The sequence below is a fragment of the Sceloporus occidentalis genome, unplaced genomic scaffold (genome assembly GCF_023333645.1).
Source record: "Sceloporus occidentalis isolate IW3139 unplaced genomic scaffold, rSceOcc1.0.p SCAF_174, whole genome shotgun sequence".
Classification (NCBI taxonomy): domain Eukaryota; kingdom Metazoa; phylum Chordata; class Lepidosauria; order Squamata; family Phrynosomatidae; genus Sceloporus; species Sceloporus occidentalis.
This window is the reverse complement of record NW_028317154.1, coordinates 1,090,552-1,162,640: the sequence shown is the minus strand read 5'-3', so window position 1 is coordinate 1,162,640 and position 72,089 is coordinate 1,090,552. Positions and strand designations below refer to the sequence as shown.

Below are 72,089 nucleotides of genomic sequence, written 5' to 3'. Positions count from 1 at the left end.
AGGGCCCGTCTCACACCTCCAAAAACGGTCCGGGACATCCGGGAGGAATTGATGTAAAGCATGTGGGGTGCGATACCACCGAATCAATAACTTGTAGGAGGTTTCCTGGATTCTACTTGAGATAGCGCTCTTATGAACCAACTGAATAATCTTATCCCATACCTCATCCCCGGAGAGAGCCGGGAGATCCCGTTCCCAAAGGGCCAGGAAATACGGCTTAGAGGAGCACTCAAGAGTAAGGAGGATGGAGTACAGAGTGGAAACCAGGTGGGGCGGCTCAGACTTAGAGGTGCACAGGCGTTCAAATTCCGTCAGAGGTCTGCGGTAACTCATCAAGCACGGTAAAGAAGCAATAAAGTGGCGCATTTGGGCATAAAAAAAGGTGTCTTGCGGGCGCGGCCGAGACGCCCCTAACAGAGTCTGCAGCGGTTTGACTGAGTCCGAGTCAGAAATATGATAGAAACGCAAAATACCGGAAACTAAAGGAGAAAACGGTCTAGTCCTGCCTGTTCTGTAGCCAGGGGCAAAGGCAGGATTGTCAGAGATGGGGAAGAGAGGGCTAGTGGAGGACGTCAAAGAACCCTTGGACATGTATTTCCGGACCATCCGCATAGTCGGGGAAATGGTGCAATGTTTAAGGCGAGCGGTGGGCCGGGAGGGGGTGGACAGCCACGGATAAGAGTGTATGGGGTGCGGGAGAGCGTCCTCCTCCAGTGTCACCCACTGCTTAGGAGCCCTAATAGTCCACTCAACCACACGACGCAGATGAGCCGCATGGTAATACAACTCCAAGTGTGGGACACCCAGGCCTCCCAGGAGCTTAGGACGAACCAGATGGGAAAAAGCGAGGCGATGGTGTCCAGACGACCAAATGTACTTCAAAAAGACTCGGTGGCATTGCTTAAAATAATCCCTGGGAATAAAAATCGGTAGGGCATGAAAGAGGTACAGGAACCGTGGCAAGATGTTCATCTTAACGACGGCAACCCTCCCGAACCACGAAACATGCGGGAAGGCCCACTTACACAGGTCCTGAGAGACCCGCTGCAGGATGGGGACAAAATTCAATGAGAATAGCAGGGAGAGATCCGCAGGGAGTTGGAGGCCCAGGAATCGAAGGGACGAGCCGCACCATTTAATGGGAAACCGAGAGCTTAACTCCCGTTTAGTAGAGTCCGCCAGGTGGACCCCCAATATCTCCGACTTACCCAAGTTTATCTTGTAATTAGAAAATGCTTGGTACGTCTCCAGTTCCTGGAGGAAATAGGGCAGGGATGTAAGGGGAGCAGACAGGATCCCCAACATATCATCCGCGAATAAGGCCAATTTATGCTCCACCCCCGAAACTAACATTCCAGAGATACCAGGATTGGCTCTAATGGCATTGGCCAAAGGTTCCATTCTAAGCGCGAACAGGAGGGGGGACAGTGGACAACCCTGACGAGTACCATTGGCCAAGAAAAACGGGTCCGAAAGAAAGCCATTAATCTTGACCCTGGCAGAGGGGTTAAAATAGAGTACTGAGACCCAGTTACAAAAAGTCGCACCCAGGCCCAAGCTGCGCAACACTTGGAAGAGATAGGGCCACGAGACCCTATCGAACGCCTTCTCAGCGTCCGTAGAGACCAGAGCCAGCGGGGTATGAAGGCGCCCAGCCCGGTCAAGAACGTCAAGGACTCTGGTGGTGTTATCCCTCGCCTCCCGCCCCGGAACAAAACCAACCTGGTCCAGATGGATGAGCGACGGTACAAGGGGCCCCAAACGAGTAGCAAGAATCTTGGCCAATAATTTTATGTCAGTGTTGAGCAATGAGATGGGACGATAGCTTTCGCAAAGGTCAGCCGCCTTACCCGGCTTCAGTATAACAGTAACATGGGCAGTGTTGGTATGCGGGTCAAAGTGATCCCCATCAGCCATGCCATTAAACAAGGTAACCAAATGGGGGGCTAAAGTGGCAACAAACTGTTTATAATATGCTTTCGTAAGTCCGTCAGGACCAGGACTCTTGCCATTAGGGAGAGATTTAATGGCCGCCACCACCTCAGCAAGGTCAATCGGGGTATCCAAAAGCGCAGCATCCGACGGGGAAATATGTTTCGTTAAATATTTAGCCAAATACTGCCGCAGGGAATCCCGAAAGGACGGCGCCAAGCCCGGAGCTGGAGGCAGGTTGTACAGGGATGCATAAAAATCGCGGAAGCAAGCTGCTATGTCAGGGGTGGAGTGGCGGGTGGCACCGGAACGATCCCGGACCTTCGGTATAAAGGACTGAGCCCGCTTGGCACGAAGGGCCCTAGCAAGCAACTTACCCGCCTTGTCCCCAGATTCATAGAAGTGACTACGGGTTAGGAGATAAAGTCGCCTAGACTGACTATCCACCAGGGACGCCAACCTCTCTCGCAGAGCAACCAACTGAACCAGGAGTGCAGGGTCTAAGGTGAGTTTATGCCTAGATTCCAAACGAGCTATCTCATTAGTAAGACGCATGATTTCACCCAAACGGATGCGCTTAACAGTAGCCCCCATTTGAATTAGCCGCCCCCGTATCACCGTCTTATGGGCCTCCCAAACAGTGGAAAAGGGCAGATGGGCAGATGGGCAGAAACATTCTCCGAAAGTCTCCAACACCAGGAGCGGGGGGGGGAGACACTTAAAGGAGAGAGTAACATGGACCGGGGCATGGTCACTTATAGTGATGGGACCCACACTGGAGGAGGACAACATAGGTAAATGATGGTGAGACACGAAAATAGTATCAATCCTCGTATAACGAGAATGTAAAGGGGAAAAATACGTGTAATCCCTAGTAGAGGGATGTTGGACACGCCACGCGTCCACTAACTGTATAGCGTGAAGGGCCCGTTTAACCCGGGCGATGCGCGAATAGGAGATGCACGACCGTCCCGAGGAGCTGTCCAGTCGCGGGTCCAACGTCATATTAAAGTCACCACCCAACAAGGAGATCCCCTCCTGAAAATCAGCTAATTTGTGGAGGGCAGAAACCAGAAACCGCGTTTGATCACGATTGGGGGCATAAACACAGGCCAGGGTAACCATTTGGGTGGCAACGAAACCTTTAATGAAGAGGCATCTACCCTCCTGATCCCTCCAGGTGTCAACATGCTGAAACGGCAGGGATTTATGGAGTAATATAGCGACCCCCTTAGTTTTGGAATCCGGGGAGCTAGACGTGTAGAGGAGAGGAAAGTGTTGAGAATATAATTTGGGTTCCCTCCCGGCCCTGAAGTGGGTCTCCTGAATAAAGGCGACCTTAGATTTAGCAGACCGCAAGAAGTGAATCAGTTGAGAACGACGTTCCGGCTTATTAAGGCCCCGTACATTAAGGGTAGTAAATCTCACTTTATTCGATTGCATGAGTGTGACACCTAGAGAGACAGTAGAAGAGTGAGCAGAAGACACGCGCCATCAAGACAACAAAATCCATACAAATATAAACACAAGAACCATAAAACATAACAAAGCGTGGACAAGCCACGAGGCAGGCACCAACACGAAGAGTGCCTAGCAACAGGAGAGCCATAACGTCCAAACAATGGACAAAACCAAAGGCCTGGTACACAAGGAACCAGGATGGTCAGCTCAGGGAGCAGAGACAGCAGAAACAACACAGAAAGAAAAATAAACAATTACAAACCAATAAAAAAAAGGAAAATTATAGCAGGCACCGTGGCCCACCGCATACCAGAAATATGACAAGGGAGGAAAGAAACCAAAACGGCGTAAGAATAGGCAAAAATAGGCAAATAAATGGGGATAAAACAAGTAAGTGTGTAGAGGTGTGTGTGGCCACCAAGGACCGTGGAATGCGGAACCGTGTGCTACAGACACCCAACCCGCCACTGGCAGGTGAGCGCTACGCTAGCAAAAGAGAAACCATGACAGGAGCTGGGAGCAAAAAGAAAGGAGAAGGGAAAGGCTTCCCGACCGCCATGGCTAGAAAGAAAAACGACTCCCGGAGGAGGAGAAGGGTGCAACAGAAAAGACAGACAGACACGGAGGGCTAACGAACAGAAGCGCGAAAGCGGGTAAGTGTGTGCGAGGCAAACAGTCAAATAGCCCAGGGCCACAAAGTAGCCTGGCGCAACTAACTAGCATGGCTCACAGCCTATTGCCCTGGCAAAGGTTGTGGAGGAAAAAGAAAGCCACTACAGGAGTCGGTAGCAGAAAGAAAAAAGGAAAAGGCTTCCCGACCGTAGTGGCTAGGCAGGAAAAAGACTCCCGAAGGAGGAGAAAGGATGCAACAAAGACTGACAACTCAAAAAGGGGCTAACAGGGATGTGGAAGAGTGCATTCGAGCACGGGCTAACCCGGAAACCGGAGGCCAAGGGAAGCGCTGCGGGTAAAACTCACAACCCGCCATCCAGGAAGGCCCTCAAAGGAAAGAGGGAGCCATGACAGAGATCGGTTGCGAAAAGAAAGGAAAAGAAAAAGGCGTCCCGATCGTCATGACTAGGAAAGAAAAAACCCCCAAAGGAGGAGAAAGAGCGCAGCAGGGACGAAAAGCAAAATAAAAGCTACCAGAAGCGGAAAACAATAGGGGAGCCGTAAAGGCGAGGGACCCCCAATACTACACACCGAGTCCCGGTAAGCAAGAGCCCTACGAGGCAAGACCAGGTACACGGCAAATAAAAACACAAAACAATAATAATAATAAAATAACAAAAAAGAGAGAAGCCAAAGCAAAGATAAACAAAAGGAAGGGTCGACCCTCGCATGAACCCGACAAACAGTGCAAGTACCGGACAAGCCGGTACCAACGACGTCCGCAAGGAGAGAGAGGGAACACACGGGTAGTCCATGAGCGGTAGCCAACCGCAGAAGAGCCTAAAGTCATCCAGGACGATAGGGAGCGGCGATGTGCAGCCAGAGGTCAACCCTCGAAGCGGAGCCGGGCGATGAGAAGACGTGAAGGAGTCCAGGGAAGCGCCAGCAAAAAGTCCCGTGAAGAACAGCAAGGTAAGCTTACAGCGTAATCATGGAGAGCATCATTCCGGTCTGGATTTACGGCGCCTCTGGGGTCTGGCCAACCAGTCACGCGAGGAGTCGCTCAATTTGGGTGGGAGAGGGAAAGAAAATTCCCAATCAGGAATAGATACAGCAGGTAGGCCCAGCTTCTCAAGGAGGTCCGGTACATCCTGAGCCCGACGGACGATAAAGCGGTCCGGTCCCTTGCGAACCATCAGGGAGAACGGGAAGGCCCCACTGGTAGGGGATGGCAGCATCCCGGAGGGCAGATGTAAGAGGCCTGAGCATCCGACGATACTGAAGGGTGATGGGAGACAGGTCGGGAAAGATTTGTATAGCGTTACCATCCCAATCCAAAGAGCCGGCCTTGCGACACGCAGCAAGTATAGCGTCCTTGCGTATTCCGTGAGACAGCACACTATATCCCTCGGCGGGCAACCATCAGGCTGTCTAGGGCGAAGTGCCCGGTGAATCCGGTCAAATTTAATTACCGTGTCATCCGGTTGTTGGAGCAGGCGGTTAAAAAGAGCACAGGTCACCGTAGTGATATCGGGCCCAGCAACAGACTCCGGAATTCCACGTACTCGCAGGTTAGAGCGACGGCCCCGGTTGTCAAGGTCTTCGACCTTTTGCGTCAGCCGGGCAATAGTCTCAGCTTGTAGATGAAGTTGTTCCGAAGCGGCATCCACTGCCGAGCGAGTAGCAACCGCATCACTTTCAAGGGTAGTGACTCTGTCGCCCATGTTTTGGAGGTCCCGCTTGATTTCCGCGAGGTCTGCTTTCAGCGGAGCATGAGTGTCTCGAATAATAGAAATAAGATCCGCTTTGGTAGGTAGATCTTTCAGGGTGTCCCGCCAACCGTCACCATCTCGGCTGGATTCAGACGGCAGATCCGAGGCCACGCTACAAGGACCAGGTGGCGAGGCCTTCTCCAGGGAATCACGGGACTCCGCGTCCGGCAAATTGTGAAAGAAGGATTTCACGGAGGTAGGTAGCGGTCGATCCTTCGGCGGGGCAGGCTTAGGGGTAGCGGTAGCCTTCGAGTGTTTCCCCATTTTCAGTAGAGAAGCGCCGTTTGGAGCTAATTAATGCAGTGGGCCAGCGGAGCCAGCAAGTTAAGCGTCCATGTTGGTCGGCTGTCAAACCACGCCCCCAAAATGATAGCCTAGTATTTCTCCTGGCAGCTGGGGCCCAAATCTGTTAAATTCAATAAGGATTTAAATGCCTGAACTTCCATTCGTGCATTTCCTTCTGGCAACAGCATCACTGACGGTTCTTCTCCCAGAGAGTTCCCAGGTATAAATATCAGCTGGGTCATACTGTTCAGCACTTGGCAGTAACTCTAGTTCCCCTATTTTGTTTGACAAGCTTGCAGACATGTCGGTTACCATCGTTTTTATTCATTTGCTTTGCGTTAAGCAGCTTTTAACATGTTGTGGTTTAGCTATTTCCTTATGTATGCCGATCCAACCATCCTCTTCATAATTTTGTGCCTAGTAAAGTGGCTGTATCAAGTGTAGCAGGAATCAGCCCTTTTTGAGCAAAACAGGTACTTTTGATCCTATACAGATTCTGTTAACCCCTTCAATCCCAGGGGTTTTTGGTACCTCAAAGCCCGGTGCAATTTTGCCATTTTTGCGGTATGTCGGTTTAGCGATTATTCTCCTTTCCTGTGAATAGTGTACCCATGTAAACTATATATTGTTTTTTCAAGGAGAGATAGAGCTTTCTTTTGATACCATAGTTGGATGATTAGCTGAAAATTTAGAATGAGAAATTTAGTAAAAACTAGCGAAGATTAGAAAAAAACCTATTTTTTTTTACATTTTCCCTCTGAATCCTCGCAAAATTAGGTAAAGTGATAGAAAATTGCCTCCAAGTTTATCAATTCAGGTGTCCTGATTTCAGAAATATCTAATTTATATAGATTTGCCAGACTTTCCCAGCACCAGGGAGCATACTATAAGGTGTACAATTTTGTATAATTTTTGTGCCTATGGCTTAACGGGTTTGGGGGTTGTGAACGGGGGCAGGAGGGTTATACTGGCTAGATGTTATGCTAGGACAATGGGAAGTAAGGTTTTTTAATAAATTTTTTTATTATCTTTATTTATATATTTTTTTAATTTAAATTTTTTTACATTTTTTTTGTATTTTTTATATATATTTTTTACACAGAAATGGTTAGAGGTCCTCCTAGGGACCTACTGAATGTGCCAGTGATGTCGCTATGACATCACAGCTCACATTAGAATTTTTTTTAGTATTATTTATATTATTATTTTAATGATTTGTTTAATATTATTTTTTTTAATGAATTAACTTTTTTTTTTTTCAGCTTTTCTGTTTCAGGACGGGAGGGGGAGTGATCACACTGTGATCTCTATGCAGGTTCTCACAGACCTGCAGAGAGATCGCAGCTTCTCTGTGCCTCATCGGAGGGCAGGATATCCCCGCAGTTTGAAACTGTAACAGCTTACTTACAATGTAACAGCTTACCGGCTTTCATGAGATCGGGCAGCAGAAAGCCGGCAATGCCGGCTTCTGCTGTCAGTGGGGAGTCCAGCCTGATCTCCCGTGCAGCGGCAGGGATGTGTCCCTGACGCTGCACGAAGGGTTGGACGTACTGGGACATCCATAGGGGTTTCTTAATAGGCGTCCCGGTACGAATGAAGGGGTTAAATGGCAAAGGAAGACCAAGCAGAGAAAAACATACAGTAGCTTCCCTGTGTTATTCTATGGAGCAGCCTAGCTCAACCTTTATTGTATTCAACCAGCTAATGGAGACCTGCATTCCCACTCCTATCACACTTCCCCTATCCTGCCTTTACTCCATACCAGTCATATTCAAGCAAAGAGAATAAATATTTATACAGTGCCCCCCACTGGCACCCTTGGTAAATCTTGGTTAACTCTGATATTTTCTTTAAAAAATACATTTTTGCAATTGTTTGATATCCATGATATTGGTATTTTTGCCATGATATTTGTATTTTTGTGTAATTTTTTGAAGAAAAGTTCAATGGGTTAAACAATAAGACAATTTTTCACAGCATTCATTGCTCATATACCAAGTGTGCCAATATTAGTGGAGGACAATGCATATGCTAATCACAAGAACAGGAAGTTCAGTATGATGGCTGCCTTTAAAGTATGTAGACCATTTACCAAGTCTTTCATATTAGTAAATTAGAAATTGTATATTCAAATTTTGCTCTGCTTGTGTTTAATACCAGTCAGTTTTGCAAGGTGACATTGTTTTTACTTTTCATTGCGTGTACATGAGCAGGCTTTATTATATGTTACTTGGGCATTTTTGGTGTACAACTCACTATAAATATTTTTATGTCTGTTGTACTGTCTAAGGTGACAAGATATTTTGTTGGCTGTAGCACTTTAGTAATCATTGTTTGTAAGTAGGGCTGCAACTAACGATTATTTTCATAATCGATTAGTTGGCCGATTATTTTTTCGATTAATCGATTAATCGGATAAAAAAATTAAATTTTTCATTTATTTTAAATTATTTAATAAAGTAACATAGGATATTAAAAACAAACGGCAGAATAACATTTTTTTCTTGTTTTTATTTCCCCAACCTGCCCCCCAGTTATGCATATTTGAGCCCAGGCTTGCCACACTGCCCTCCCAGACATGCCACACTGCCCTCCCCACATTTGCCTTATATACCCTATATGCCTTATACCCCCAGATATGTCACTCCGTCCTCCCCAGGTATGCCGTATACCCCCCTGATATGCCATAGTGCACTCATAGGTTTGCAGACCCGTTCACAGACACAATACTTTTATAAATAAATACAGGGTTAATCTTCACTCCCTCCAGGATTTAGATTCCCCTCAGTTTGCCCCCCTTTACCTCTAACTGCACCTTAAGTTAACCTTATTAAATTAATTAAATTAACCCTCAGTCCTCAGCATTAAATTAATCCTGAAGAGAAGACCCCATTAACCACAACTGCCCCTAAATTAACCCTGAAGACCCCATCAACCACAACTGACCCTAAATTAACCCATTAACTATAACTGCCCCTAAATTAACCCTTAACACCCCATCAACCGCAACTGCCCCTAAATTAACCATAAACACCCCATCAACCACAACTGCCCCTAAATTAACCCTAAACACCCCATCAATCACCACTGCCCCTAAATTAACCCTAAATACCCCATTAACTATAACTGCTCCTAAATTAACCCTAAACACCCCATTAACTATAACTGCCCCTAAATTAACCCTAAACACCCCATTAACTATAACTGCCCCTAAATTAACCCTAAACACCCCATTAACAATAACTGCCCCTAAGTTAACCCTAAACACCCCATTAACTATAACTGCCCCTAAGTTAACCCTAAACACCCCATTAACTATAACTGCCCCTAAATTAACCCCCACCTCCCCTAACTTTCAGCAGCCCAAATATTAATTTTATACTCACAGTTAGATGAGTGTCACAACCATGGCGATGCTAAGGAAATGGGCGGAGCCAATCGGCCATTTGGCTCCACCCCTTTCTTACTCCCTGTCCCTCCCTGTAGTCACTGCCGATTGGCCCCGCCCCTTTCTTTCTCCAGCAGCAATTGCAGGGAGGGACTGGAAAAAGGAAGTGGGCGGGCCAATCGGCAGTGACTGCAGGGAGGAACTGTAAGTAGCAACTGCTGCTGTGACTCCTGTGAGTCACACTAAACGGATTATAACACGAGGGGTATTTTTCAGAGCATTTGCTCTGAAAAAACCCTCATTTTATAATCGATAAAAATCGATTCAACTAATCGATAATGAAATTCGTTGCCAACGAATTTCATTATCGATTATCATCGATTTTATCGATTAGTTGTTGCAGCCCTATTTGTAAGTATTAAATATGTTTTTTTTCTGTTTGCGCTTATCAATTGATTTTGTTGACATTTGGAGCGGCATATTCTGGGCTAGAAGGGCAGTTCCAGCAGATTGGCAGCCACATAGCTGGGAGCAGATCACACTCAACAGTGCACCACTGTTGCATGGGCCAGTTTAGGAGACCTCTGGTCCCTCATAACCAAGCCATATACACTATAGAGTACTATGCGTAGTCAGTACAGCCTCCATACTGAATTTACTCCATTCTGCACATTCTTAAACAGAAGCCGCCTGGATTATCACATCATATGTAATATAGCACAATGAAATCTAGCTTTTAGCAAGCAATGATTCCAAACAGAAGACTAGAGTAACTTGGGAGTGGTTTAAGTCCTGTTTTTAGAATTGCAGTCCCCATGCACTGACTGACCAGCCTACAGTACCTGGAGCAAATAAGCTAAAACGAATGGACCAAAAGCACACTGACAGTTTGCAAAGCTGGAAAATACTCAAAAAGACCTGTTAAACCTGTTACTGCACCAAAAAGTGTTGCATAAATATATGTTAAGGATAATATAAAAGTGACAGTTCCACTAAATGGCAGTTGCTACGAAATGCATCTGCTGTATCAGTTTATTGTATGTATGTAGGTTCTATTGCCATATGGCTGTGAAATCCTGTTGTATTGAGTGGCTGCACGGCACAGGTATCTGTATTTTTTGTTTCATGCTGTATCTTCTTGAGCCTTTTCCATGTCTGTAAAATGAAAATTATCAAGCATGCAGAAGCACTAATAGTGTAAACATTTGCCATCTCATACATTATACCCTTCATAACAAAAAATTAAGATTTGATTTGTGTGGTTCTAGGTTTGGCATTACATAATGTTTTCAGGAAGCTGCATATTAGCAATTTTTGGTGTTCTCCATCTGTTATCTGTACCCAATCTACTAGACAAACATCCTAACTCCTTATTATACTGCCTGTGGAAAACAGTAGAATGGTTCCATCTTAATCACCTAGCTGGACACCCTTCGTTCTATTCTTTAAAATTAGATTTCATGTGGCAGTTGTGGTTACACCAGCCCGGCCCCATAACAGCTGCCCCTTGAGCCTGCAGCAAAGGCGACCGTAACTATGACCAGGCCCACCACTTTAGGGTCTGACAGTTTACGTTGCTTTCTGTACTGCCCAGGGAAAGCAGGAACGTAGCAGGGTCACGTTATGCCACATGGCCCTGCAGCGTTCCTGGTTCGCTCAGTGTGCGAGCAATGCAGAGGTTAGCAGAGTGTGAATGCGCCACAGAAAAATCAGTTGAGGTAAGGACGTGGGGGAGTGTGTATGAATGAGTGTCTGTGAATGAATATATGTAAATGAGTATCTGAATGAGTGAATATTTTTCAATGAATGAGTAAGTAGCAAAGATGGCACAGGCTGGCTGTTTGGAGCAAACATTACACAGGGAGGGTGTTTGGGGCAAAGACTACACAGGTAGGCTGTTAAGGGACAAAGATTAAAGGTCCTGTGCTAGGCTAATCTGGGTGCTAGGCAGGTTTTGTGGATGCAATCTGGGTGCTTGCCAAGGTTCCAATTATTATTAAAGGCGGTCCTGCTTTAGTGAACAATCCTCTTTGACTAGAGAACGTTTACAGAGGAACAAACTTCATTAGCATCGCCATAGAGTCAGCACAGTGTGGCTAGGGAAACTATACTGACCTATATTACTGCTTTTCCTGCCTTCTTCCTGGTATGTAGTCAATTGCTTGGGTGCTATATATCACCTTTGTGTCCTGAAAGACCCTACAGAATCCAGTTAAATTGTAAACTTTTGAGCAGGGCTCTCTCCACCCAATGTATCGGTTTGTCTTAGTCTGTCAATTTTCGTCTTGTCATACCCTTTGAATATATGTATAGTATTAAGCTGCGTAAATTGTTGGCGCTATATAAATAAAAGATAATAATAATGAGTCCATAAGTCTTTCCTAGACTGTATGTCAACCTGCTTTCATTTTAGAGCATACCTGAAACCTAAAACCTCTCCCATATAGAGCAAAGAGCACTGTTTAGCCAAAATGAATCGGCATTGACTTGGCCTGGATCAAGGTCAGTGTGCTCTTTAGCAAACCTGAGATGTCTATAGGCATGGTCAGCCACATTAGGAACTAAATTTGCAGTAGGCCGCATTTATAAATATGTTAACCATTGGGAAACAAAAATCAAGATCCACGTGTTGAAACACAATGAAGACAATCACCCAGAAATCAAAAAGATTTTTATTGGTGTGTTTCTTTCACTCCACAAGTTGCGATATTTATTTTTTTTGTTCTTTTTTTTTTTTTGTAGATTTTTGTCCGTACGCATTATCAGTTCAGTCTTTCGTACGATAGTTTTCTTTTTGTTTTGTTCGCTCGTTGAATGGCGTTCGACCCATTTCTGGTTTTGGCATATGAAAAAAAAAAAAAAAAAGAGGGAGAGAGAGGAGAGGAGGGGGCGGAGAGGTATTTAACCCTTTGCCCATGTTAGGATCAGGGGCTCTGTTAGGCAGACGTTAGAGAAAGCCACTTAAAAGAAGCTAAAAAAAAAAGATAGTAAGGAAAAATAAACCAGACACACACACACATATATACATATTCTCCATTTATGCAATTAGTCATTTGCCCAGATTAGTCAGCAGCATTGCTAGGTGTTACATTAACCTTTTAAGTGCCAGGAGGGCCACCTTTCTGGCGTCTAAAGGTTGGTTCACAACTAGGATGCAGATATGTTTACATTTGGAATTTTGATGGTAGCACTCAATACGTTAATATTTCACTCCAGACACTGTTTCATATTGGAAAACGTTGCTGTAATCTCCCCTGACATTCCTTGTGTCTTGGGTTAAAGTTAAAAATCATGTTTGCTGCAATATATTTATTTTTTATTTTTGGTCTAATTCCTGAAGGAGGCATAACACTAGAATCCTGGGGCTTTTTTCCTGATTGGTTGGAAATGCAGTCAGTGAGCCAAGAATTTTTGGCTACAGTCGACTTTATACCAACCAACCCTACTTATTCGGCCCAGGAAAGATGGGCAACTCTGATCCTAGCTGGAAGTGACCATAAGTTTCCACTGGCTGCAGGGTTACCATGGAAACACAGGAAGCATTCAGGAGAGGGACCTGTCCTTATTGGTTCTAATAGCACTCACTATTCTGGTGGCAGTAATTCCCCTTAAATAAAAAACAGGATGGTGATCATTGAGGCTCCAAAGAGAGGACCTGTACATTCTAAATAGTGCATGTTCTATAGGTAGATGAAGCAGGCATTTTGTTTAAAAGTTAAAAATAAAATTATTATATATATATAGAGAGAGAGTGAGAACGAGATAGACTTTTAGCTTGAAACATTGATTATCCCTCTAAATTTGTAATACAAAATAGTGGTTCTTCACTATCATTTTATGTTGTAAGTAGTATAAAATATATTTACTAATAATGACACACAAGATAGAAATTCTTACTATGCCAGGGGCGTGGCCCTCCAGCTGCTGCAGGACTACATCTCCCATCCTCCTCAGCCAGCCCCTTAGCTGAAAGAGCATTATGGGAGATGTAGTCCTGCAGCAGCTGGAGGGCCACAGGTTGGAAGCCCCTGTATTATGCTCAACGGGGAAAAAGGCTTTTTGGAAGAAGCTTTTTATCTGTATATCCCAACTATTATGGTGTGACTAAAGTATAATGGGTGGGATAAAAAAAAATGACAAGAGCAAATTGCCATTGGTTCCTGGAAATTATGATGTTTATATTGTACTGTTGTAAAATTGAGGACACAGTTGCTAGAAGTCTAGTACCTCTGTTGGAGTCGACTGTCTACAGGGCTGTTACCGTCAGTTATTTTAGCCTCCAACCCTATCCCTGAATGCTTCCAATACAGATTCTGGACATACCAGATTTTAGACATATCAGATTCTGGCCCTGATATGCAAGTATATTGTTTATATATTTATTTAGACATGTATATAAATTTTACAGTTTTAACAAAGAAGATACAGTATATAGATTATAAAGGTTTTGGCTTTAGCTGTGTGCAGCCACCACAAGAATGTGAACAAATGTCTAACAGCCATAATGTATGAATGGCCGACATCACACTTAGATACATGGACAGGCAAAGTCTTGCACTGAGCATGATGGTAACTCTAGTCTAAAGCAACTGGAATGTTAGAATCAGCCTATCTGTGATTGGAGCTGCAAAGCGAGGCATGACGGTAGCCCCTAAAGTGACTATTACAGGTGACCATACAATTGCTACTCTATTGCACAGATCCCTATACTCTATGGCCTCCATATAGCAGCAGAGAGCTGGTTCTGAACAAAACACTGGTAAAGAAGCAACAGGTACTTTACATACCTTATGGGCAAGACAAGTTACCATTTATGTGCCACAAGTATGCCTCTAGAACTCCAAGGGTTACAATTTAGGTCACGATATTCATTATATCACCCTGTGTTAATGTTTTACCATCTGTATTGTTCTTTGAGCGACCCACATACATAGATATGTATATATTTCACCCCACATAGCATGGCATTTTCTCAACAGGCCAACTTAATTTCATTAAGAATTAAGGACGAGTTAGGTCCTGCACCCTTTCCTTTCACATGCAAAATAAGTTAGGACAAGCCAACACAGATGCAGGGAAAAGAGTTAGCTCTGATTTCTTTGGGAGTGATGAAGTTCACTCATGATTCTATAGTTGGTATAAAGAGAGACTGTGGCAGAACAGCCATTTTGAATTACTATAGCATTACAGAAGGCAAGTATAGAAATAAAACAAAATAAACCCCTACTGATCAGTTCCGCACCTTTTGATAATTGGGGAAGGGTATTGTTATCTCCCCTCTTCTCTCCTTTCCCCCTTAGAAGTTCGATATTTACAGCAGTCCGAAAAGACACTTGCTTCCCCCAGCTATAAAGTTCCCTTGTTCCTCTCTAAAAGAGAGGTAGTGAGGGTGGGGCAATTTTTGTGCTTAACTAAAGAATATGCAGGGCAGTAGTCCAGAATTTTTTCCTTTTCTAAATCTTGTTTCTGTCTCCTTGGGAATAGAGTAGTGTTGGACTGTTTCCAGATTCTTAACCACAAATGAAATGTATTCCATACTAGCTGTAACTGGACCAAAAGTCTTTCTTTGTCCTCAGGACTAGTGAAGGGGTATGGCTGGGGATCAAAGGTGATCAGGGGGATCTTTGTATTTGTAAAACACAAGGAAGAAGTTCATCAATGAATCAAAGGTAGCCTGCTGTTCCAAGTAAGCTCATAAAACACTACCCACCTTCTATTCCGTTTTTGTTCACAATTCTTTTTTGCCAAAAGGTCAATTTAATTTTATACCTCTCGTAAGTGCATATATCGATTCCCAAATGTTATTCTAGTTATTTTCTATAACTATTCAGTATCCTGCAGCCCACTGGTTGTTTGGCACCATTCTAAAATTTAATCTCAGCATGGTTGTTTCCATTTTTTAAATACCATCCAGTATCCTTAATCTCCCTTGGCAAAATAATCATCCGACATCTACTTTCCCCCTTATCTGTCTTCTTACTGGCTTTACAACAATACTGTACATTTCAGCGCCAAACTCAATGTCGTTTCAGTAGCTGTTTGGAGAGGCATTTTTGGCACCCACAGTCCCTAACTGTATTGTTCACTCTCCCCCACCCACATACAGTTTACCCCTTTCCCAAACATATAGGGGGCAATGAAGAGGTGATACAAGGGGGTTCAGATTCCACTTGTGTTTCCAAACCAACTGTCCATTAGCCAAAACAGCAGCATGTTGTCCTCACCCCTGGCCCAACTTAGTATCCCCTGATATCCCCCTTCCTTCCAACTGGCTTTGCTTTCTTCTGTAATGGAGACGGGGCAGAATTTTCTAGGGAATTAATGTGTTGGTGTCAGGGGTGGGAGAATAAGTTCAGAGGCTGGTGATGAGCTGCATCTGCCCATCTCCCTCGGGCACTGACCCCTCCAGACCCAGAAATCCCTGGGGCATCTGGTAGAAGGCTTGTAACTGCCCCCGGGGTACAGACCCCAATCGGCTGGGGAAGTACATGGCATCTGCTCCCGTCGGTTGCGGGACCCCCTGGTGGCACGGCAGCATCTCCCCAGCTGAAGGCAGGCCTGGCTCAGGGCTGCTGTCTGGATACGGGGAGTCTCTGAGGTTGGTCATGCTTGTATAGAGGGAATCACGATTTGGTGAGTCACGTGGGGCAGCTTCAGCCTCTGACTCCTCCAGATCGCTTTGGTAGAGGATAGACTGTGCTCTCTGTAGAAGGAGAGGCTCCTCCAGAGCTTTGTACATGCGCTCCATCTCCAGGGAAGGGACCTCTCCACCATCTGCAGCTGCTCCCGTTGTTGCCTCTTCATCTCCTGTTTCTGTTGGTCCTCCGTGTGACTTTCCCCGTAGGTTGCTGTGCACTAGCTCTGAAATTATCATTTTTTCAAAAGCTGCTGCATCGGTCAGATTTCTTCGGCCTCCTCCACTACCATCTGTGAGCTTGGAAGGATCCGGAGGGAAATCTCCAGCGCGGAGGGAATAACTGTTATTAAAGTTACCATTGAGAGGAAGTGGAGGAAGAGGGTCTTTGCCACAAGGGTCTCGACTTAAGGTGTGCTCTAGAATTAATTTGACAAAGAGGACATGGTTAGTATGTTCCATGTTGCAAAACCAATTCAAAAATCAAAAGCTTCTCTGTCTTCCCAGCCTTATAGCAAAACTACCTATTCTATTTGAGACATGTGTACTTGTGGATATGATCTTAGCCTGAAATCGTAATTTTCAGTAAAAGCCTATATTTTAGACGAGTTCCAAAATTAAGCCCTAATTCCTTATTGTTAAGGCTTTCTTGTGTACTTGTCTGTATCAGGAGATGATTGGTATCACCTGCGTGTGTATATAATAAATATGTTTTTACAGAAGTTATGCATTCTTCAGATTGTACTTATCAGGCTCTAGAGACAAAAAGCACTGTATCAAGTAAAAGAGATATCAGTGGTCTTATACCTTTAAAGAAATTATAACAAGTAAAATGGATGTACGGGTTTAGAAGAAAATACTAGAAAACATGCAGAATTCCCTTACAAACTTTGATGTGGGAAAGGCTAAGCTAAGTCTCTTTTTTCAGATGTTTTTCAGTAAGAATTAACTGTTTAGTTACCTATAGATACTTTACATTTAATAGGAGTAGTTGGTTACTCTCAACTGGAACACGGTGAGTCTGAAGAATGCACGTCAGACATTTGTGAGGTCAGCCCTCCATTTTCTAGAATGGGCCTGAGACTTTATTGTTCTTTGAAGAAAAAAATGGCCCGGCTTAACTAACAGTGGAATCCCATGCCATCCCTATCGGTGGTTGAGAAAGCTTTCACAGTGACATGACACGTGAAGATTATAACCATATTTGTCACTTAAAGCCATATGTGGAAACTATCCAGGTTTTGTCCTGAGACTCCAGGTGAAGCTTTGCTTCTCCGGATCACCATGGAGAAAAACTGGGTTCCATTTCTGTATGTGGGGCTAGCCTTGCACGCAACATCAGCGACCCGCTGACCTTGCACACAACGTCAGCGGGTCGCTCACTGACTTCAGCGGATTGCCCATAACATCAGAGAGAGGGGTCTGGGTAGCTGGAGCGTGTACAGGCTTTGTCATTAAAGGGTTAATTATGTGTGAAATAAGTCTGTCTCAACATCATGCAACCTCGAACAGCATGGCATAATAGGAGTAGCAGCAGCAGCATGTGTCATATTGTTATGCTATTCCCATATAACAGCAGAATATACTTACTAGGATCTCTGAAGCTTCCTGCAGCAGTGAACAAATAAAAGAATGGAGGCAATGAAAGAGGGAATTTTGTGATGGGATCAGTGAGATGGAGTTGGGAGCAGTCAGCATATGGGAGAGAGGGTGTGAAAAAGAAATAAAAGGGGAAAGAAAGGCATACATTTAGCAATTTAATATATAAACATGGGAATTATATTACAATTCATACTGTTAGACATCCAGTCCATCATACAAGGTAACAAATACAGGCAGTCCTTACAATTACATCAGTTTAGGATTTAGGAAAAGATGACGTATCCGAAGTCAATAGATACAGAAATGGCTCAGTAAACACTATGCTTGTACATTTCTGAATTACTGTGTGTTATGGAAATGTCAAAAACTGTCTGCACATTTCCTTAATACAGGTGCATGTATAACATATACAGAAGTAGGTTGCGTTACCAGTGGCATTATATCCCGGAGATGAAGGACTGAAACCAACAGACTCTGTGATTAGCGTATTATATGGACTAGTGCCCACACGACTCTGCAGCACAGGATTGGTCAGCAGGTGGTTACCCATGGTGCCTTTGAAGAGCAGAGAAGAAGAGTCACGCTATCTATATATGCTTAAAGGCGCCTGATGATTTCACTGCATACTACACAACATAAAAATGAGAAGCATTCTAGAGCTACCAACCTCTATTGAGGGTTGGAGTACTATTGAGGTCTCCAGCGATGAAGGAAGACTCTGTCTGTTTCCTGACCGTGTCATTCCACATTCTGCGGATCCTGCTCTGCGTGTAGTAGCGGCTGTTAACAGTTGACTTGAGGGTCCCGTGTTCTGCCCCGGGGCCTCTTACGCAGCAGTACGAATGTCGCAAGCACTTACTGTACTCCTTGTGCACCTGCAAGGGAGGAGATCATAAAGAATGAGAAAAGCAGAAGAAACTACTACATTCCGAAACATCATATGGGGGACATGCATGTAATTATTATCCAATCGGAAAAAGAAAGATCCAAGGAAGGATGGTTATAATATACAAAGCATCATTTATCATATTTGAGTGAGGAAAGTGGGGGAATGGGACTCATCTAGTTCATACCAATTTTTTAACTGTTGATTACATAGGATTTCATATTAATATGTAATATGAACATATTTTTTTCTATAATTAATAGTACACACCAAGTGGCTCTAAGAAAAGTATCCACAAGGTATATTTACCCTACTTGCCCAAAACTAACCCTTAAAAATAAAATACAAAAATACACTGCTGCCAAAAAATGTGCGGGAACTTCACTGGTCACAGTAATCCTGTGATCAGAAATTATCAGATTATGCACAGGGAGTTTTTTTTTTTTTGTACGCCTAAAACGAATGCACCATTAGCACAGCAAAACCTATAACTGAGAAAAAGCCTGCAGACAACCAACTGGTAGTGTGCACACCTCACTTTAGAGCATTATGTTTCATGATGGAGTTAACATGACTCAAAATCATAAAAGCACATAATGACACCATAGAATGTGACGAGATTAAGCTTCTGTACAACAACATGGCATTTTCTAAAATAGTGCCACTGTTATACTGTTGTGCTTTGTTCGGCATTAAGGTGAGAACGCTCCTCTAATCTGGTTACAACCTAAGCAATCTTCTGTAATATTAGGTGATAAAGTGTTATGGCTGCACGTCTCTGCCCGGGAGTAATGTTCAAAATGAAATTTTTAGCTAAGGGACATGATAGGACTGCAGTGGTAGTTGAAACCCTGTCTGAGACGTGTGCATTGTTACAAGAAAACCCACACACAGTAGGCAATATATTTTAGGGTACAGCTGTCTGTCAGAGCACAGGGATCCTATATGTTGAAGGATCAACACTAACCTTCTTCTGCAGAGCACAGTGGAAGATAAAGATGAAAAGTCCCTGCAGAGCATTGAAGGTGGTGAAGAGATATGCCAGGACCAGAGACTCCTTATTAATGAAGAGAAGCCCAAAAGCCCACGTGAGACCGAGGAGGAAGAGGAGGGTAACTGCACCAAGAGCCCAAGACCTAAAAGATGGGAAAGAGGTTAAAAATCTTGTGGAAGACATATGTGCACCTTTCAAAGCCACGGTGCACCAGAAATGCGTAAAAAATATTAAGTAGGAGCCATGGGTAGGGTCAACCCTCACTTGATATTTTCCAGGCGACTGGAGTCTGGTTTTAGAACCGAGGAGGACCGAAGCATCTTATGGAGTGTGACCAATAGAATAAGGAGGTTCACCTACAAATAGAAAGAAGTATTTGAAAACAAAATGCATGACAGATTGCCTGTGCTGAGTAAAAAAAAAATAAAAAAAAAATACTTGTTTACTGTTCTTGTAGATTTAAAACTAAGAATCTTATAAAAAATGCAACCAGCTCTTTCCAGCAAGAGGAAAAACCTAAATCTGTTGGATGTACATTTTGGTGACCTCACCATGTTACATCATATGCTGCCAAACCACCCACCTCTCGCATAGAGTGAGTAAGAAATAAATATGCAATCCTATTTTTGCATTTTATTCAAATATAAACCAATGTTTACCCAGGGAATGACAAAACCAACTAACTAAAATTAAAATTATCCAGTTGTCCAATTGTCCAGTTTTTATTAGGATACTTATTCTATGGGTAAATATGAGAGAGAGAACAATTTAATGACAAAGAAAGGGAATACTTACTGTTAAGAGTGCTGTGTAGTGAGAGTGCAAAATATTCATTGACTGAACTCTTTATGTTCCGTTCTAATTATAGAAACTTCACTGCCCCTTTGAATTCTGATCACCCCTATCAGCTAAGATTTCTCTAGAGGTTAAAAAGTTGTTGGTAAATTTGTTCTGATGTCAAGGCAAAGAAAATGAAAGCAAGAAACAATGATCTTTACTTTTCCCTCGACAATCACAAAACGGCAATCACCAATGGAATCTAGCCAAGCAATATTAAACAACAGAAGCAAGAGTCCGAAAACAATAAAAAATAATGGCTGAACAACGTCATTTATCATATTCGACTAGCGCTTGTAGGACATTATATCCAAATCTGGCTCTGCTGAAAGTGCTAAGATACATCTTCTTTTATGTGAGAAGGGGACATGGAAGTTGAATAGACAGCTGCTTTACACATTTCATCTATTAATGTCAATGTCTTGATGGTCCATGGTATTGTTACTGCCTTTGCAGAATAAACACAGTCTGCAAAGGGTTCCTTGCACCCCTTTTTCTTGAGGTCATGGACAGGGTGATCCATATGTGTTCCCTGTGGGTCGTAACTGAAAAAGGCTCTCTAGTCATGTCTGTTTTCTTTTTTAACTTACAACATGGTTTATTCGTAAAGCCATGGATCTTGGATACTGAGAAATGTAGCAACAGCATTTAGTAATGTGATTGCAGTTCACCTGCGCTTGGTAGATACAACTGAATTTATGTAGTTTTTAAGTATATATAAAGAACAAGTCCTGACAGTAGGACAGTAAAAGGGTAATGTTCTGGGATTGTTGGCTTATGTCTATGGTTGATGGTTTTCAACTCTTAAGAAATTTTCAAAACCTTATTTGGTGCTGACTTTTGCAGATGAGTTGTGATCACTTTCTCCTCTGACATTGTCAGGGTTCAAAGTGCTAAGAAATTCCTAAAGAAGGCTATGTGAATTCCTGAGATGATTCTTGGACTTTTTCCAGAAATGTATTCATGTTTACATCTACCTAGGAGTTACAGAAGAGTGTGGCTTTCAACCAAACAAACTTCCCATCTGGTTTAACCCACCCTGCTCCTAATTTTACTTTGCTCCATATCATTATCTACTTATATCACCCCTACAGAACTCAGCAGTGTCCTCTTCTAGCATGGATCTTGCGATGTCGCAGGCATGGGTATTCCACATGTCCTTAGGAATGGCTAAGGTAAAGATAACATCTGGAATGGGGTAAACACATCCAACCCAATTTCCTGGGGATGTTTGCCTTCCACTAATAGAATAATAAGTTATTGCTTTTGACTGTCCCATATGTATATTACACATGATTAAAATAAAAGCACCATCACAATATTTTATCTACCTGTATTCTCTAGCCAGCTTTATTTGTTGATTGCGTGTTTTGTTCTTAATCAATAGTTATAGATTAATTCTAACATCACTTAGATGACTGCATCCATTTCAAATTTTCTTTATTTTATAGTTCCTGTCCTTTTACACAATACCTTTAGATATTGTCACAGGGCTAATAGGGCAGTATAAAGAAGTATAACTTTAGCTTTAAGATTCCTTGGACGCTGTTAAGTGTTGGCTCCACAGACTCACTAACATTTAAAAAAAATGCTTCGGTTGCTTATGGCCCTTACAAACTTTTGGTTTTCCATATGTGACATTCATCAATAATGCATTGTGTATGCAAATGCCAGTGAAATTTGTTGTACTGTGAGAACCTTTGCTGAATATAAAAAAAAATTACAGATCAGTAAAAGAGAAAACATGACCTTAGCTTCGGGATGCTACATAGTTTAGTGTGAGTTTAGGTTTTTCCATAGAAAAACATTGGCAGTAGAATCTTGTGGAAACCCTTCCCAGAACAGTGGAGGTTGTTATAGCAGCAAAGGGGGCCAACTCCATGTGAATTTTCTATTTTATTAAAAAGTATTCAAATGTTAGGTTATTGCTTTGATGTAAACTACAGAATGCATGTGTCTGCCCATACACATTGGGGGGAGGGGGGTTATGTAGAAAAAAACTGTTATTTTGTAAAGCTTGGCAAGTGGTCATTGTGGCAATCAATAGAATGTAGCTGATTATTGCTCTGCTGGTTGCCATGGTAATAGTACCAATTTTTTAAAATTTGCACCAGATTCCCTTTTTATGAACCTGTGCGGAAAAGTCCTTAAAAGGTCAATCAAGTCTATTATCCACCTGCTTAATTTGTTGCATTTCCATAAGCCAGTCTAGCCACAAGTGTACCAAAAGCATGACCACGTGCTGCTGTAAAATGCTGCTCGCTTTGCGGAAATCCAGGCTTTGTTACAGCTAACACTGGGCATGACTGCCACTTTCAGAAGCTTGTAACGTAATGCGGGTAAGATGTAGTTTTATCATAGGCAGCAGGAAAACACAAATCTAAGCTAAATGAACAAAAAGTATATTTTTCCTGACACTTTCCCGCATTGGCAACAGCCCTTAACACTGTATTTTTCTCATTTTGTTGCCAGAGTGCTAACAATTGCAGGTTTCAACAGTTATATCAGTGAAGTTATCTCATGTTCTTTTTAGCTTGATGACTATGTTCCGCTGCAGCCTCGGTTTCTGAAGCACTAGTGAGTTTTGATGTGCCCAATTAGTCTAATAGGTTTGAACGCTGTTTACTAGCGGAGAGGATGGAGGGCTCACTCAAATCTACCTATGTCTGTGAGTCATAAAACAACCTACAGACCCAACTGAGTGGGAAACCTGAGACAGCCAACAGATGCACCAATCTCCCGGATGTTTTTCCATAGAGCATAGAAAGCTTTGTGGGTAGAGTTTGGCATTTAAAAATCACTCAATTGCCTACAATAGTGACCTAGGGGCTTCAGATTAAAGTAAATTGCATGTTAAGAGTATCTTTCTAATGATTACATGACACCTAAACCTCAAAAAAAATACTTAAAATACTTCATAGGATATTTGTGTTTAATAAAATAAATAAAATCTTGTGGAAATTTAAAATGTTTCCATAGGATTTCCTTTTAATCCAGTAGTACGATTAACTGGTAGGAATATGTACAGTCATTGCTGTTTAATGATATTTAAAATGGGAAACTTCAAGTATCGTTGGAAGTGGAGTCTTAATATTTAATAAAATACAATAAGTGCTCTAAAGTACCTGGGCAGAATAGATCAAGAGAAAGTCCAGGGGCAAAACGTGTCGGGTATATGGTTGGCCACCATTCCTGATCATTCTTCAGGTAAGGGATGAAGACTACTCTTGACCCTTAGTTGTTCTGTGCCCTACGCTGACGTAATCCAGATTAAACTCTCATATGTGACAGCTACATCATCACTAGAGTAAAGAATATTTTCCATGAGATCTATTTTTTTTTAGGGCATTACATCAGCCAGTAGAAAAGCTTTGCCCAGAGTATTGGTTCCCATGAGTGTTTCCCTCTCCTGCACCGGTATATAATTCTAGATGGTCTAAGCTCCCTCTGGTTCTGGCCCTCTGCTGCTTACTGGGAAGTCGTCGTCCTTGTGGCTCATTGCATCTCTTTCTAAAATAATATATGGTTATAACACCCTTGTAAATGCTCTAGACTCTTATTTCACTGTATTTTTAGATGTATCTTCACAACATTCTGATCTGAGATAAAAATAATTTTAAACATAATCTTGTGACCAGCTCCTTTGCTTTGTAGCAGACATTGTTGCAGAAATAGCTTGAATGTTGTGGTTGAATGTTACAAAATACAGCAGCTGTCATAAATTCTAGAGAATTTTACATATAATTCAATGAAGCATTACAGGACATTTTGCTGGGAAGAAAAGATGGCTGCTCCCACTGTATTATTCTGGTAGAGGATTACTGCTGTGTTGATCACAAATTACAGCTTCAGGAAAGACTATAAATTTGTTGAAATTAATTACGTGGCAATTTATATTTAGGTAGAATTTTCCTTTAATCTTTGAACTCTTTGTTTGAAGCTACAGTCGAGAAGCCACATTTAATCAATAAGCTATTGTCTTTTATCTGGTAGGAAGCATGAGTGATATCGAACTGTTCTCCCAGAAAAATTATCCGCTGTAATGGGGATAATTGCCTCTTCTTGTCATTGATTAGCAATGCACTTCTATGTATAATCTAAATTAAATGCTCCACGTAAGTGAATACTATCAGTTATTTTTGGCACTCTCTTTTGGTAACTGTGTTATGCAGTGTTATGGTAAAGAACCAGTATTATACTATCTAAAGTTATTTATAGAGATCCCTTTCCTGTTGTTATATACATATGCAGTTGTTAAAGAAGGTATTCTCTACCCTTTACGAAGACATCATATGGATTGGCTGCTCCATGGCATGTTAGTTAATTTATGAATTGATCTTTTTCCCCCCAAACACAGATCACCTACTACCTGAAAATAGATTCCTGTTTCATCCATCACCATTGTCCAGCTCAATCATTATTTTTCAACAAATAAATTGTGACATTAGACTGAGATATGTTAAAGATGTATTGCTTGCCATGATTAACAGAACATAAATCATTTTCTTTTCATTGGTGTCTGAATCATTCCAGGTGTTATTTGAGCAGCTCACCGCTGTGTCTAAATTATACTGAAATTATATTCCTATAAAAGTAAATTTTTGGTGTTTGTAGCTCTTTATGCAGTCAGTGTCTGTTAGTTTTTTTTTTAAAAAAACCTTTTAAAATCAAAGTAACACAACTAGCACAGTTAAAAGTAGGACAGAAATTCTTGCTTTGATGAATATACATGAAAGCGAGAGGAGTGCGAAGATGAAAAGTGTGATAACTCTCCTTTCAATTTTCTTGTTTGAGAAGAATACAGGAAAGTTTGTAAATAAGTGAGATCTGAGCGAACAAAAGAGGGAGAGGACTTGAGAGGGCTGTATCTGTGCAAAGTACTTACCACAATAACCAGTGAAACAGGCCCAATGAAGCTCCAGATAAAGTAGTTATCAACCCTCAGCCAACATCTGTAGGATGGAACCAGGGAGAGAGGAACAAGTTAGGTGAATCCGGAACAAAAGAGAAGAGAAAGAGAAACAGAATGGAGGATAATTAAAGGGGATACAACAAGTTGGTGTCCTGGGCTGGAGTTCCCACTAGACACACCAGGCAAGTGCCTATAGCACCATATCATTATAGATGTCGTTAAAATATATACCAGCTTCCACATATGCTTTAAAGAAAGAGACTGCAAATAGTCTTTGTGTCAATGCCCTCCTGGAATGTGAACCTGGCCTTGTTAGTGATGGAGGAAATTCAGAGGATGGAAAAAGTGCAAGACGGCCTTATGTAAGAAAGAGTACTTTACAATATGAAAACATGACAGAAAGGCAAAGCGAAGGACCAACAAATAGTTGAAAAGGGACAGCAAGAGACGGATACAATCCAGGGGGGCAGTGAAAGAGGTATATGATCTCTCACCAAGTCCATTAAATAGGAATGTCTTAGGACGCGTGTGAGTGTGTACCTATCTATCTTACGTTTATCTATATATATTTATCTATGTGTATGTATATATAGACCTCTTACCAGTTCTCGTATATTACTGAATTACAAACGGTACATTAAAATTTCATTCTGGAGGAAATTTTCTTTTAAAACACTGGAACTCCTAATCCATGTGTGTACAGTTACCTTGGTGTTGTTTTGGTAAAACTACATGTAGGTCTAGTGCAATAACAAGCATTGTTTTCACCATGTAAGAACTAGTTCAGTTCTCCTAGTGAAATATAAATTCATGTGGAAGTAAATATTAAGGTTATTAATTTGTTGGCTTAAGTTGTCATTTAAGGAAGCAAGGAAATGGTTGAGTTAGCAGAGTTAGTAGGCCTAGTTGTGTAGCGCTTAGCCACTTTCTCACATGGTTTAAATCAAGTCACTGGCACTTTTGTGGTAAGAACTTTGTGGAATTATGATTAAAAATTTATTGTTTTCCCTTTATACCAGTAATTGCTTCATTAAAGCCTCAGCCTCACTGAGTGACACTCACGCTTTATCCGTTCCATAGCTCCTATAATCCACAGCCGCCGAAATTCCCACCACAAGTGCAGGGAAAACATATCCGCAGAGGTAGTAGTACTTGCGGCGAGAGTGCTCCGTTTCAAACACCTCCACTAACATGAGATAAAGCTGGACTCCCTCCAGGCACAACCAGGAGAAAGCTGACAAACTGAAGAAATGCAAAAGCCCTGCTAGTATGGGGCACACCACCTAAATGTGAAGCAAAAGGTGGGGGGGGGGACAGCAACAGAAAAAAGTTAAATATTTTAAAAGTAAATCATTGATCATGACCCATTTCTAGCCCAAACACTATCCTGCAGTGATACGAAAATACAAACCGGTAGTCCTAGAAGTTTGGTTATCTTTCTCTCATCTTATTTCAATAAACGTTATAGGCATAATATTATTATAGTTATAATAGCTTCAAATCCCGTTTAACCAACCCAATGTTGTATTTTACCAACAATTAAAACAAGAATTTGATTTCTAACACAGATTGCTCGTATAAGGTATTTCTGAGTGGGGTAACAAGTAGGACATTTTCAGGAAAGCGAGCATTTTGATACCTGGTACTGTGTCTTGTCAATGCCGGTGAGGAAGAGTAACTCTGCCAGAAACAGACTGACACACAGGTTCTTGTGGATGGTGTTTCTGTCAGTCTGGAGACCTCGCAGGAAGCAGAATGTAGAGATACAGATTCCGAGACAGACCAGAGAAATCACAATGCCCACCCAGGAGATGACCGAGAGCAGCAACTCATTAATACGGCCCTGGTACTGAAAGATACAACAGTCAGAGAGTTCACTTCTAAATTACAAGGTCCTACATATACGGGTGCTGGAAACTGCTTCCACACTAGTTCAACGTTCATACAAGATTTATTTAGTGTTATTCAGAACATCATAATTCCTTTCATACTGTGACTTTCAATTACTGTATAAACGTCAGCATTTCAGTCCCATGTGGCATGACAAAGGTGCACGCAGAACTGAAACATTACTGTTTTTGTGGTGCATTAGATCCAGTATAAATAGAATGAATGCATGCTGGATCATTTCATGTATGTGATAAACTGCAAATAGCCTCTCCAAAAATAGTAATGGTTTCAAAGCTGGAAATATAAAAAGGACACCAAGGAGAGCAATAGCTGACGTAATTATTGCGTATTATGGCATTAAAAAGTAGTAGGTGCAAAAATAAAGGTGAAAAACCAGACAGAATTGTAGATACAAGTCCTTGTACTCAGGAGACACATCACCGGGCAGGCAATGGTAGAAAGTCAGATTTTTGAGATTCAGCTCACCATGTCCCTGTGTGACATCAAAACAGCAAAGTTGGTGAGATGGCTGCATGCGCAGGTTGTGTGAGTCTTGTTCGTGTGAAGCAAACGACAGCCCTGGGAAGACCAGTACCCCAACATAGAGCGTTCAGAGTAGTTCCAAAACGTGCAGTTGGCATTGAAGTGGTTTTTGGTCTGAGAGATAAATAAATGGTAGAAAACGTTAGCATTTTAACTGATAATGGATCCCTCATCTGCCACGCCAATCCAGCTCTGCAACTCTTGTTCAACACGCTGTATTATTCTTACAACACGTCACCGAGATTTTCTTAAAAGCTTGCTCATAAAACATGGATTTATAATGCATGTAAATTTGTGTTAAACATTTTTCTTCCCAACAATGACTGTTTCATGTACTTCCATATTTCACATTTCTCCCTAACATAGATCACAGGAAATAAAATGTTGACTAATAACTCCATACACTTGAGTGACCTGCACACCTTGTGTGAATTCTGCCTTAACGTCCCAGTATATCATGTGTTCTAACTGTCACAAATTGGAGATATTTCTCTTCAATGATCTGAACAGAAATATCTGAAATAGTTTTTATCATTCATTTTGCAGTGTACGTAAACAGTGATTTAATCATAAAGGAGCTTGTGGTAGGTTTTCTTTTTAAACTAAATAATATTTAAGGTAAAACCATATAAAGTATATGAACAGGAGTTTGCCCCTCATCCTATCATAAAGCTCACAATACAGTACATTACATTTAATGTATCTCCAAAAACATGTTGTGAAGTACCGTATTTGCTCGATTATAAGACGACCCTGATTATAAGACGACCCCCCAAAATCTGAATATTAACTTAGGAAAAAAGAAAAAGCCTGAATATAAGACGACCCTAAAGGAAAAAAGTTTTACCAGTAAATGTTAATTCATGTAAACTATTTTTTTTAATAAAAGCTATGATTGAGAAAAATATTTTTTTTGTTTTTATTTCTTGTATTTTCCAGCCTGTCCCCCAGTTACGCACATCTGCCCCCAGGCTTGCCACACCAATATGGCACTGTGGCCCATGATATGCCTTTTAACCCTCTATATGCCACTGTGCCCCATGGTATGCCTTTTGACCCCCTATATGCCACTCTGCCTCCAGAAATGCCTTATACCCCTATATCCCATTCTGGCATTTAGGGGGTTAAAATGCATATTATGGGGCAGAGTGGCATATAGGGAGGTATAAGGCATTTCAGGAGGCAGAGTGGCATTAAGGGAGTTAAAAGGCATTGTATAGAGCACTCTGCCTCCAGAAATGCCTTATACCCCTATATCCCATTCTGGCATTTAGGGGGTTAAAAGGCATATTATGGGGCAGAGTGGCATATAGGGAGGTATAAGGCATTTCAGGAGGCAGAGTGCTCTATTAAATGCCCCCTTAACGCCACTCCAGAAATGCCCTATGCCCCCATTTAACTAACACACACACACACACACACACTCTCTCCCCCCCCTCCCCTCTCCTCTCTCCTCTCTCCTCTCTCCCCTCTCAGCCCTCTCTTACCGGTGCTTCCAGCCGGGGCAGCGGGTTGACGTCGCCTTCTGCTGCAGCCGGAAGGAGGTGGAGTTGGCAGCGGGGGTTTGTATGCGTCCGTCGCGTATACTTTCCCCGGCTGTCAGAGATCAGAGATCTCTGACAGTCGGGGAAGGTCTACGCGACGGACGCAGACAACCCCCGCTGCTAGCCACACCTCCTTCCGGCTGCAGCGGACGTTGTCTACGCGGATCACGTAGACGTCAACCCGCTGCCCCGGCAATACAGCAGGAAGCACCGGTAAGTGTGTATGATGGGGGGGGGGGGGGGTGAGACAGGAGGATCCAGGTCCCCTGCAGCGGTGCGGGGGATCTGGATCTTAGTCTCCTAATCAGACTCTATTTGAGGTCTGATTAGAAGACGACCCCGATTAGAAGACGAGGGGTATTTTTCAGAGCATTTGCTCTGAAAAAAACCTCGTCTTATAATCGAGCAAATACGGTAATCTATTGGGAATCTTACGATGTATAAGCAACAACCAAATAACATAAACATGTAAGGATATTTCTAGTTATTGGTTTTTTTTTTTTATTCGATTCTTTTTGTATTTTTTATACTACTGTAGAATGGCAGCTTCAAATTAGGCATGTACCACGTGAATTCTTTGTAACAAAGAGCCATAGACAAATGCATGGAAGGGATAGGTTTCCTCGATGCACAAAAATCTTCCTTGATGTATTTCAGGACAGTCTGATCTATTCTGTTTTGTGACATTTTCCTTTCTCACTATGCAAGAGCTTTTCTTGCTGTGTCACCTGTAGATGTGGCAATGTGAATATCACAGGGTCCATGAGGAAGACTCGGCTGGACTCCTTGTTAATTGAGGCCGCGATGATCTGCGAATTCACCACCAGTGAGTGTCCCGTGGTGCCACTCTCTCCTCCAATACGCACAGTCGAGTTTTCAGTGGACAGGAATAACCCCAGGTTATTGTACAAAACGAAGACCACCTTTACAACCCCTATAGGAAAGACACAAAGAACATAAAGGACAGATGATATAACTGAAATATGGATATCACAGGAAACAACAATTTTTTTCCAAATTATTAAATAGTTACCAAACCTTTTGGCAACCATTATCATAATGCTGTATCTGGTAAATATTCCCATTAAGTATATGGGAGGAAATGTTTCAGACAAAACACATTGAAAACTTTCTAAATCTTCTTAATAAACCTATGAAATAAATATATATATATATATATATATATACAGGCCCGGACTGGCCATCGGGCACACCGGGCGTTTGCCCGGTGGGCCGGGCCACGGCAGGGCCGCATTGACTTAGGGGCTGATGGAGCTGCAGCTCCAGGCCCCTACCCTACCTCGGGCCGCATTAACGCAGGGCATAAGGGGCACCTGCCCCTTAAGCCCGCCGCAACTGCGACCGGGTCCGCCACTCTAAGGGGCCGGGAAGTCCCCACCAAGGCCGGCCTTACGGGTCTGCGGCCGCACAGGGTTTCAATTAAAACATCGGGGTTTTTTTAACTTTATTTAACGTCCTCCATAAAGGATGTTAAATAAAGTTGAAAAAAAACCCCGATGTTTTAATTTAAACCCTGTGCGGCCGCAAACCCCTAAGGCCGGCCCTAGTGGGGGCTTCCCGGCCCCTTAGAGCAGGACCGGCCTTTGGGGTGTGCGACTGCACAGGGCGTCACACTCTAGGGGGCGGTCCGCACCGGGTGCCGCTCATCAGGGGGTGCCAACTTGCGGCACCCGGCACCCCTCCAGAGACGGACAGTAATGTCCGCCGCTGGAGGAGCAGGCTCGCAAGGGAGCCGTATCGGAGGTCTTTAACAGACCTCCGGTTCCCGTGAGTGATTTTAAGCCGGGTTCAACCCGGCTTAAAATCACTCAAGGGAGCCGGAGGTCTGCTAAAGACCTCCGATACCGCTCCCTTGTGATCCGCGCGGCAACAGCTGCTGTGTGCCGGGGTTTGTTGTTAGATCACGGCGCACAACACTGAAGCCGCGCCCACCGCTGTCCGTGCCCTCTGACCCGGAAGAAGACAGAAGAACTGAAGAAGAGGAGCGAAGAGGAGGAAAAGGAGCTGTAAGGAGAAAAGAGGAAAGGTAGGAAAATATTCAGTGAGAGTGGATTAGTATATATGTGTGGATTGGTATATATATGTGTGGATTGGTATATATGTGTGGATTGGTGTATGTGTGGATTGGTATATATGTGTGGATTGGTATATATGTGTGGATTGGTATATATGTGTGGATTGGTATATACCGTATTTGCTCGATTATAAGACGAGGTTTTTTTCAGAGCAAATGCTCTGAAAAATACCCCTCGTCTTCTAATCGGGGTCGTCTTCTAATCAGACCTCAAATAGAGTCTGATTAGGAGACTAAGATCCAGATCCCCCGCACCGCTGCAGGGGACCTGGATCCTCCTGTCTCACCCCCCCCCCCCCCATCATACACACTTACCGGTGCTTCCTGCTGTATTGCCGGGGCAGCGGGTTGACGTCTACGCGATCCGCGTAGACAACGTCCGCTGCAGCCGGAAGGAGGTGTGGCTAGCAGCGGGGGTTGTCTGCGTCCGTCGCGTAGACCTTCCCCGACTGTCAGAGATCTCTGATCTCTGACAGCCGGGGAAAGTATACGCGACGGACGCATACAAACCCCCGCTGCCAACTCCACCTCCTTCCGGCTGCAGCAGAAGGCGACGTCAACCCGCTGCCCCGGCTGGAAGCACCGGTAAGAGAGGGCTGAGAGGGGAGAGAGGGGAGAGAGGAGAGAGGAGAGAGGAGAGGGGAGGGGGGGGAGAGAGTGTGTGTGTGTGTGTTAGTTAAATGGGGGCATAGGGCATTTCTGGAGTGGCGTTAAGGGGGCATTTAATAGAGCACTCTGCCTCCTGAAATGCCTTATACCTCCCTATATGCCACTCTGCCCCATAATATGCCTTTTAACCCCCTAAATGCCAGAGTGGCATATAGGGGTATAAGGCATTTCTGGAGGCAGAGTGCTCTATACAATGCCTTTTAACTCCCTTAATGCCACTCTGCCTCCTGAAATGCCTTATACCTCCCTATATGCCACTCTGCCCCATAATATGCATTTTAACCCCCTAAATGCCAGAATGGGATATAGGGGTATAAGGCATTTCTGGAGGCAGAGTGGCATATAGGGGGTCAAAAGGCATACCATGGGGCACAGTGGCATATAGAGGGTTAAAAGGCATATCATGGGCCACAGTGCCATATTGGTGTGGCAAGCCTGGGGGCAGATGTGCGTAACTGGGGGACAGGCTGGAAAATACAAGAAATAAAAACAAAAAAAATATTTTTCTCAATCATAGCTTTTATTAAAAAAAATAGTTTACATGAATTAACATTTACTGGTAAAGCTTTTTTCCTTTAGGGTCGTCTTATATTCAGGCTTTTTCTTTTTTCCTAAGTTAATATTCAGATTTTGGGGGTCGTCTTATAATCAGGGTCGTCTTATAATCGAGCAAATACGGTATGTGTGGATTGGTATATATGTGTGGATTGGTGTATGTGTGGATTGGTGTATACGTGTGGATTGCTATATACGTGTGGATTGCTATATACGTGTGGATTGGTATATATGTGTGGATTGGTATATATGTTTGGATTGGTAAGTGTGTGAGAGTGATGGGTGTTATGCTGTACCATTTCCAATGTCTTTTTCATGATCTAATTATGCTCTAAAAGTACATCATAACTCCCATCACTCTATACTGTTCCATACAGTGGCAGAGCTGGGAGGCAGAGGCCTTGCACCCTCACCGCAGGACTCCTGAAAGGTAAGTGAACTTCAAAGAGGGAGAGGGTAGATAGTTATGAGGGGGTAGATAGGGAGAAGGGCGTGAGACGGGGGAAAGGGGGTAGATAGGGGAGAAGGGAGTGAGAAAGGGTAGATGGGGCAGAAGGGAGTGAGAAGGGGTAGATAGGGCAATCATACTCCTATCATGCCAAGTCTGCGAGTACATCCTGGAATCTGGGTATGCCTGGGCATGATAGGAATGTGATTGCTGTTAACAATCATATATATATATATATATATATATATATATATATATATATACATATAATATTGTTTTTTAATTGTTTTGTCCTATTTTGGTGTGTTACTTACTTTAAATAAAAGGGTTTTTTTTATGGTGTGGGGAGGTCATATTCGGTTTCGGACAGGTAAATGCTGCATTTTCGGTTTCAGTCCAGAATTCGTTTCGGTGCATCCCTACTACTAAGCCAGACAATGAAGTGGTAGGCCTACACCACAACAATGTTTGGCGTAGTATATAGTGATTGGGGTTATGCTGCACTATTGTCAATGTCTGGCTCAATGTATAGTGATAGGGATTACGCTGTACCACTGTCAATGTGTGCCTCAGTATATAGTGATAGGTGTTATGCTGTACCACCGTCATTGTCTGCCTCAGTATATAGTGGTAGGTGTTATGCTGTACCACCGTCAATTTCTGCCTCAGTATATAGTGATAAGTATTATGCTGTACCACCGTCAATGTCTGCCTCAGTATATAATGATAACAGTGAGAAGAGGCAGAGGTGGTAGATAGTGATACAGGGGGATAGATAGTGAGAAAGGGGAGTTTTGTTACAAGTTTTTATTCCTTTCTTTTTTTGGGATGGGGGGGCACCAGAGGAGTAGTCCGCACAGGGCGCCAGAACACCTAAGGCCGGCTCTGCCTTAGAGTGGCGGACCCGGTTGCAGTTGCGGCGGGCTTAAGGGGCTCTGCCTTAATGCGGCCATATAGGCCCAGTCAGTCCGGTCCTGACTGGGCCTATTTTAAGGTAGGAGCCTGGAGCTGCAGCTCCATCAGCCCCTAAATCAATCCTGCCCTGCCACAGGCGCGGTCGCAGTTGCTGCTTGCTCTGGCAACAAGGTAAATAGGGTGAGGGAAGGGGCTGCAGTGAGAAGGGGCAGAGGGGGGTTAGGTAGTGAGAAAGGGGGAGAGGGGATAGATAGAGGCGGTACATATTGAGAAGTGGGGAAGGGGGTTACATAGTGAAAAGGGGGAACATAGTGAGAAGGGGCAGATAAGATGATGAGAGGGGGTAGTGTGAATGCGTATGAGAATGAATGAATAAATGTGTGGATGAATTGTGTGAATGCGTATGACAATTAATGAATTCATGTGTGGATGAATTGCTTGAATGATTTGTGAGACTGCATTAATGAATGTGTTAATGATTTGTGTGAATGATTAAATGCAAAGATGGTACATGAAGGGTGGGCTTTAACAATAAATAAATAAATATGGGCTGCTCAGGCTTAAATGCCCGGGCCTATTTTTTGTCCCAGTCCGGGCCTGTATATATACACACATACATACATACACACACACACATTATCTGTATGCCAGTGAGGACAACTATCTGCTTATTATGAAAGTATTTTAGTAGTAAATTTGTGACATTAATACTTCCTTAGAAGGGTCCCTTGGTGACATTTTTCTATAAAAGAGTATCTCCTTCACTTCACTGGTGGAATAACTGTGAAATTACTTCTAAGAATCCCATTCTGTTTATGTGCTGTACAATTACTATTAGCACCAAGAAATCCACAGGACATTTTTCTGCTTTTGTGCCAACATTTATATAAACAGGAATCTAAGTAATATTAATGAATTTCCAGTTTATGTATAACTTTGCACATCGCTGAAGAGCATACGGCTGCATAAAAATGGTAGCACCAAAGGTCAATATCTTAAATGTTGTTAGGCTCCTTTTATTTATAGTTTATTTTACCTTCAAAGAAACCTGATGTTGAAAAAAATGTTAACATGTCCAAAGACTACATTTAACACCTAAATAAGTATAATGTGTTCATTTGTTTGCTTTAAAGGCAAATATGGTGGCAGAGTGGTCCATGATAATTTAGTTACTGGGAATACTGTTTCCCTAACTTTTCTAATGTTAGAGCAAAGCATAACTACAACTGACAAATGGTACCAAGGGCAAATGGAGATCGAATTAAAACAAGTTTGGGCAACCTGTATTCCTCAGGATCTAATTGAACATCAGATGCTCTCAACCACAACTGAACACTTTTTATTATGTGAATGGATCAGTAAAATACTTATTTGTTACAAAAAGGTCATGGAAACTAGAGTAGTCAAGTATGTGTAGACTTTTAAAGTTTTGTAATTTTTTGGGATGACAAACAAATTGTAAGTGCCCCCAGGCTTCAACAAATCTATTTGTATCTGAACAGAAACCAGCTAAAGAGTAGAGTGTGAAGAGCCATACTATAACAATGCTGTTAAGTAGAGGCCTCATGATTCTGTTCATTCAGAATGGTTCACATAGAATCATGTTGACAATCAAGTTTGATCAGCTCAATTGAATTCAGGGACTCGACAATTCATTAACTGTCTACTTGACCGCAGTTTGTCAAGTCAAATGACGTCAACTCAACCAACAACTCTCAGCAGGTAGCTATGAAAAGCTTTGCAATTTGTCTATTCACAGAATATCCTAAACTCTAATAAAATAGGAACTCTAGCATGTTAAACTTTACCATTTAATACATATTGCTTAAAGCCCTATAGAAAGGGTGCGAAAAAATAAAAACTTAATGTAGCCCTGCTAATAAAAATCTAATAAATGCATTTGCTAAAGTGCTCACAAGCATCGCTTAGTCAGTCCTTCACCCCCCCCCCAGCTCTATTAGAATGTGATTTATATGATTGCAAATTACTTTATTACCCTATTGACCAGTGCGATATAGGTTTTATGGAACAGGCAGTTTACTCTTTAGATTATCAGGGATCAGACTAGGGATATTTTTCTACTTTTCTATCTTGTGAGTGCTTTAGCAAGTGCACATATTAGATTTTTTTTACTAACAGGACTACATTAAAAGTTGTATTCTATCTCACCCCTTGTCTATGGGGTTTTTAAGAAATATGTACTGTACAATATGTACTATGTACTGTAAATGTACTAAGGTTCCTATTCTATTAGAGTTTAGGTTTTTCTTTAGTGGTGCTCCCTTGTTAGTGTGAATAGGATATACTAAGACAAAGATAGGTTAGTCACAGAATAGACAAAAAGTCAGATTAAAAAAAGGGTTTTCACCATTGACTTGACCAACGGATTCCCCATGATGACTTGTAAGTGTGACAGATAGACTCACCAATCGACTTGACAGCAGTCAAGTTTAACTCAGCTGCATTGTGAATGATCTCTATCTGTCCACCCATTATCAGATTAAGTGGGTTGGTGATGTTCATCACAATTGTAATTCAATAACGGGCAGAAAAATAAAGGCTACCAAAGGATTTGAGAAACAACCTTCTCAACTAATTTCACATCAAATATACAGAAACCTGATCAAAAAATTAGCTCACCATTGCGACTGTTCTGTTTGATAGAGTTGGCAGAAAGCTGAATAGAGCTGACACTGAGATTGTCCTGAGGAAAGATAAGCTCGGTGACTGCACCTTCAGTGTTGACCACCGATACCTCCAGCACTAAACAAGAGACACAACCACAGGATGAAAAAAAAAAACCCAATAACAGAAGAAAGGTCAAAATGTTCAATTAAAGTATTTGTAATTGAAAAGGTGAGTGTAGAAAATAAATAGAAAGGTGATGAATGGGGACAGAACCACACAAAAGCAAGTAAAAAGTGTTAGAGGTGAAGAATAAGAGAGTAAGCAAACTTAACAGATTTGTGGTTTTTTTTGTAGGGAATTCAGTTCATTAGTAAAGATGAAGTAGAAGCTTGAAAAGTTAAATATTTTTTTATATATAACCAAATTAGCCTCATTAGTCACAGTGTTTTGGAGGACAGTAAACCTTCAGTTGGCTTACCAACATTAGAACGTGCGGTCTGGAACCGTGCCGGCTCCTTAATGTTGTCGGCCAGTAAGAAGGCCCCTTCTTCCATTATGTCCAATAACATTGTGGCAGCATGTTCCTGCTCAGTCACATTCATATCCCTCCACGAGGGGAGCGCCTCAGGACGCAAGAGGTTGTCAACAGTTTCTACCACAGCCTGTGACATAGACACCAACAGTACATTACAGTATACCGCATGTGACAAAACACAAAGGGGACATTGCTGTCTAAAACTGAAATAGAAATATAGGGAAACAGCAATAGCATATCACAAACAGAGGATAAACTAACATCTTCGAAACCACTTGTGCATTTGCTGTTTGATACACACTGTGATATCAGTATAACTCACACTTGAGAGTGTGCAGAGAACATAACAGTGATTCTTCTGAATAAACAAAACAAACTTTGCCAGACAGCGCAAACATGATATCAGGCACACAATATCTTTTCTCAATTTTTCTATTTCTGACACTGGCACACACACTGTATACGGATCACTATGTAAATTTTTGTTGCCACATCCCACACAAAGGAATGGAAAGCATTGTACAAAGCGATGTCTGTCCTTACCTTAATGTAGTCCTTGCAGGTCCTCTCCCTCTTGTGCATCTGTAATAAAAATAAAAAATGTGACTTAAGGTGACAAGAGATTCCCCTTGTGCAGCAATGAAAGAGTGTGAACGGAACAGATGGCAATGCTGTCAGAAGATTATGGGGTGTGAAATGTTTGCAGTGGCTGACAACTGGTAATATTTTTGGGGTATTAGTGTGACAGCAGCATGGGTGATGCACTTTTAAGTTGACTTTTTGTTCCAGGTGGAAGAGGTGAATGTTCAGGAGTTAGAACATTAACAAGTTTAAAAAGATTACTCTGTTATAATTTTTGCCGGCACTCTCTCTCTCTACTGGTCTTAGAACTTGTAGTTGATGGTCGAGTATATCCAAGAGCTGATCCAGTAGACGGACAGACGAAGTGACGTCCCCAGCGTAAATCTGTCCACGTGTGTGGCGGGCCAGCTCCCCTGCTATGTTGGCAGCATTTTCCCCACTCTTGATCTGTGGGCCAACAAAATATTGGTGAAAACAATTAGAAGTGGATTCTAGAATCTACACAAATAGTAATGGCACATATATAAGAGTGGTGGAGGAGAAGTAAAAAAAAAAAAAATAGAGAGACTTATTCAAGCTCGTCCACAAATAGAATTGTTTATCTTAGCACGTGCACACGAAAATCCCTCTATAGCACAAAGTATTGGTGATAAATATGTGGCCACACCTTTCAAACTCGCTAACCCTACCAAACAGCAACTATATCTTTATATCTACATTTATTTCCTGTCCCAAACTCTCTGTCATAGTGCTGGTTCCAATATTTATTCAGCCCAACCATAAACAACAATCACAGCTAAAATATAGACAACAGTAACCAGTATTAATACAGACAGCTACAGCCAATAACAAACAGTGACAACATCAGAGCCAAGAACTAACATCAGATACATCGAATACAGAAATAGCAAACAGGGCCACCACAGGCAGTGATTATTGTATCATGCCATTAAGTGCAAAGATTGTGAAGTTCACAAAAAATACCATGGTGTCAGTAAAGTATTTCCTGCTGTGATATATTTGGCTGTCAAATATACAGTTGTCATATATAGAGTGAACACGAACACATTGGCAATCTCTGGATGACTGTTTACATGGAACCCAGTTGACGATGCTGCACAGCATGGGACAGTACTATAACAAGGCATCCAAATTACATATTGTATGTGTAAATGTGTGCCAGTACAGAAGTTAATTACATTACTAACTCAGGACCTCTAACACAATGATCCAATTTAGAATTGTCCTACATATACTCCTTACCTTCTGGGCCACCTGGTTGACCCACGGAGAAGTACAGTTGCTCAGGTCTGGACCACGTGGATTCCATACACCCAGTGATGGCAGACAGAGGAATGAGGCAATGCCTATGAAGAAGTACCGGAAAAAACTTACTGTCAATAATCTTATTGGCCTTAAAGAAGATCACTTTTCCCAAATCATACATTTTATGTTTTGGTGCAATAAAAGATGATAAATAATAAACTAAAATATATAAATAATAGTGTTAGCAGACTTTCTCTTGATACCACTTTTTTAATAGTATCTCATTTGGTGTGAATAATATGTTGAAAAAAATGCATGGGTTTTTAATTTTATAAGGAAAATGCTCCCTCACATACTAAATAATTTTACTTACTTTTGAACTTTGGATTTAGGGCAAAGAAGGGGTTATTTTTAATGTATATTTCTAGTTGGAAATTTCTAGTTGGAGTGTTTGGCACTTCTTATTACCGTATTTGCTTGATTATAAGACGACCCTGATTATAAGACGACCCCCCAAAATCTGAATATTTATGAAAAAAAAAAAGCCTGAATATAAGATGACCCTATAGGAAAAAAGTTTTACCAGTAAATGTTAATTCATGTAAACTATGTGAACAATATTTTTTTAATAAAAGCTATGATTGAGAAAAATATTTTGTTTTTATTTCCTTTTTTTTCAACCTGCCCCCCCAGTTATGCACATCTGCCCCCTGGCTTGCCACCCTCTAAGTGCCACTGTGCCCCATGATATGCCTTTTGACCCCCTATGTGCCACTCTGCATGATTATTTTAATTGAGTTATTTCCCTCATTGTTAAGTTGTTGATGATTGGTTTAGGTAGTCTTTGTAAGTGTGGGGACAGAAAAGTGAGAAAACTTGGGACAGGAATGTAATTAGATAATGTTAGTTTGCCACAGGCTATGCCGATCTTAGCTTCTCAAAAGTAGGCCTTCCGGTTGATGTTGAGAAGTATGCCAGCCTCAGGAATGGGGCATTAAATGGCCAATGAATTTATCTCACATGTACCTTTTTTGAATTGCACAGTTTAGCACTAAGATTAGATTTTGAGTCTGTCATGTCTTTTTTTTTTCCACCTTTTTTGATACTGGAAATAACACAATAGGTCTAAATTCCAGGGCTAATTTATGGATGACGGTGACATATTGGCTCTTCATTGCACATTCATGTCCTGAGATTGGAGCACTGCACCTCGTGTGTAACCCCCCCCCCACACACACACACAAAAACCCAAAATAAATTGCTGGATTATCTATGGCTTTATGATGGTGCTGTGCTGTACAAGTAAAATTCAGTTCAAAAGGTTGATTTCTCTTTTGTCAGTCATACTTTTTGATGAAGGTAAAAAAGGGTTAATTGTAATAGGAACTTCTGAGTTCATGGAGGTGAAAAAAATCCAGTAAACTGTGGCTAAAGATAACTAATATTAAAGGTACAATCATGGCAGATTTTTTTTCTTTAAGTATCAGTGGTAAAAGCTGTTATTTTTCAGGCAGATGTCAGGCAGGCTTGCCAGGCATTACTACACGTTCCCAGTTCATCTTCTCTAGCTGCCGCATTCGGCACTTAAGCTAGTGGCAGCCTGTTCTGCTTTCTGCATACAAGCTTCAAATGGAGCTTCAAGAGGCGTAGGGATTACAGTTTTTAAATTTTATATAGTAATACCAAAACATAGGCATTTTCCCCCCCTTTTTTTTAACATAAACTGAACATATAATTTATGAAGTAGTATATAGGTGTTAATAAGGGCTTATTCATTAAAAAGTGTGTCACAAGCCTTAACTGTCTTACTGAATTAGCTGATAGAATTTAAAATGCTTATGAAACAGTTCCTCACCTCTAGTTCCCTTGGGACATGGCCTCTCCACCAACATGCCTTGCTGTGTGGCTGGCCACTGGACTTTACGTTCTTCCCGTGGAGGACAGAAGATCTCTGAATGAGAATGCTGGTTTGATGGAGGAGGACGTCGTGTCCCAGGTGTGGGGGGGTCATGGCCAACTTGATTTATCGCCCCAACAGGATGAGTTGTGAGCGGAGGACGTCGGACAGTAGTAGTGGCAGAAGGGGGTGTAGTAACTGTCACTGGAGGAGGAGGTAAAGTGACAGTGACCACAGGAGGCGTAGGGGTGGGGGGACCTGAAAGAGGACATAACAGGGAGGGAGAGAAATAAATATATTTAAGCATTAAAAGAATGTTACATTTAGAACAGCAAGTACAGGCAATGAAGACAGGAACACTATTAAAAAATCATTGAGTATAATGGTAAATTAATTTCCAAAGTATACTGTAACGGAACTATTAAGATTTACAATTCCTGTAGAAAGAATAAAACCCACCTCTTATCTCTTTTTCTCTGTAATTTCTTTTACATGTTTTTCTTCCTATGATACTAATCAATGTATCTAAACCTGGTACTTAACCCACTAATGGCCATGGCTATGGTGTAATGGAAATCCATCTCTTTAAGATTCTGTTCCACTTTGGAATGTTCATCTTTATTGAAATTGCTCCAGTTATGTAGAGATAATGGTAAATAAGCAGGCAGAAGGTCTTTAAGGTACTTATTTTGGTTACAGCTAAACCAGTCTTGGCCTTAAAGAGTATAGGTGTAATTAGAAAACAGTATTTTCTGGGCGCAATAAAAAGGGACACCGATCACCACATATTTAAGATTGTATGTAAATAATTGGGCCGATCAGGAGGCTTAGTGACAAGGGAAGAAAAGAGAACTAATTGGTGTGCAGAATAAAATAGTCAGGTATTCTGGTCTGTATCAAAAAATCTCAAGTTTGTGTCCCATACAACTGGATGAAAAATGTCAGCTACCAAAAATGTGTGAATTTCTCCTGCATTTAGCTACTGAACTGGACAGGATCTACATTGGCAAGTTCAATTTCATGTCTATGGATAACTACAAGCTTGAACTGGAATATTATGAGACCCCACTATATAAATGTATCTCTCATCTGATATAAACTTTACTTTATTAACCAACAATATGCACCAATTAGATATACATTGTATTTTAAACTGTTGAACAGTTTTCATATTATAAGACATAATACATTTCAATGAACCTGTTTTGGTTCACATTTTTATGATGGTTTCAATGACACAATACTTCAACAAGACTCCCAAAAGGGGCCAAATTGGCCGCTCATACTGCAAACTGTGGAGTCAATCCGAACTTCCCATAAACTCACCCTCTGCTGGGTCTGGGGGTCCAAATCGCAATGCATAGCGCACCAAAAAGTAGTTGTTCCATACGTAGAGCTGTCCATCTCTTGGATTGTAGTCCACAGATGACACATACTGGTAAGGATTCGGAAAATCCAGACCTGTGGAACCTGCTGTCCCGAGTGGCTCTTCCCTGTTGCGATGAGTGTTGAAGGCATACTCAAGCCGGTTTCCTGCAGATTCACTATCATCATCCACATACACTGACCTCAGCACATAGAGAACCCCACATGCCATGAAAGCATTTGATGCTGATCGCTTGTCATACGTAGTCTCCCATGTGCCCTCAAACCGTAAAGTATAAGGATTGAGCTGGCTGACCACTAGTCGACCGCTGTTGCTTTCTGTTGCATAGATAACCCACAACCCATTTTCATCCACTGCCAAGTCAATGTCGGTCTTTCCACCCCAACGATAGGGCGAGGTATCATGATAGTTTGCTGTGGATATGATTGCTTCTCCACTTTTTATCCGTGTCCTAAGATCATATTTGACAATATTGCGGGTACGTTCTTTATTGTAAAAAGCAGCCCCATCATACACAACAAAACCTGTGCCATCAACCCTGCTTGGTAAACGATATGTGGTGGTGTGGCGGCCAGCAGCATAGTCCTCCCATGTGGCATATTCTGTCAGGGTGTCTGTACGGTAGGGTATCCATGGCATCACATAGAGGCGTTCACCAGCCTGCAGAGGATCTCGGCACCAGGCACCTGATTGGTGGTCAGACTCATGGGTTGAAGTAGGTTCCAGTATTTCTTGAAGGGTGCCCGGGCAGACAAAAACTGGAAATGGAGCAAAGATTCGGGGAAGGAGGAACAAGGGGAAAGGACAGTAATAGAGGGTGAGGTGAGCATGTTAGAAATAGCATGGAATGCATGAACAAAATAGGACAATGAGAAAGTATGTGTCAAAATATGAATATTACAACAAGGAGAAAATGATTACATGTTAGAGAGGTAGATGAGTAAAGAGATAGCCAGAAATAAATAGGCAGATGGAAAATATAAGAAAATATTTTGGGAGAAACAAAGGTGGATGAGTATTACAAACAGTTGAAAAGAAGTAAGGAGGAGAGGGTGGAGTAGAGAAGGGACAAGAGGGGAGAGAGAGAAGATTGTGATGAGCTTTGTGATCTCTCTGTATCCCCTGTAATTACCCTGTGATTATAGGAGGATGAGTCTGGGGAAGTGATAGGGGTATGACGGGGGAAGAAGATTAAGAGAGAGAATCAGAGCCCAACCACCCCACGCACAATGGCTGCCACTTTTTTCTAGACAAATTTGTCTCATTTTGTGCCACCCAACCTTTTTTCTCCTGCTTTCATTCTGCTATCAGCGTTTTCATTGTTTCCAATGTTTTCCCAAACTCCTTCTTTAAGGAACAACTAAGTCTCCCAGAACTTATTCCTCCCTGCAGAATGTGTCCTTTCATCTCAAAGGCTGTCTACTGCTTACCGTGACTGTTTCTCCCAGATGGCAATCCTTGTTAACAATATACTTATCTTTAACCTCGGACTCTCTGCTTTGAGTAGCTATGATTTCAAAAGGCTATTAGATACCCTCAGTGTCTACTCTTTCTCTTGTCACTTATGATCGGTTGGAATAAGTTTGTGGTCTCATCTTCACTGCACCCTACACAGACACTCTCCACTTCTAATGAATAATCTCTCTCTCCCTCTTCCTCTTCCCCATTACTGTTGCCTCATCCATTCCCATCATAATAGATAAGACCCAGATATTATTGCCATGACAAAGCTGTTTGGGTGAGGAAAAAATATGAGGACACAAATTAATAATTGAGCCAATCAAGGTAAGGGGTTGTTAGGCCCCACCCCCGAGGATCACTGTTGCTGCTCAGGTCAGGTTCCTGTAAACTAATTGGGTTAGACAGGAGCTGACTGCACAGCCAGAACATGTTAGAAGCAAAAAAAAGTGAGAGACCTGTTGCACTGCATGAGTAAATGAGCTTGGAATCCACTGTCCTGGGGGGCGGAAATATTGATTAAATAAAGAAAACCTTGTCCAATACAGAAGAAAATCCCACAGACCCCATGTAATTTTTCCTATAGACAAACTTGTTAAAAGAACACCCCTTTTATTTGTACATTTTGTTATGGTTCTAACATGCTCTTACTCATTTTAAAATAATTTCACATCCCAAACTTTCTCTGATAATACCAATCACTGGTATTTCTTTATCCTATGGGTAATGCAATAACTAGAGCCATTGTAAGGAAAGGATGCTAGATTTTAAAAAAATATAAGATTCAAATTGGTAAACCAACTCTTTGTTTATAGCAGAAAATGTTTCATGTTTGCTTATATGATTAAACATGCATGCATCTATTCTAAAAGAGCATGTTTAGGAAATATATATGTAAAATTTAGGATTTGGCTTGAATTGCGCCATGGAGTCTCCATGTACAAGCAGTTCAGGGACTACAAGTACATTTTCACATGTCAAAGTGATGTAAATTCTAGTTGTATTAGTAAAGGTTGAAAACTTAGCTTTTAGATAATTTTAGGCAATTTGCAGGTATGTTGAGTTGTAAAGGTGAGTTAATTCACTATTTTCCCAGCTTTCCTGAGTTGTCCAGAATTTGGTCCCTAACAGGAGTTTAAAAGCCAGCAAAATAGGAAATTCCTGCTTAACAAAGACAGCTCAAGTACAGTGAAGCTTAAAATAGACTAATGCAAGGTTCTCCACCTCCAAGAAGTTGATCCTTTAAATCTAAGGGATGTTCTGCATGGGGTAACAGATTCTCAAAAAGCCCAGTGTCACAAAAAGCTTTGTCAAACACCATCTCAAAATGCTACAGGATGTCCCATACACCATGTCATAGGGCTACCCAAATGCCCCCAAGTATCACAGGACATTTTGGAGAGTGAGAGAATGTTTACAACTTTTATTTATTGCTAAAAAAAATTTAAATTCAAATCTATAATATGCTTAATCTCAGGAAGCTACCATTTGTCTCTAAGCACCATAAAAAACTCAAGAGTGCCTGAAAGCCATAACCCACATGAGAGTGTAACAAAATCTCTCAAAATACAACAAAGCAATAATGTCAAAAAGTGCCATAAACAATCTCAGAATTTCTCAGTTACCTAGATTATCTCATGGTCTCATTCCATATCTGAGAATCTCTAACTCCTTGGGAGGAAATCTAAAGTATTTGTGGTTGCTCTTTTTTTTGTGTAATACCTGAAAACAAATTGTTAACCTTCTCTGCCATCTTAGAATTCCAAACAGTGCCTCCACAAAGATCTGTAGAATTGCCTACCCTCCATGGATTGGGCATCTTTCACTGTTACTATAGTCTGTATGTTAGTTATTGGTTAAAAATACTATCACTGGTTAATAGAAAACACTGCCTTTCAGTAAATCTATCTATCTATCTATCTATCGTTCTAATGTATTTCACGAGCTCCATGGTGAGCTGAAGCTCTTTAATCTCATTCACTGGTCTTCTCAAAACCTGATAGTAAAGTTTCTCCTCATGGTTGATTATTCTCAATTTTTTAATTAATTAATTAATTCTCACCTGTGTTATATCTAACTCACTTAGAACATTTTTAACTCTCCCTTTTCTACTATGGTACATGCCATTCCTGACATGACCTGCAAAACCTCACTATAGTGCACGATTGTCCAGGGGTCTGTTGGCGTGATGAGGTCCTTGAGAGTTTTTGTATGGCCCCAGTTTGCTCAAAAAGCAGATTCTTTTGTATTACTTTAAAAGCAGCCCAGCCTATTGTTAATGATATGTGGTTTTCACATTAAAAATGAAAACTCTGCTTTATTGGATTCTCAAAAATAATCTTTTGGCATTCCATATGGCACAGGAGCTCACTGCTTCATTACTTTCATAATATACTTGTAAGTAGTCTTCAGAGATTACTTTACACCAGAGAAACTAATGTATTTCTACAGTATTTGATGGGAGACAACATACCTAGAAAAGAGACCTACGGTATGCCTCTTGTCCTCAGAGATGCCCTTTAGACAATTTCTTTGGGTCAGCCAAAACAGCTTTGGATTACTGAAACATTCACCAGGGCACTCCAAAGTTATGAAGGGCATAGGTTGCCCTTCTTTTTGAATAAGCAGATTTTTATTTCACAAAAAACTTCATGTTGGGCAGGTTTTCATTTTTAATGCCAACTATCATGGCACTCGTTCTAGTAATTTTTACATTTATTTGAAGACACGCTTATGTTAGATAGACAATGTTATCCCATTTTGTAATTTACCAAAATGAAACAACAACAACAAATGATGTTATGAGGGAATCCATGTTATAGGAACATCCTCTTTGAAAGAAATTAGACCCCATTATAAGAATGCCCCTCTAACAAGATGTCCATTTATGTGACTATAGGAAAAACCTAGGTATACTAGTGTGTAAGCTTTATGGTATGGACTCCTCAGTAGATCAGTATACAGACTCATGTCCTAACATGTGCTTTTTTAGTACACATACCAATCAAAGATCTTTGTACTGATAATAAGTTTATATGTGACTTAAGAAATATATAGCCCAGATTTCACCATTTCTGTAAGAAAGTACCCAGTTATACGAGAAATGTGTGGTGGGTTATTTGGTGGTCAACACATTAAGTCATAATGCATTGTGCACCCCTCTGATTCTCCAAAGTATTCTACACTAGAATCTTGGTGGAGTGTTCCTTCCCAGCATGAACTGGGGCAAGTGGCTTTATAACAGGGTCTCCTACATAGTACAGAGATGATCTGGGCCGCAACATTATCTTCCTAAGGAGGGTGTTCTTGTAACAGGTTTCAGTCTATTCAGACAGAGAATTAAAGTGACACCAAAGACGTGAGTTGATTTCAGAGACCTGTAGAGAGAAGAGTGAGTGAATGCCAGATGGATAATGAGGGTTGGAGAAAGAATTAGAATCCGTCTGTTCTCAAAGGAAGCTGTTAGAGATGGCAAAAAACCTATATTGTGAAAACAACTTTGTCACCAGTTTATCAGATGAATCATCTAGGGAGACTTGTACCCCCCCCCCCTTTCCCCAAAGTGACAAAGGGGTTCAAAAGAAGCGATATAGGGAGAATTTTTGTGGAGGAACATGAGGCGATGGAGAAGCATTGTGAGCAAGAAAGGCAATATTGGGAAGCTGTGTTTTAAATGTATCTGTCAGTGAGTGATGGGTACATAACATCTTGCTTCAAGATAAATGATCAGCTCATTGATATGACTTAATATGTCATCTCTATTCAGTGATCTGAACATCTTATTCATCAGGGGTTTTTTCTGAGGTGTTACAGAGTAACAGGAGGAGTTATAGGGACATGCTATAGGATCAATTTGAAGAGAAGTTATACACATCTTGCATGAAGTAATTCAATCATAGAGTTTTATAGATCAACATAAGGTTAGAAGGATGTATTATATCGAGCTAATCAACAGATGATCAACAGGAGGATTTATAGGTACACGTTTTATTGAGCGCTATATGGAGTCACAGAGACGTACAGTTGACCGACAGTTATGTACATCATTAAGTGAAAGTACAAAATTGATCCTATATGAAGTAGAAAGTGAAAATATGGAGCCAGTGCTCATGCATATGTTGTGCATTTCTTCATCTCTGGATTTCTTCTCTAACCTAGACATCAGCAATGTCTGGCCAGGAAAGCTACTGCAGTATCACTTGTGACCAGCAGGGGGTAGTGTTCAACTCCTATTGACTTTGAAAAGTCATGTCTTTTCAGTAAGGATACACTATTAATTCTAGATTAATATGAAACCTTATGCTTAAACAAAGATTTCTGAAAAATGAGCTATAAACTATGTTTGCGATAATACATTTAACATTATAGTATATAATATAGTACATGCATATGTAATTTGTGATTTGAATGTTGTGTGCATATAGAGGAATTGGATATGACTAGTCAACAGGCGTTACATTAAATATCGAGTTAAAAGTAATAGAAGCTATAAGAAGGTGCTGTATGATGCAATAAGAAGAGTCATGAAAAGGGGTGTATAAGGTAATAGGGGTAAATATAATGGTTACATAGAACAAGATGAGTAGTTTTAGGAAGGGGTTCTATGGTGTAATAGAAGGAGCTATATGATGTAATAAAAGCAGTTATATGGGGGGCTGTATAAGGTAATAGGGGTAATAATAATGGTTATAAGGTAGTTATAGGAATGGGTTATATGGTGTAACAGGAGTTAGAGGGATTACAAGAAAACCTAGGCGTAGTTATAGGAGGGTTCTATAGGGTAATAGGAGGGGCTATAGAGATGGATTATATGGAAAAAATGGGAGAGGTTGTAGGAAGGTTATATGAAGTACAGGGTTGGATTAGACTGAAAATATGAAGTGTTAAAAGAAGAGACTATGTGCGACAACAGGGAGAAGATCCATACCCTAAAGCATCCGCCCACAGAAACTCCCTTCTATCCATAGATATTCTACATATGTAAAGGACTAAGGGAGAGATCATAATGGAGTTAGTAGCCAGAGTGTAGTATAGAGGAGACAGATAACAGGTTAATTTTCACCACAAGGTGTTGCATATTATCACCACAAACCTTCTCAGCAAATGTTTTTTTTTTAAGAGCTCTCTGGAAACTGGAAATGAAGCATGAGAAAAAGTACTGTGTGCTTGTGTGTGCTATTGTATGCAGGCATCGCCCGCATATTTATGCTTTTATATACAAATAAATAAATGTATATACACAAGCACATGGTACATGTTCCATGGTCTGCAACTGCAAATCTGTCTTTAAGCTGTTCCCTTGCCAGAGGTGCTGGGCATAGAAGTGGTTCCCTTCCTTAATAAAAGAAAAATGGTGCAGGGTGGCAGAAAAATAATAATAAAAAGAAAAAATATATGTACATATTTAATTAAATCAATAAAAGGGTAATATAGAGAGAGCGACATATAGAGGAGGGGGGATTGTGAGAAAGCTGAAGGAAGTAACTGAGGTAGGTCAGGTTTCTGGAGGTTGCTATGGAAACATGAGGGGGATAAGGGGAGAGGAGTGAGGGACAAGAAGGGGAGACTGGAGGTTTCTGAGCTCTGTTCTGCTAGTGGTTAGTCTGTTACATGTCTGCCTTTTTTACTAACTCCCTCCTGTCAGAATTGCAACATTGCATGAAACTTCAACACTTTCTCTTTGGTGTGAGAAAATATAAGGAATTAGGCTTCATGAGCACCAACTAATCAACTAATTCCATAAATGTTTCAACTTCAAAAAGGTTTAAGGAGGCTATGTCCCCTATCCCAGGCTTTTGGCAGGCTGCCCAGTTCAACTGTACTTTCTGGAAACAGCAGACCGGTATTCCCAGTCTGCTCCAAGACCCCCCTCCACCCCCCTAAAAAAAATTGCTTATCGATGGCACAACACACTGGACATAAAACCTGCTTTATGAAATAAATAACTCACGCACAGTTACCCCCACCCTCGCTGAAGCTTCACTCTAATAATCCACTGAGACTGAAACTAAAGCCCTCTCCCATTACTATCCAAAACGCTCCCCCTTTCCATGTTGTGGTGCATTCCGGGATTTTAGGTTAAAATACATTTGATCCCTTGTAATCCTTAAAAGCGAAAGGGATTAGAGGGTAAAAGGGTCAGCGAGGAGTACAGAGGGGGAAGGGAGGAGGTGGAGAGAAGAGGAAAAATTAGGATTCCGACATTAATTATGGGCGGAATTAACGAGTCACCGTGAGGGTAACAGGAAGGGACCAATGACATTTACCTTTTTGCTCCACTTCTATTCACGCGTCAGAAAAGAAAGAGAGAGAAAAATATCAAATGAAAAAAAGGATAGAAAAAAGGAGAGAAGATATTCATGAGTGTCATTTTCCACCCCACTCCCCCAATTCATAGAAATTAAGATTTCCCACCCAACACCCCCAATCTCTTTCCGAAATTCCAAACCCATAAACCCACTTGTGTGATGGGGGAAGGGGAAGAGTTGGTAGGGAAGATCTTTGGATCCCTGCAGTGGGCCCTGTAAAGAGAGAGAGAAATGTGAATAGGTAGGGGTAGATGCGGGGATAAAAATGATGAGGCAGAAAGCGATGGTGAAAAAAAGTGTAGGGGGCATGAGAAGGGACATGACGTATTTAACCTGGGGAAGGCAGTAATATGCAGGTGGCATGTGTGTTTAAATGGGATACAGGTGTAGATGAAGGGGCCTATTCAAGGTGGTTGGTGGTTCTGAAACCTACTAGGCATGCAATTACAGAAAGATGATAGGGCTCTTTTGAGGTAGTAAGATGAGAAGGGCATAAGGAGTTAAGAAGAAACTACATTTATGACGCAAACTTAGTAAACTTGGGATAAAAATGAATGAGAGAGTGTGGATTAGAGGAACAAAGAGAATGGAGGCTCTTCAGAGAAGTACAGTGAAAGACTTAGGGACATGGTGGGGTAGGTTCCAATGGCAGGTTAAAAACTGGAAGGGGGGGCAAGTTGAAGGAAACGTGCATGACTGGGAGTAGAAGGGAGAGCAGGGTAAGGCGTGAAACAAGATGGATCTCAGGGTGAAGTCAGAAGACAGAAGAGGGGAAGAATACAAAAGCATAGGTAAACAGATATCTCTGAATAGTGAAGATTAGAGAAGGAAGAGGAAAAGGGGTGAAAGTATAGTAAATAAAAAAGAACATGATACATGAAAAAAATATCAAAGGGAGAGGGCAACATTGGGTCAGGGACAGAGAAGCTAGGCAGTATTACGATTGGGAAAATACTTCCATGGATCCTAAGGACCTGCAAAGAAAAATGGGAAGGGGAAAGCGACAAGGGTTGGTGAAGGGGAGATGAATGAATGGGGTAGGGATGTCAGGGAGATGATTGGCAATAAACACTCAAGGAATCTGTAATGTAAAAGTTAATAGTGCTATCTGCAAATAGGCAGACAGATGCAGAGATTTAAGAAAATATGCTAAGGTTTAACACCTCTTATCTTGCTTCCATGTAAATAGGAATTATGGTGCATTAAACCTTACCACCCTCTGGTAACAGCAGGCCAGAGAGATATACAGAGAGGCAGTTAGATTCAGATATACAAGGAATCCCAATAAAAGCAAGGCAAAGATGCTCACATGTAGACAGGCCAAGAGTAAAAGATATTGACAGAGAGAGGGGGTGATGGTAGCCAGTGGCAAGTAAGAGAAGGGCAAATGAAGGCAGATAGAACTAAAGACTGAAAATAGAGAAAGAGTGTATCACAAAGTCAGGGTGATCAGACAGAGCGAGGGAGAGACAGCCAAAGACAGAATGAGACAGCCTCGTCAGTGTGCCCTGGGGATAGAAGTATTGTATTAATGAGCACAGCCTGCAAAGAAAAGCAAAGGGTTAAACATTTTATACACAAAGCACCTCTGCTCATCGTAGAGCTCCGCATGGGTGGAGCAAACAGCTCTTACGCTATGAGCAGCATGCAGAGCAATATATGTCTAACTGTACATTACTGTGTATAGAACATGGTGCTTCTTAATGACTTAACATGTTGAAAACCTGATTCTCTGTGACAGGTTATAACCCTGGAAATGCGAAGTGATGTGCCTCTTTCTGACCATATGGATGGTGCTCTGCAACTAATCTTATATGTAATGGAGTGTATGTGTGTTTAAGTTCACAGCAAGGTGGTTTATAGTCATGTATATGTTATATATGGCAGTCATATAATACCATACAAGAAGAGCAGTGCCTCTCTGGGACTCACATCCAGCTGTTTCCCCCCCTCTTCTTTTTAGAATGTTTGCTGCATATGAGGGTATACCCTAGTCATAATAAAATGCTTATAAACGAAATTGTGCAATTAAAAAAAAATTCTTCTTGATGTCTCAATTACATGAATTGCTATTACAGGTCTCATAGTGTTTTTAAAAAAAAGCCCTAACCCTACCCTGTCTGCCAAATAAAAGTGTCCCTTTTGGGTCATTTGAAATGTTGAGACACTTAAACATACACTATTGTTCAAAAGTTTGGGGTCATTTAGCTGTTTGCATGGAAAATGTCTAGCTATATACCGAAAGCATTATATGAATATTAAATGTTGCATTTCTATGCACCATAATTTTGTAACATAAGCATTTTTTGTCCCTTTAAGATTCTTGGTGTGCCCTCTTTCTTAATTATGTGCTCCAACATTGACAACTATAATTCCTATGACCTTTTTGAGAGCCGTATGATTATTGGAGTTAAATTTCCTCAGCTGGTAGCCTGGAGATTGCCTGTCCTTTGTATTTATTACTGTATATATACATCTATACATTCTTGTAGATGTAGGAAGTGCCTTTCCACACCTCCACAGGGCACAGCATGCCTGCATTTATGTGAAAGCTTAACACTCTGTTAATGGCAGACTGACTATCACATTAACACCAGCCAGTGGGTGAAACATTGTATGATACATCTTTGTGTGAGTCGAAGGGCCTATAATTCGGAATATACATGTTAATTCAGGCCTTAGCATGGAGTTTTACCCACGTTATTTTTAGGGAATCAACGTGCATCTGTTTTGTTTGAGTTGCATGCGTAGGAACGCAAAGTTTGTTATAAAATCATCACAAGGTCTGATTTCTTCTTTGTTAAAGTGACTTTAATGCAAAGTTTGAAAGGTGGTTTTATCATGGTAATAATGGAATCATCCAAACAGGAAAATCACTGTAAAGGCTTCTATGGTGATAAAACCACTGTTCAAGCTGTTCAATAGGAATATACATTCCCTTCATGGTGCACCGTTGGCTTTAGAAACCTCACCTGGGACCTAGAAAGCTATATATATACATATATATATATATATTATAAATGTCTACACACAAGCTATAACTATCTAATCTCAGCAGCTTTCAGGTTCTTCCTATGTATGTATGAGGTTTAAAGTGTGGCCTCATTAATAATGGGCAATGGCCACTTGCTCACTTTGCCTAGGGCTTCTAATACACTGGGCTATTTGATTTTGGGATGTAAATTATTGCTGAATAGACTTAGATTCATGGCTTAATCTGATACATTCAGAGGAGGACACATAATGACCACTGCATCTTTGCCAAGTGGCCCCCCCAATTCGGTTGTCAGACTACTGTGACCTCCTGCAAATACACTACTCACTTTTCCCATTAGATAATGAGGCTCTGATTAGGACTAAAGATAAAGAGACTCCAAGCAACCCAGGAGGTATATGTTAGGTCACAATTGTTTAGCCGGCCCATATGTTCCTGAAGAACACACCATTTTGCTTTCTGTGTACTGGGTGATGTGCCGCTTTGTGTTTAGTATATATGTTGAGTACTGTGATGGTCTGTTATATAGTACAGGACTTGTGTTGCATTTCCACATATTGGTGTCACTGTATATACTCACTGTATGGTACGCAGTCATATTGAACCTCCAGATATTTGTATGTCCCAGGGCATGGATCCGGAAAGGAGTCTGAGCCAGCAATAACAACACACTGTGTGCGATTGTTACATCTGTGAGGAAAAGCACACAATTATACACAGTGCCACACAAACACGTATACATTACCAAGAGTTACGAATGATATATAAAGAGAAAAGGAATATTTTTACAGGTGAGGAATAGCTATCCAATTCTACATGTACACATAATGTTAAATAAGTACACACTGCGTTACAGGAATGTTCACTAATCCACTGTAGAACTGTACACGGGACAGTAAAACAGTATTACACTTAGCCACAATCACACAAGCTGTGTAAAGATGTTCCTTTTTAATTTTCATTCATTCATAACCCATAAGAGATACCCAAGGTATGATACAATTTACATGAAAGTGGTTTTTAAATTTTGCAAACATATGTTGCACACACGCCCCTTCTCTCTATATTAAAGGGACACTCCAGTGTACCTGGCAGGACCTTCAAAAGAAAAATGCATATTAAATGATTTTATAAGTAATTCAATATACATTCACTAAAGAAAAAAAAAAGAATGAATGACTCAAGCTGCGGCGGAGCCTCCCCCATGGGCTGATATTTTGCACCACAGTGCATCAATAGCTCCCCCTGAAATGGTCGCTGAGCTGGTGCTGGAGCTGACTGAATGTAACTATCACACACATCTCCAGCACGCAAGTAGCTGGGGTTGGGGAAAATGCATATAGGTATTCTGCAAAATCCCTCATGCATTGCAAGGGGGACACCACAAAAAGGTTAAGGGACCACCCAGTTATCATATGCGCTAAGGTGTGTATGATGGCTCCAGTGTCCCTTTAATTGCTGGGAATAATCTTACCACACCCCCTTGCTCAAAATATAGCATGGCTTTTGCGGTAGCCCCCTCCTTGTAATGTAGCAATCATCAAGTGTTGTGTTCCACTAAGAATATTTCAGTGTCAAACAGCAGCCCCAAGGTTGCAATATAGCAAATGTCTTACAGATTTTTGTTTTCTGCTATACCTTCAGTACCCTGCGGAAAGAGACCAAAGAATACCGTGTCTATGAAAGGGTCCACAGGGGAAGGGCATGGTTGACATATGTGTTCCAGAGTGTATGTTGGAAAGGGGGGGCAAGGAAGGCACAAACAAGTTTGTGGGGGGCAGTAATGGCACAGACCAGCTGTTGAAGTTGTGGGGGGCAGGAAAATTTTCACACCAGAGCCCTGTGGTTTCTAGTTGTGCCCCTGATTTACATGAATGGCAGGACCCAAGGTTTCCCAGCAGAACATTGCCCAAAGCATCAAACTGCCCCAGCCAGCTAGCCTTCTTTCCATAGTGCATCCTTGTGCGGCGTGTTCTCCAGGTAAGTGACGCACCCGGCCATCCACGTGTTGTAAATGAAAACGTGATTCATCAGACCGGGTGACCGTCTTCCGTTGATCCGTGGTCCAGTTCTTATGGTTACCTGCCCATTGTAGGCGCACAGGGGACAGCATGGGCACCCTGACTGGTCTGCAGCTATTCAGCCGCATATGCAACAAACTGTGATGTACTGTGTGTTCTGACACCTTTCTATAAGAACCAGCTTTAACTTTGTCAGCAATTTAAGCTACAGTAGCTCATCTGTTTGATTTGACCACAAGGGCCAGCCTTAGCCCCTCACTTGCATCAATGAGCCTTGTCATCGGTTCACCAATTTTCTTTCCTTGGAGCAGTTTTGACTGGGAACACCCCACAAAAGCTGCAGTTTTGGAGATGCTCTGACCCAGTCATCTAGCCGTCACAACTTGGCCCTTGTCAAAGTTGCTCGGATCATTACGCTTGCTCATTTTTCCTGCTTCTAACACATCAACTTTGGGGATGAAATGTTCGCTTGCTGCCTAATATATCCCACCCACTGACAGGTGCCGTGATAACAAGATCATCAGTGTTATCCACTTCACCTGTCAGTGGTCATAATAGTATGGCTGATTGGTACAATTCACAATAAAGGGTCAAAGTCATTACGTGCAAGGGACGCCAATGGGTTCTATGATGCTGCTATGAAATGAACTGAGTGTATATTCTACAATCAATAGTAACAATTTGCATTCTACCACTAAAGACGTATGTGCTATTAGTTTATGTTGCACGCTTCTCCATAACACACTGTAGTCTTATAGGGAGCTAGGTAGAAAAACATTTGAAAAGTGGTCTTATTACCATAGCAACAAATTACCTGTTCATGCTGACCGGACCATGAATGAAGTAGCGTCCAGTTTCGGTACCTCTTTCACAAATAAAACAAGAGACACTTCTTTATTTCAAAATTTTATTAACGTCAGAATGGAATTATTTGTCCGCGGTGCGGACTTAAACACTTCAGCACCGCGACACTCAACCTTTATTAATATGTCATAAAGTGTCAAATATTATAAACACAACAAATTTGACACAACATATATCAATAATTATTGTCAAAACGAAAGACAACATAACCAATTGTAACCATTAATAACCAAATTAATAACCTGCTGGTATGGGCGTGTCCACCTGTATCTCTGCTGGAACTGCCGGCGTCCCCTAGCGCGGCAGTCACATGACCTTACGATTCACAGAGGCGCATGCCCCTGGAGTGTCCTGCACTTACACCTCTGTGCACCACAAGTAACCATACCTAGATGGTTAACTCCTGCACCGTACCAGCTTAACCAAACCAGAGTACCCGGCAGAGCCAAAAATTAGGGGAGGGATGGGCGGGAAAAATCTCTTTGAAAATAATTGCCCCTATAGGCCACGACCCTTCCTTATATATCCCCCAGGGAGGGTAATTACCCCCTCCCCTCTGGCCCTGCACGTGCCTCCAAACTTAACTCCTTCCGTGCTAAAATTTCCGCTTAGTCATGCCTTAACCCCTTAAACCGGCTTGACCATGGGTACCTCGTCCGCACTACATTCATGGGGCCCCTCTGTCCAATTCTTTCCCTCCGGGGCTGTTCTTTGCATTGGTTTTTATGGCGATAAGACTACTTTTCAAACTTTACACCAAAATCACTTTTTATAAACCACATAATCTCTGCCAATATCAGACACTCATCTACTTTATTACCTCCTTAAGTGCCAAATGGGTAAGAAATGTGCCTCTCTTCTCTGACTCCTAAGAACCTGCATGTAAATATCATTATATTCTGCGACATCTTGTGAAATGTATGTACCGGTATTGTATGGAGACCCGGGATAATATGGTTGTGTTTATTCTAATGTATAAAGGATTTAGATATATCACAGGCAATAGCATAATTTTAGCTGTTCCTGGCAGGTTGAGTGCACAGGGCCTCCAGACTCTATCCAGATGGTGCTCTCAGGATCTCCTGACATGCTGCTTCCAAAGCCTCCAGGCCCCCGATAACCAATGCTGGTATCAATCACTCCACAGATGAGGTTTAAAGTTGGAAGACAGCTGTCCTGCTGATGTTTTGGAGACCCCATGTTATACTAGAATACTGTGATTTGCTCTTTCTCCTTCCTGAGTTATGCTGTCTGATCTCACGCTGGCCCAGTCCTATCGTCTGTAAAAAGTCACATTGACATGGACACGTGTGTGTGGCGAATTCTTCCCTTTCTTCGATTTTTTCTGTCGCAGACAACACCATGCCAGACGTGTGTGATTAACCATTTAACATCAACACATGTCAGTTCATTTAGAGTGGATCATACTGTTTATTATGGAACCAGGATCCTGTTCTCAGTATTCTCCCAATTTTTCCTCCCCTGTGTTTTGTTACGCTATCTTTGCGGAGGATGCTGAATTTGGTAGCAGTCTTAGAAAATGGTAAAATAATCAATGTGCTCATTTTTCAACCTTTTCAAAACAGATGTTCGCTTTCTTGGGGAAAAATAGTACCTTTTTATCTCCAAAACTATTACACAAACCCCCCCAAAAAGTACAAGCTAGTGGTAGTTTTACAAAGCACATTAAATTATGATGAATAATGAGAACATTGTCTCTTTAAAGGTGCCGTTCCACCTAGGGCACCTTATAAAATATCACCAGATAAGTGCTGCATTATGTAAAGAGAAGAAAAAGAAATCCATTTTATTTTTCTCCTCCCTGCTACCTGTTACTTAAAACCTCCATTAAAAGGTTTATTGAGATACGAGAGTTGCTTAGAAACAGATTCCTTTTATTTTCCCAAAGCTCCTCCTCTATGTATTACATCACATTAGTCTGACTTCCTACAACCTCACCCAGTCCCCTTTAAACTAATAGACCTTCAAACAAATGCCCCTTCTGTGATGTCAGAAGTTGGCAGGCAGCACATATTATGTATAAGAGAGCAGCAAATATTAATTTAGGAAAATGTCTAGGTGGAACGGCACCTTTAAGCTGTTGACAGCCAGCCCACACCTTCAAGGCTGACATTTTGTTCTCACTGAACATGCCTACTGTACTTTCATGTATTATGGGCTTAAAATCTGCCCTCTGTACCCATCTACTACTTGGATCATCTTGAGCACATGAGCATACCTGGGAACTTCTGAGCTCCGGCTACCGGTGGTCCCGCTGATGTCAGGAGCGTTCCTGCAGATGTCAGTGGGCATTCCTGCTGACATCGTGGGAAAGGCCCCGATTTAAAGGAGAAATGGGCGGGGAGTGGGGCCTTTCAAGAGCTCGCTCCCGCGACCCGAAGGAATTCTTTAAAAAATCTGGGACCACTTTCAAACTTCTTAAAATCTTCCATGTTGTTTTTGAAAGTATAAAATCACAGGTCTGCTAAGGCTTAATCGCTTAATCACAATTATTGTTTTCAAAGAGCACCTTTAAAAATACTTTCCATAAACAAAGGCATTTCTGTTTAGAGCTGATCCTTACATTGGAGAAGATGTAGAGCACCTAGACCACAGAAGTCCATGCTGAGGTGGACCAGTGAAAGAGTTGAGGGATACTTAAATCTTTCTACTCCCGCTTTAAACCATCAGGATATGAGGCTGCAGGGGTCTAACTCAATCATGCCCATAGGGACTGAACACCCTACATCTGTTTCTCGTTCACCTGCTTAAGATTCAGTGTGGGATAACCCATTATTATTATTATTATTATAATATTTTATTTATAGAGCGCCAACAGTTTATGCAGCGCTTAATACATAAATTCAAGGGGTATGACAAGACGAGAATTGACAGACTAAGACAAATCAATACATTAGATGGAGAGCCCTGCTCGCAAGTAAGCTGTTTTGCCCTCTTAGGACACAGAAGATTGCCACTGTAAGCGGTCTCAGCCACTGAAGGACACTCATGCAAGCAAGAGGGGTCTGTGTGGCGCCTGGAGTCCTAGAATTAACTATTACGTATTCTGCATATATGAGTTTTTTTGTGCTACATTGCTATAAAAAGAATTAAAATGGTGTCAGACAAGAAAAAAGTCTGCACGTTCAACAGAATTCCTGTGTGCGTCTACCTCGTAGTAAACCTACAAAGTGGTTTCAGAAGTGAGATTTACAAAATTACAGCACTAGCAGTTCCAGCAACACCTGATAAGCGTAACCTTATCCCAATGACAATGAAAATAGCATGGAGGAAGCCAAGTGCAAACGAAGCCGCTTCGCAAGTCAATGCTAAGCATGATCATTTGCAGTGCACAGTCTGAAAACAGCAGATAACTTGTTTTTCCTACACTTCAATACTGTAGGCAGGGCACAAGAGCACACATGGAAAGAAGAACTTGCTCCTCTGTCCTGCTTTGATAAAAACTAGAATCCAGGCTACTACCTGAAACAATCTTTTTAAATGGCCTGTAGTACTAGATATGGCCACAGAAGTACACCAAGACTGGATCATGGTTTCTAGGTAACCTTCGAAACATGGAATGTAATGGCAGATAAGAACTATCCAGTCTATAGTCTACCCATTTTACCTGATGTAAAGACTAGGACCTTAATTAGTCCTATGTCTTGTCTTAGATTCAGGAAAGCGTTATGCCTATCCCATGCATGTTTAAAATCCCTTATTGTTGTAGCTTCTACCACTTGTGATGAGAGCCTGTTCCATTTATTTACTACCCTCTCAGTCAAGTAAACCTCACTTACATTACATATAAACCTCTGATCCTCTAGTTTTAGATCATGACATCTTGTTCCATGATTTCTTCTCTGAAATAAACCTCCTCCTGGTACTTTGTTAAGTTAATTTAAGTGTTCCTATCACATCTCCCCTTAAAGCTTTATATACTTGTTGCATAAAATCCGAAAGGAGAACTTTCTCCTACATAGTTTTTAATACAAGTAAATTAATTTAGCAAAACTACCAATACCTCACGTTTTTTGGTTTTTATTTGCTTTTCAGTCGGTGTAATTGTTTTGGAGATATTGGACTGAAACGTAAGGAAACGATTTACATCCGGGAAGAAGACATCTGTGACAAATAGACCAGAATAAGCTGTAATTCCCCATCTCCTTGCCCCACCCTTACAAAAACGCTGCTAGAACTAATCAACAACAATCAGGAACACAACAGCAGGCCAGAGAACTAATCATGCAGATCTGGAGAACAGGAAGTTAATTTGGGAGCTCCCAAGGTCTACACATAATGTTGGTTTCTAATACATATACATTTTTCATTTTAATCTGAAATCACCATTACATGGGTTTGTGCACAAGGGTACAGCGTATAGAACTCTAAAACGTATGATTTTTTAATGCCGTCCATTTTGGCAAGTCTTAAAGTAAGATTTAACAGCACTGGTTTGTATTTTGCAGTTTGTGTTAACACAATGCCATTACATAGTAGCCAGGATTTATATTCACTTTTATGGGGTGAAAAAGTAGGCATTATGGACAAACAGGTCCGATACCTAAACTAAAATGCTCAGATGCATAATAATAATAATAACCTCCTAATAGATTGTAAGCTCAAAAGAACGCAGCCCTTTTTTCCTTCTGTACCAGTAAGTCTTAACCTGTTAATGTTATTGTCACATTGCATACTGTTAATGTCCACGGTCCCCTATTGAAATAGCAAAACGAGATCTTCTGGCATTCTATAAATGTCATGCCATAATAGAGGGTCTACCCATTAAGCAAGGATCGGCATAAAGAATTTGGTGGTATAATTGCTTAAGGAAATCCTCAGATATTCTGGATAGATCATGAGTTTATATACAATTTTACTTTTTTTTTTTTTTCTTTTAAATTGATTTTTTTCCCTTCACCATAGCAAACATCCCCACCACTGAATTCACAGACTGCACTCTAAAATGCATTTATAACTTGTAATAAATTTTCAATGAGACGCCAACCATCATCTGGAACAGCCTTGTTTAATCCAACTGAAAAAAGCTCTACCACATGTTTCTTTTTTTCTCCATAATTACCTAATTGAATAATATTTGCCCTTTAATTAAAATGCCATCCAGTGAGAAGCAGCACAAGGTGACCTTGGCAGAGCAAAGCACATCGTGTAGTTGACACAGTGCGCAAAAATAAAAAAAAATCATATGGTATATAATTAAAAGAGAGGTGTCCATCTCTGGCAACAAGCACAGTGTAGCTATGCTCTATAGTTGGCCGAGCCAACGTTGGTAGCCGAGATGATAGACTTGAGGCCATCACTTGTATTCTTGAGTCCTTGGCTCATGAAAAGGGACTCTCATCAGGATTTTGGTCCTTGTGAACGTCCATACAGACATTTCTTCTGTGAGTCGGACTTGCTGAGCCAAAGGTTTGGTTTGGTTTAGGTTTGCCATAGCTTGTCCCGCACACAAGCTTGCTCAGCCACCTCTACTGGGCCCTCTACTGGAGTTATGGTGTGTCAAACTGGGAGAGACAGTCATTTCTGGTCTGCTATGATTTGAAGAAATTTGGACCTGCAAGTTCTTATTTATCTGTTCCAAAACTGGCAAAATGAGGGCCTGGGGCATTTTGCTTATGTGTTTGTAAAACATCTGAATATTTTCTGTGCCCCCTTTAGGTGTTTTGTATTTAGTTCTATTCGTTGACTGTGAATTTGTTATTCAGTGAGGCAAATGTATTTTGGCTGTGTTTATATTCTCTGCAGCAATTGGGCCAACTTAGTCAAATAACCACTTAACGCATTTGGACTGTTACTGAATCGTGTAGCACTAAATATTTAGTTCTTTGTAAGAGAACTAGAAGCATAAACACCATCCCCCATGTACAACATGAACTTAAATTCCACAGAGATAGTCATTGGAAAAGCTGGCTATAATTCCAGATTACAATCACATCCGAGATTGTTTGGTCAGGTCAGGTTCAACATTTCTCTGTTCCCCTTTTTCTGATCTAGAAGAAGGCAAATAATACTCAATTTTAGGTCTTCATTAGTGTATTTGACCCTTTGCTCAGACAGATCAGCAGAGTCCGGTGGGATGGTGAGAAGTCAGGGTTGGATGTAAAGCAATAAACATCGGGTAGTGCAAATATCCAGGAGTCTTCAGGCATTGATATTACCAGGAAGCACTGCACTCACCACCCTTTAAGCAAAGTGATATATGTAAGGGGTTCGTACGTAGGGTCCCCTGTTTATGCCAAGACGTGACTAACCAAAGAAGGGTTTATTACTGATACATTGTACATGGTACAGTGCTGTCTGTATGAGCCTATCTGAAAACCCCAAATCTAGGTTTGTATAGCGTGTTCAGTACACAAAAAGAAATTGCTCCCTCAGGCGGAGACGTCGGAGCTGGGATCTGTGACAAAACAACATGGCTTAGGTTTGTGGTCTGCAGGGAAAGACCTTTCCTCCAGGTATTAACAGGCTGCAGGGATGAAGGGTCTCCATGAACATATTGCTCTCGGTAACGTGGATGTATATGAATCTCTGCATATGTGTGTGCTTATAGAGGAGACATGTGGATATGTTTGGATGTGTCGTAGGTCCAGTGTGTGCTGTAATACAGATTTGCCTGTCTGTACATGTGTACAGTTTGTATATCGGTCGGTCTGGGCAGCAGTTGCTTCAGCTTGTATATATTGTTTATGTATCACGATGGGCACTGTGTATATGGGCACCGTATGCATCAGTTTATGGGTACAGTTTGTGTGTCAATTGGTGTGTTTATAAACAAACTCGTGGTAACAGTTTGTGTATGAAGTATCTGTGTAAATGGGCATGGTAGGTGCGTCTCAGTGTGTGGTGTTTGTGTGTACGGTGGGTGTGCCGCAGTGTTTGCGCGGTTTTGTGTGTGCAGCATTTGGTGTTTGTGCGTTAGTATGTACAGCAGGTGTGCAGCAGTGTTTGTGTGTTAGTGTGTATGGTAGGTGTGCTGTAGATGTATCAGTATTTGGACGGCAGTGTGTGTACGCTGTGTGAGTGTATCGGTGAGTGTCAGGGGGGCTGGCAGTTGCATCAGCTGAGATCAGGTGTCATTAACTAGCAGTGTCTGGAGAATACCACTAATCTGCAACCCCTTCCTGACAAACAACAGCAGAGCATTGTGACGCTAACCCTGCACGACAAAGAGATGCAGAGCATTGTGACACTAACCCCGCACTGACAAACAGATGCAGAGCATTGTGACACTAACCCTGCACGACAAAGAGATGCAGAGCATTGTGACACTAACCCCGCACTGACAAACAGATGCAGAGCATTGTGACACTAACCCCGCACTGACAAACAGATGCAGAGCATTGTGACACTAACCCTGCACGACAAACAGATGCAGAGCATTGTGACACTAACCCCGCACTGACAAACAGATGCAGAGCATTGTGACACTAACCCTGCACGACAAAGAGATGCAGAGCATTGTGACACTAACCCCGCACTGACAAACAGATGCAGAGCATTGTGACACTAACCCCGCACTGACAAACAGATGCAGAGCATTGTGACACTAACCCTGCACGACAAACAGATGCAGAGCATTGTGACACTAACCCCGCACTGACAAACAGATGCAGAGCATTGTGACACTAACCCCGCACTGACAAACAGATGCAGAGCATTGTGACACTAACCCCGCACTGACAAACAGATGCAGAGCATTGTGACACTAACCCTGCACGACAAAGAGATGCAGAGCATTGTGACACTAACCCCGCACTGACAAACAGATGCAGAGCATTGTGACACTAACCCCGCACTGACAAACAGATGCAGAGCATTGTGACACTAACCCTGCACTGACAAACAGATGCAGAGCATTGTGACACTAACCCCGCACTGACAAACAGATGCAGAGCATTGTGACACTAACCCTGCACGACAAACAGATGCAGAGCATTGTGACACTAACCCCGCACTGACAAACAGATGCAGAGCATTGTGACACTAACCCCGCACTGACAAACAGATGCAGAGCATTGTGACACTAACCCCGCACTGACAAACAGATGCAGAGCATTGTGACACTAACCCCGCACTGACAAACAGATGCAGAGCATTGTGACACTAACCCTGCACGACAAACAGATGCAGAGCATTGTGACACTAACCCCGCACTGACAAACAGATGCAGAGCATTGTGACACTAACCCCGCACTGACAAACAGATGCAGAGCATTGTGACACTAACCCTGCACGACAAACAGATGCAGAGCATTGTGACACTAACCCTGCACTGACAAACAGATGCAGAGCATTGTGACACTAACCCCGCACTGACAAACAGATGCAGAGCATTGTGACACTAACCCCGCACTGACAAACAGATGCAGAGCATTGTGACACTAACCCCGCACTGACAAACAGATGCAGAGCATTGTGACACTAACCCTGCACAACAAAGAGATGCAGAGCATTGTGACACTAACCCCGCACTGACAAACAGATGCAGAGCATTGTGACACTAACCCCGCACTGACAAACAGATGCAGAGCATTGTGACACTAACCCCGCACTGACAAACAGATGCAGAGCATTGTGACACTAACCCCGCACTGACAAACAGATGCAGAGCATTGTGACACTAACCCCGCACCGACAAACAGATGCAGAGCATTGTGACACTAACCCTGCACGACAAACAGATGCAGAGCATTGTGACACTAACCCCGCACTGACAAACAGATGCAGAGCATTGTGACACTAACCCCGCACTGACAAACAGATGCAGAGCATTGTGACACTAACCCCGCACTGACAAACAGATGCAGAGCATTGTGACACTAACCCCGCACTGACAAACAGATGCAGAGCATTGTGACACTAACCCCGCACCGACAAACAGATGCAGAGCATTGTGACACTAACCCCGCACCGACAAACAGATGCAGAGCATTGTGACACTAACCCTGCACGACAAAGAGATGCAGAGCATTGTGACACTAACCCTGCACTGACAAACAGATGCAGAGCATTGTGACACTAACCCTGCACGACAAAGAGATGCAGAGCATTGTGACACTAACCCCGCACTGACAAACAGATGCAGAGCATTGTGACACTAACCCCGCACTGACAAACAGATGCAGAGCATTGTGACACTAACCCTGCACGACAAACAGATGCAGAGCATTGTGACACTAACCCCGCACTGACAAACAGATGCAGAGCATTGTGACACTAACCCCGCACTGACAAACAGATGCAGAGCATTGTGACACTAACCCCGCACTGACAAACAGATGCAGAGCATTGTGACACTAACCCCGCACTGACAAACAGATGCAGAGCATTGTGACACTAACCCTGCACGACAAACAGATGCAGAGCATTGTGACACTAACCCCGCACTGACAAACAGATGCAGAGCATTGTGACACTAACCCTGCACTGACAAACAGATGCAGAGCATTGTGACACTAACCCCGCACTGACAAACAGATGCAGAGCATTGTGACACTAACCCCGCACTGACAAACAGATGCAGAGCATTGTGACACTAACCCCGCACTGACAAACAGATGCAGAGCATTGTGACACTAACCCTGCACAACAAAGAGATGCAGAGCATTGTGACACTAACCCCGCACTGACAAACAGATGCAGAGCATTGTGACACTAACCCCGCACTGACAAACAGATGCAGAGCATTGTGACACTAACCCTGCACGACAAACAGATGCAGAGCATTGTGACACTAACCCCGCACTGACAAACAGATGCAGAGCATTGTGACACTAACCCCGCACTGACAAACAGATGCAGAGCATTGTGACACTAACCCCGCACTGACAAACAGATGCAGAGCATTGTGACACTAACCCTGCACGACAAACAGATGCAGAGCATTGTGACACTAACCCCGCACTGACAAACAGATGCAGAGCATTGTGACACTAACCCCGCACTGACAAACAGATGCAGAGCATTGTGACACTAACCCTGCACGACAAACAGATGCAGAGCATTGTGACACTAACCCCGCACTGACAAACAGATGCAGAGCATTGTGACACTAACCCTGCACTGACAAACAGATGCAGAGCATTGTGACACTAACCCCGCACTGACAAACAGATGCAGAGCATTGTGACACTAACCCCGCACTGACAAACAGATGCAGAGCATTGTGACACTAACCCCGCACTGACAAACAGATGCAGAGCATTGTGACACTAACCCTGCACAACAAAGAGATGCAGAGCATTGTGACACTAACCCCGCACTGACAAACAGATGCAGAGCATTGTGACACTAACCCTGCACGACAAACAGATGCAGAGCATTGTGACACTAACCCCGCACTGACAAACAGATGCAGAGCATTGTGACACTAACCCCGCACTGACAAACAGATGCAGAGCATTGTGACACTAACCCTGCACGACAAACAGATGCAGAGCATTGTGACACTAACCCCGCACTGACAAACAGATGCAGAGCATTGTGACACTAACCCCGCACTGACAAACAGATGCAGAGCATTGTGACACTAACCCCGCACTGACAAACAGATGCAGAGCATTGTGACACTAACCCCGCACTGACAAACAGATGCAGAGCATTGTGACACTAACCCCGCACCGACAAACAGATGCAGAGCATTGTGACACTAACCCCGCACCGACAAACAGATGCAGAGCATTGTGACACTAACCCTGCACGACAAAGAGATGCAGAGCATTGTGACACTAACCCTGCACTGACAAACAGATGCAGAGCATTGTGACACTAACCCTGCACGACAAAGAGATGCAGAGCATTGTGACACTAACCCCGCACTGACAAACAGATGCAGAGCATTGTGACACTAACCCCGCACTGACAAACAGATGCAGAGCATTGTGACACTAACCCTGCACGACAAACAGATGCAGAGCATTGTGACACTAACCCCGCACTGACAAACAGATGCAGAGCATTGTGACACTAACCCCGCACTGACAAACAGATGCAGAGCATTGTGACACTAACCCCGCACTGACAAAGAGATGCAGAGCATTGTGACACTAACCCCGCACTGACAAACAGATGCAGAGCATTGTGACACTAACCCTGCACGACAAAGAGATGCAGAGCATTGTGACACTAACCCCGCACTGACAAACAGATGCAGAGCATTGTGACACTAACCCCGCACTGACAAACAGATGCAGAGCATTGTGACACTAACCCCGCACTGACAAACAGATGCAGAGCATTGTGACACTAACCCCGCACTGACAAACAGATGCAGAGCATTGTGACACTAACCCTGCACGACAAACAGATGCAGAGCATTGTGACACTAACCCCGCACTGACAAACAGATGCAGAGCATTGTGACACTAACCCTGCACGACAAAGAGATGCAGAGCATTGTGACACTAACCCCGCACTGACAAACAGATGCAGAGCATTGTGACACTAACCCCGCACTGACAAACAGATGCAGAGCATTGTGACACTAACCCCGCACTGACAAACAGATGCAGAGCATTGTGACACTAACCCCGCACTGACAAACAGATGCAGAGCATTGTGACACTAACCCCGCACTGACAAACAGATGCAGAGCATTGTGACACTAACCCCGCACTGACAAACAGATGCAGAGCATTGTGACACTAACCCTGCACGACAAAGAGATGCAGAGCATTGTGACACTAACCCCGCACCGACAAACAGATGCAGAGCATTGTGACACTAACCCTGCACTGACAAACAGATGCAGAGCATTGTGACACTAACCCCGCACTGACAAACAGATGCAGAGCATTGTGACACTAACCCCGCACTGACAAACAGATGCAGAGCATTGTGACACTAACCCCGCACTGACAAACAGATGCAGAGCATTGTGACACTAACCCTGCACGACAAAGAGATGCAGAGCATTGTGACACTAACCCCGCACTGACAAACAGATGCAGAGCATTGTGACACTAACCCCGCACTGACAAACAGATGCAGAGCATTGTGACACTAACCCCGCACTGACAAACAGATGCAGAGCATTGTGACACTAACCCCGCACTGACAAACAGATGCAGAGCATTGTGACACTAACCCTGCACGACAAACAGATGCAGAGCATTGTGACACTAACCCCGCACTGACAAACAGATGCAGAGCATTGTGACACTAACCCTGCACGACAAAGAGATGCAGAGCATTGTGACACTAACCCCGCACTGACAAACAGATGCAGAGCATTGTGACACTAACCCTGCACGACAAAGAGATGCAGAGCATTGTGACACTAACCCCGCACTGACAAACAGATGCAGAGCATTGTGACACTAACCCCGCACTGACAAACAGATGCAGAGCATTGTGACACTAACCCCGCACTGACAAACAGATGCAGAGCATTGTGACACTAACCCCGCACTGACAAACAGATGCAGAGCATTGTGACACTAACCCTGCACGACAAACAGATGCAGAGCATTGTGACACTAACCCCGCACTGACAAACAGATGCAGAGCATTGTGACACTAACCCTGCACGACAAAGAGATGCAGAGCATTGTGACACTAACCCCGCACTGACAAACAGATGCAGAGCATTGTGACACTAACCCCGCACTGACAAACAGATGCAGAGCATTGTGACACTAACCCCGCACTGACAAACAGATGCAGAGCATTGTGACACTAACCCCGCACTGACAAACAGATGCAGAGCATTGTGACACTAACCCTGCACGACAAAGAGATGCAGAGCATTGTGACACTAACCCCGCACCGACAAACAGATGCAGAGCATTGTGACACTAACCCTGCACGACAAAGAGATGCAGAGCATTGTGACACTAACCCTGCACTGACAAACAGATGCAGAGCATTGTGACACTAACCCCGCACTGACAAACAGATGCAGAGCATTGTGACACTAACCCCGCACTGACAAACAGATGCAGAGCATTGTGACACTAACCCCGCACTGACAAACAGATGCAGAGCATTGTGACACTAACCCCGCACTGACAAACAGATGCAGAGCATTGTGACACTAACCCCGCACTGACAAACAGATGCAGAGCATTGTGACACTAACCCTGCACGACAAAGAGATGCAGAGCATTGTGACACTAACCCCGCACTGACAAACAGATGCAGAGCATTGTGACACTAACCCCGCACTGACAAACAGATGCAGAGCATTGTGACACTAACCCCGCACTGACAAACAGATGCAGAGCATTGTGACACTAACCCCGCACTGACAAACAGATGCAGAGCATTGTGACACTAACCCCGCACTGACAAACAGATGCAGAGCATTGTGACACTAACCCCGCACTGACAAACAGATGCAGAGCATTGTGACACTAACCCTGCACGACAAACAGATGCAGAGCATTGTGACACTAACCCCGCACTGACAAACAGATGCAGAGCATTGTGACACTAACCCCGCACTGACAAACAGATGCAGAGCATTGTGACACTAACCCCGCACTGACAAACAGATGCAGAGCATTGTGACACTAACCCCGCACTGACAAACAGATGCAGAGCATTGTGACACTAACCCCGCACTGACAAACAAGAAGCAGAGCATTGCAGCATTCCACCTTCATTGCCAGATATCTGCAGAGCATTGCAACATATGCTTATTCTCTTTTGCAAATCTAAAGGGCACTGTAACAGTATATGTTTCCTGACGACGATTTACAGAACGTTGTAACATAAACCCATTCTATACGGAGCCTGCAGAGCACTGGAACGTCTAGTGCTGCTCTGCCAGAAACCAACGGAGCATGGCTGTGTTAAGCCATCCCTCCCAGGCATATACAGAGAACTGCAACACGAACCCCCATGTAAGATAACTGGGAACCTGTAATGCACAATATTTGATCAGGAACCCTCCATGTAAGATCTGCAGAGCATTGAAACACTATCTTTTCATGTGCGGTACTAGCAGCGTTGCAGCAGTAAAATAATTTTTGTAACTCAGTTAAGCGTATTGCTGGTTCAGAGAAATATGATCAGAGGTAAAGTATATTGCTAGAAGGATTCCAAAAAAGGTCAGAGAATGTCCCATTAACCTCTTTAGCAGATATATGGGGAACATCCCAGACCTCAAGGTTGCTGGCGGTAACAGCAGGGCAGTTGACATCAGGGCTAAGCAAGCAGCATGGTTGTGCTTCTATTAACAGATCACAGTCAGAACCCAGCAGGGTGAACCATGGCTAATCTCAGGTTCTCAGTGGGACAAACCCTACCTTGGGCCACATATCTGCAGATCAGTGCGACCCTACCCCTCTCAGAAGGCGGCCGCAGATGTTCAAAAGGAAGAGGTCTAGTAAGACTAGGCTAACGTCATATACTATAAACTATCTGAGAATATGATACTAAATACCGGTACATTTGTGGTAAATTTCATCCGTGTTTAGGATGGCCTGTGCTTTTTGGCAGCCAAATCCTTCTGTTCCTCTTTCCTTCCCGTGTGTCCTTTTATTTTTCATTTAGAAATTCATATAAATAAAATTATATATTTTCTAACATTTCATATGGTCAGAAGGAGGCACTTTTTGTTTTGGGGTGTCTTAAAAAGAGAAGTGAACAGAGGGAGGGGGCTTTATGAAGACACGGCTTTTTGACTTTGTGGCCTATTTATTGTATTTACACTATTATAAACATTTAACAAAACATAAAAATGTTTTTAGGTGAAAAATGGCCCCGGATAGTCAAATTTATAGAGGCCATGCTTTATATTAGGTGATATCCATTGGAAAATTAGGTTATATGATCATAGGCCCTCCTGATATATTACCAGACACAGTGGTTGCAGGCAGTAAGGACTGCACTTGTGTGGCTTGAGTACCTGTAAAACAGCTCCCCGTGACTCGTATTGTTACGCTAGTGGATGTAGCATTCTACGGATTTTCCCCCAAACGTATTCATTACCTACCAGGAAATGTTGTATGTGTTTGCTCAGAGCCCACCCAATTAAAGAGACTCTCACTGACTAGCTTTCTTAGAAGGATGCACCTGAAAATCCACCTGGTAGTAATGTCTTGTTGTATTTAAGATCCACATTTTCTGGCCAAATTCTTCCTGACTTCCATGTAAGCCATATATTCCCTACATGGAGGCCCTTCCTAAATGAATTCTTAATTTTTTACAACCACCGTGGCTCCAATGGTCAGTGTAGCTGTGACAGATTCTTAAAGCAACGCTTTCCGAAACATGTGGAATATTGCATTTATTACACATCCCTTGAAATATTATCGTTTCATAAAGATTCTCAAGGCATCCCACCAGTCATTTTTAAGGCATTGGAAGTTATTGGATCTAGAGACATTCAGTCTGTGCTGCAAACATTTACATGTCATGACGTATTAACAGCATACAGATATAGGAAGGCAATAATCAGGTGCGCACAGAGGTAAACTACTGACAATGACACATACCTCTGTGACATGATCTTGAAGGCGTCAGGTAGGTAGCACTGCACATTCTCCATCTGGAAAGGGTCAGCATCACAAATTTTATCATCTGTCCGCCCATAGTTGGCATTCTCTACCATGATGACGTCACTTCCAGGGCATCGCAGCTCAATGGGGTACCCTTCACAAGCCAACTCGCGACGCATCAAGCCAAACGGAAGGGCTGCCCGGCTTAGGCCTGTAGAGGGTAGAAAACCTTGTTACAAAACCAATCATATTGGGGAGATCACAAAACTTTACCCCAAGTCAACAAAGATGGCCTCTTAAACATTTAAGGCCGTTAGGATGCTTATTTATTGTTAATCATAAATGGAAAATGGATAGGGGTCAAAAAGGTAACACAGGCAGCATTTCCACTTACAGGATCCTTGCTGCGCTACTTTTTTGGGCTTCTGTACTGTCCTCTTAGTGAGTTCTACTGTTTGTAGGCCAGGAAGGACATGGTGGCCAGTGATTCCCAAATGCCATATTTATGCCATTTTGTTGTCCTAGATCCCCTGGCTAAACAAATGTACCTAACCATGAAAGAAATATGTTGGATTATTAGTAAAACATAAAAATTACTGGTCTGATATAACGCACATTACAGGCCTTTTAAGGGATAGTATTGCCAGTGCTGTAACTGCAGGGCTGTGGGGTTAGATGTGAAAGGACCAAAAAAATGCCCATTTAAAATA

General features: G+C 42.3%; 1 protein-coding gene across 1 annotated transcript; it reads right to left on the bottom strand.

Moving 5' to 3' along the window:
* Positions 1–15,802: 15,802 nt before the first annotated feature.
* On the bottom strand, positions 15,803–71,582 carry LOC149279226 (adhesion G protein-coupled receptor L1-like). Its single transcript, XM_089501458.1, has 21 exons — positions 71,377–71,582; positions 53,611–53,720; positions 49,994–50,008; positions 42,209–43,027; positions 40,841–41,140; positions 38,983–39,086; positions 37,981–38,166; positions 37,681–37,719; positions 37,081–37,264; positions 36,615–36,737; positions 30,021–30,226; positions 27,692–27,862; positions 26,955–27,164; positions 26,378–26,598; positions 25,289–25,355; positions 19,831–19,922; positions 19,540–19,708; positions 18,354–18,561; positions 18,116–18,241; positions 17,675–17,692; positions 15,803–16,503 (listed from the first exon to the last, which is right to left on the bottom strand). The coding sequence occupies exons 1-21, from the start codon at positions 71,556–71,558 to the stop codon at positions 15,803–15,805; spliced, it is 4,251 nt and encodes a 1,416-aa protein (XP_089357584.1). The 5' UTR covers positions 71,559–71,582.
* Between the last annotated feature and the right edge of the window lie 507 nt (positions 71,583–72,089).

Bases quoted from the DNA above. Each gene is read 5' to 3' on its own strand.
- LOC149279226 (XM_089501458.1), bottom strand. From the start codon at position 71,558: ATGCGTCGCGAGTTGGCTTGTGAAGGGTACCCCATTGAGCTGCGATGC. The intron at 27,165-27,691 runs GTGAGCTGAATC...TGTATCTTTCAG, and splicing joins TGATGTCACACAGGGACATG to TACCAGGGCCGTATTAATGA. The intron at 19,923-25,288 runs GTAAGTACTTTG...TTCTATTTGTAG, and splicing joins CTGTTTCACTGGTTATTGTG to GTGAACCTCCTTATTCTATT.